This window comes from Phascolarctos cinereus, unplaced genomic scaffold, assembly GCF_003287225.1.
Source record: "Phascolarctos cinereus isolate Bilbo 61053 unplaced genomic scaffold, phaCin_HiC Scaffold_5;HRSCAF=322, whole genome shotgun sequence".
In the NCBI taxonomy this organism is placed as follows: domain Eukaryota; kingdom Metazoa; phylum Chordata; class Mammalia; order Diprotodontia; family Phascolarctidae; genus Phascolarctos; species Phascolarctos cinereus.
In genome coordinates, this window is record NW_027555958.1 from 420,021,987 (window position 1) to 420,094,075 (window position 72,089).

Genomic DNA, 72,089 nt, shown 5'->3' on the forward strand with positions numbered 1-72,089 from the left:
CATCACCTCTCTGTTGAGGAGGTAGGGAGCATTTTCATCATCAATCCTCTGAAATCAGAGTTAATTATTGCATGGATGAGAGTTCTTAAGTCTTTCAGAATTGTTCATTTCTACAACACGGACGTGATAGTATAAAGTATACTGGTTCTGCTCACTTCACCTTGCCTCAGTTCACACAATTCTCAGAGCAGACTAGGTGGTGTCGTAGTGCATAGGGCATTGGGTCTGGAGTCAGGAAAACCTCAGCTCAAATCTGGCCTCAGATACTTACTAGCTGTGTGATCCTGGGCAAGTCACTTAACTACTGTAAGCCTCAGTTTCCTCAACTATAAAATGAGGATAATCATAGCACTTACCTCCCAGAGTGGTTATAAGGATCAAATGAGGTAATAGTTGTAAAGTACTTTGCATAGTGGCTGGTACATAACAGGCACTTAATAAAATTCCTTCATTCGTACAGCACAATAGTATTGCATTAGGTTCCTGTTAAAAGAAACCTAGCGACATAGGGGCAGCTAGGTGGCACAGTAGATAGAGCACCGGCCCTGAAGTCAGGAGGACCTGAATTCAAATCCGACCTCAGACCAAACACTTGACACTTACTAGCTGTGTGATCTTGTGCAAGTCACTTAACCCCAACTGCCTAAAAAAAAAGGAAAAAAAGAGAAGAAACCTAGGGACAGTTAGGTGGCACAATGGATAGAGCACTGGTCCTGGAATCAGCAGGACCTGAATTCAAATGCAGCCTCAGATACTTACTAGTTGTTCAACCCTAAGCAAGTCACAACTCGATTTCAGAAAGAAAGAAAGAAAGAAAGAAAGAAAGAAAGAAAGAAAGAAAGAAAGGGCCTGACCGTGATCAATTCAGGGTAAATTCAAGAAGTAAGACAAAAGGAATTTATTAATATACCAAGGCCAGCTGGTGAACTAGCCAGGATTTAATCTGTGTTCTGATTTTTACCAACAAGAGTAAGCAATTTCAATGCAGAAAGAGGGTCTGGATAGTTCCACATTTCAAAGGAGGAGATGGTGTTAATGTCACCTCAGCTCTTGATTGGACTATGTAATCAATGAGGAGATGGGATGAAGGTGTCCTCAGCCCCTCCCTCATTACAGTATCATGGGGAGATGGAATTGGTGAGCATGCTTACTACCATCTCATGCAGCTGCTTGCTCTGTATTCAAGGTTAAAAACAAGGGTTTAAAATGGAGTCCTCCAGACTGACTTAGCACAGTAGCTGACTTCCCACAGTCCTATAGCATAATTGTTCAGCCATTCTCCAATTCCAGCAATGAAAGTGAGGCTGGTGACTTTGTACAGCCCTCCCTCCCTTAAATCCAATTCATTTGCATGTCATGGCATCACCTCCCTGATGTCATGATTCTCTTTGAGAACAAAAGGCAAATAACAACAGGTATCCCTCAGTTTCCAGTTTCTTTGCCACTACAAAAAGAGTCTACAAATATTTGTGTACATATAGAACCTTTACTTCTGTCTTTGATCTCTTTGGGGCTTAACCCTAGTTGTATCATAGATAAGTCAAAGTCTCCCCGTAATTCTCAAGTAAAAGTTTCATCTGGCCACTGGTTTCTAGCCTGGAGCAGAAGGCCTTATTTGGTAGTATTAGCCTGCCTGATATTCCCCTGTGCACCTCAGACCACACTGAGTCCTCTCACCAAAGCCACTCTTGATTTTTCTAAAGCATAAACCTGACCATGTCACTCTCCTACTCAATGAGCTCCAATGGTTCCCTATCACCTCCAGGACCAAATATCAACTCCTCTGGATGGCATTTAAATAACCAGGCCCCTTCCTCCCTTTCCAATCTTCTCATATTCTCCTTCTGTCCACACATTCTATGATCCTGCTACACTTTCAGTTCCATCTTCATGCCTTTGCACCAGCTGTGCTCCATGTATCTCTGTGCCCTCATCTCTTCATGGTTTCCCAATCTTCCTTCAAGACTAAACTCAAATCCTACCTTCTACAGGAGACCTTTCCCAATACCTTCCCTTTCTCCTCCCACCCCAGATGCTAATGCCTTCCCCCCACCACCATTAACTTCCATTTACTCTGTGTGTATCTAGTTCTTTATATGGCATCACCCCCACTGAAATGTGATCTCCCTGAGGGCAAGGACTGTCTTTTTTTACTTTTTATGTCCCCTGCACTTAGTAGAATACCTGGCACATGGTAAGTCCTTAATAAATCCTTGTGGAATTACTGGCCATCATTGTAAATCATTGTAAGTCATCATTGTAAATAGTTTGCAGACTATTTGCTCTCATTATGCATTTCTCCACAATCTTTTAGGTTTCCCAACTTTTATTCTTTAGAGCAGAGTTTGTCAAACTCACCACCCACATGAGGCATGCAGCCCTGAGAGTCATCGAAACCAGATTAAAATGTAATTGGGAGGGGCAGCTAGGTGGTGCAGTGGATAGAGCACCAGCCCTGAAGTCAGAAAGACCTGAGGTCAAATCCGGCCTCAAACCAAACACTTGACCCTGGGCAAATTACTTAACCCCAATTGCCTAAAAAAAAAAAATGTAGTTGGGAGATGTTTGACAAAATAAATAAAAATGCAAAAGAACATAGGTAATATTAATTTCTGGTTTTCTAAGTCAATATGTGGCTTGTAGGAATCCATTTTTATTTTAATTTGATACCAATGCTTTAAAGAATGTGGCATTCCAAGATTTACCACCAAACAGACAAGGAAAATATTTGTGTCAAAAAGAGGGTTTTCTACTGGGGAGCAGCTAGGCACATCAAAAGTATTGCACAATTTCCCAAAGGCAACCTAGCTTCTTCTCTTCCTGTTCAATTCTGTGCCCAATTATTTAGCTATCTTTTTGGGCTGTCCTAAGTTACGTGCCTCAGTGGACTGACCACCCAACTGAATGTCACAATGTGCATCAAAGGAAATTTTCATTCTTTTTTTTTCCTACAAAGATTGTTAGGCCAATCTCTTTTGAGTAATAATAATAACAGCTATCATTTATTTACTGTTTTATAGGTTATAAGGTGCTTTACAAATATCTCATTTGATCCCCACAACAATCCTGAGAGGCAGAGCTATTATTATCTCCATTTTACCTATAAGGAAACTGAGGCAGATAGCAATTAAATGATTTGCCCAGGGTTACACAGCTAGTAGGTGTCTGTCTGATACTGGATTTGAACTCTGGTCTTCTTGACTCCAGGTCCAGCATGCTATTCACTGTGCCATCTAGCTAAGAGTTATATAATCATACACAATCATAAGTTATAATCATCATATAATCATAAATCTCAGCACAATATCACCTGCAAACATGAACATCTTTAGTATTTCACCATGTATAAGGAATCCCTCTTTCGTATTAGCATCTACTTCCCAAAGCTATTGTGAGGTTACATGAGATATTTGTAAAGCGCTTTGCAAGCCTTATAAAGTGCTAGTTATTTTATTTATTTACTTAGTAGTAGTAGTAGTAGTAGTATATGGCCTTTGTGTAGGATATCTCCATACCTATAGCACATATGGCAGGCAAATATCTATCCATTCTATGGCTACCTTAACATCAATAATCCAAGGGACATTTAGAGTAACCTATGAAGTTGTATTTGTACAGTAATCTTATATGATTAGTATGTGCAGGTAAGATTCCCTGTAGCTTTCAAGGATATAATTTTACTGTCCTAAACTTGATGCTTTTCTATAATCAACAACTAATAAGCACAGTAGGATCTTCTGTGTCAATATATACAGATGACATCATAATGAGTACAGATAATACAGGCAGGATGCCCTAACTGATATTTTGGTGACAGGGAGGGATGAAAGAGGAACAACGCCCATAAGCCTCAATGGTGATTGAAAAACGGAAGAGCATATCTTTCTAAGACTTACGTGAAGTGATGCAAAGTGAAGTGAGCAAAACCAGAACATTGTACACAGTAACAGCAACATGTATAATGATCAACTGTGAATGAGTCAGCTATTCTCAATAATTCAATGATCCAAGACAATCCCAAAGAACTCATGAATGAAAAAATGCTGGTGGAATGAAAAAAAGAACCGGTGGAGTCTGAATGCAGATCAAAGCATACTGTTTTTCACTTTCTGTGTTTTTTCATCTTTTTCCATGTTTTCTTTCACAACATGACTAATACAAAAAAAAGTTTTGCGTGATTGCTTATGGATGCCCTGTATCAAAATGCTTGCCATCTCAGGGAGGGGAGAGGAAAGGGAGAGAATTTGGAAGTCAAAATTTTTCAAAATGAATGTTAAAAATTGTTTTTACATATAATTGGAAAAAGTAAAATGCTATTCAAAAAAAAGAATATTATCTTTCTGAATATATTACTTCACATTGCTAGGAGACGTTGAAATTTGAGCTGTGGTTTAAGTAATAAACTTATTCCCCCCAGTTCCTCACCAGAGCCCTACCTAATCAATAAAGCACTTAGGCAAATTCTCTATTGTTCAGTGTTAATTGTGGAAGCTCCCTGAGGGGAAGGACTATTTCACTTTAGTTTCTGTATCCTTAGAGCCTAGCACAATGCTTGGCACATAGTAGGCACATGTTTATTGATTGATTTCCCAAAGCCCAGAATCTTCTGAGGTCTGCTAGCCTGGACTTCCTATAGGATATCTCCTTCCTCTTCCCTGATTTACTATGAATTCAGCAGACATAAGTCTCTTTAAGCATCAAAAATACATTATCATTTTGATTTTCATAGATACCCAATAGCCTCTTTTAAAGGCAAGGCAAGTTCCATTCTAAAATGTGACCATCGCTCTAATGTTATGAAATGGCGCCTTCTCACTCTCCTTTTTCTCCAGCCCTTCTTACTATCCTCGTCACCTTGTCTTGGGGCCAGAGCCTAGACTAGCTGACCTCCAGACATCCTTTCCCACTCTCTAATCTTGAACATAAAACAAAACAGGAAATAATTCCAGCCAGGTGCACGAGCACATAACTTGGATGTGATCACAATTAATAGCCCAATTTAGCATATATTTGGGAAGACTCTTCCTGCTAGGAAAGATGATCTCTTATGTTTTGCTAGGTTTTACTTCTTGGCCAGTGGAAGAGAATGGATTTATTTCACTTGTTTTTATTTTCAGAACATACTATTCTTTCAGCCCCAGCCAGTGCAGAAGAGAGGGTTCAGGAAATCTCTATTGCTACTTGCACCACAGCCGGGGATGGCATTTCACTTTCATCTTCTTCCACCTAATAGAAGATCTAAATTGGGAAATGGGGCTGATGTGTCTCTCTGTCAAGCTGGGAGATTTAGTTATCTGCAAACAGCTCCAGGGAGTTGGCAGCTGAATCAATGTCCTTCCCCTCCACAAGCAGATCAAGTTAAGTTACTGACATAAAGCGGGTCAAGGCAAATTCCAATGATGCCAAGTCATTAGGAGTATTTTCTGGGGAGAGGAGCCACAGGCCATTCTTTCCCTGTATTACCTAGAAACACTCTAAGACTACAGTTGATCTTACAGCTGGGGTTGGCCTTTTGCAAAATGGTGATATGGAAAAGTTTTCCTTTGTCTCCCAAATGTTCCCTTCTGGGTTACCCTTTGTAAGACCTTTTCACATAGTCTACCTCAGGCACCTAAGTGGTCTAATGTCACACCTCCTTCCTCACTTTCAAAATATGCTTTTACAAAAGGAAATGAAAAATCTATTCACACCAAGGCCTAAATGATAGATCAGGCTTTATGTGATGCTTCTCCCCAAAAGATTTGCATTTCAATAGGCCTTTGGTAGGAGAAACATCTATTCCACATAAGCTAAGCAGTTTTTTTTCTCCTAAAAGGCAATGAAACCATCCTTTTTTTTTTTTGGTAAATTTTTTTATTCATTTTAAACTTAAATACAAAACAATAAAAAAAAAGATTTTGATATACACAGCAGAACAATTCAGAAGTAAGGGGTGCTGTGCCTATCTGAAGCAATGCTATGTTCTTACTGAATATCTTTTCCATGCTAATGTTAAGTAAACTTATTTTCATTCAATGTTATATATGTAACCCACTGTCTCAAAGCCCATTGCTATATGACTTCTCTCTTTGTTGATAAAATGAATGTCCTGTCCTGAATGAGGTAGAGTTAGTGAGAATAGAAGAGTTCCACTTTCTTCAGGCTTCAAACTTTAAATTGTTTTGGGTGCTTTGGGCTTCTTGTTTAGAGAAGACAGAAAAGGCTGGCTCCACTTCAGGTTGCTGAAGGAAAAGACTCTGAGAAGACATGAAAGTAGCTGGCAGTCTTCGTCAGGTCTCTATGCTAGCTGGAAGGAACTTCCCCTTGAGTGAAATCTAGAAGTCCCTCTTAGTTAAGCTGAGTAATTTCTCAAGGCAGTTAACCCTGTTTGCCTCAGTCTACTCATCTGTAAAATGAGCTGGAGAAGGAAATGGCAAACCACTCCATTGTCTTTGCCAAGAAAATCCCAAATGGGGTCATGAAGAGTTGGACATAATTGAAAAATGACTGAACAACAATCACAAGAGCACTGTTTTATCTGGAAAAACTTACATGAACTGATGCAAAGTGAAATGAGCAGAACCAGGAGCATATTGTGTACAGTAACAGCAATATTGTATGATGATCTACTGTGAATTACTTAGCTATTCTCAGCAATACCATGATCCAAGGCAATTCTGTAGAGCTTATGATGAAAGGTGCTGTCCATCTCCAGGCAAATAACTGGTAGAGCCTGAATACAGATCAAAGATACTTTTTCTTTATTTTTCTTGGAGTTTTTTTGTCCGTTTTCCTTCACAATATGGCTTACATAGCAATGTGTTTTGCATGACTACACTACTATGGCAAATTGCTTGCCTTCTGAACAAGGTGGTGGGGGAGGGAGGAGGAAAGAATTTGGTACTCAAATTTTGAAAACATGTCAAAATTGTTTTTATATGTAATTGGGAAAAAATAAAAAATATATTTTTTGTTTGGGTTCTTTTTCTATATTTGGCTAGGCAATGGGGTTAAGTGACTTGCCCAGGGTCACACAGCTAGTAAGTGTTATATGTCTGAGGCCAGATTTGAAGTCAGATCCTCCTGACTCCAGGGCCAGTGCTCTATCTACTGCACCACCTAGCTGCCCCTAAAAAGTATATTTTTAAAAAAAGAAAGAAAGAAAGAAAAAGCACTGTTTTAGGTATCAGTGAGCTTAGGGACCTCTCCTGGATCACTGTCTTGTCCTGGCAGAGTCTCACATAGCTCAATGAAACTGTGAGCTATGCCATGCAGGGTTACCCAAGACGGACAGGTCACAATGGAGAATTCTGACAAAAGTGATCTACTGGCAAAGCACTCTAATATTTTTTGCCAAGAAACCCCACGGACAGTATTAAAAGGATAAAAGATATGGCACCAGACGATGAGTCCCTCAGGTCAGAAAGTGTCCAACACACCACTGGGGAAGAGCAGAAGACAATTACAATTAGCTCCAGTACTAATGAAGGAACTGGGCCAAAGCCAAAAGGAAGCTCAGCTGCAGATGTGTGTGGTGACAAAAGGATAGTTCAGTGCTGTAAAGACCAGTATTGCATAGGAACCTGAAATGTAAGATCTGTGAACCAAGGTAAGCTGGATGTGATCAAAGAGGAGATGGAAAGATTAAACGCTGACATCTTAGGTGTCAGTGAACTCAAGGGGACAGGAATGGGTGAATTTAATTCAGGCAATCATTGCATAGATTACTGCGGGCAAGAATCTCTTAGAAGAAATGGAGCCACCCCCATAGTCAATAACAGGGTGAGAAGAGCAGTACTGGGGTATAATCTCCAAAATGACAGAGTAATATCTGTTTGAATCCAAGGCAAATTATTCAACATCACAGTAACACAATTGTATGCTCTAACCACTGATGCCGAAGAGGCCAGAGGTGATCAGTTCTGTGAAGACCTACAAAATCATCTAGAAATAACACCCTGGAAAAGATGTCACATTCATCAAATGCTAAAGTGGGAAATCAAAAGATAATTGGAATAATAGGCAAGTTTGGTCTTGGAATACAAAATGAGGCAGGGCAGAAATTAATAGAATTTTGTCAAATGATTCACTGGTCATAACAAAGACTTTTTCCACAACCCAAAAATGACTCTATACATAGATGTAACCGGATGGTCAATATCAAAATCAGATTGATTTATATATTTTGCAGCCGAAGATGGAGAAGCTTTACGCAGTTAGTTAAAACACCTGCAGCTTACTGTGGTTCAAATCTTAAGCTTCTTATTACAAAATTCAGACTTAAATTGAAAAAAGTAGGGAAAATCATCAGACTATATAGGTATGACCTAAACAACATTCCTTATAAATAGGAAGTGGAGGTGACCAATAGATATAAAGGATTAGATATGGTAGATAGAGTGCCTAAAGAACTACGGACAGAGGTTTGCAACGCAAAAGACATTCCGGGGGCAGCTGGGTGGTACAGTGGATAGAGCACCGGCCCTGAAGTCAGGAGAACCTAAGTTCAAATCCAGCCTCAGACTAAACACTTGACACTTACTAGCTGTGTGACCCTGGGCAAGTCACTTAACCCCAATTGCAAAAAAAAAAGACATTTCAAAGAAAAAGAAGAGCAAGAAAGCAAAATGGCTATCTGCTGAGACTTTACAAATAGCTGAGGAAGGAGAAAAGCCAAAAGGAAAAGAGAAAGGGAAAGATGTACCCAACTAAATGCAGAATTCCAGAGAATAATAAGGAGAAGATGAGGTTTTCTTAAATCAGCAATGCAAAGGAATAGAAGAAAACAATAGAATGGGAAAGACAAGAGATCTCTTCAAGAAAATTAGAACAGAAGACACACAGATGATATTAACTAAAGAACATTTTTGTCAAAGCAGCATGTAGGTTTGGGTTTATAATATTAGCATTACTAATAATAGACTGCCTATTTCTTACTAATTGTACTGCCTACAATGAGGATAAGCTGCCACCAGGTAAGTGGTACTGCCAGTTTAATGGCCATGTAGTCCTAACACAACAGTTTATGATTCAACTCAATCCAACAAACATTTGCTAAACACTTATGTTTTCAAGGCTCAGTGTGAGGCTCTGGGGCACAGACAAAAATTAAACAGTCCCTATTATCATTGAACTTACACTGAACTGGGGGAATACAAAACGTACACAGCATATTGAAAGTATGATAAACTGAGCATGTTCATACACAGTAAGGAACCAAGATATTATCCTTATTTTCCATTATTTTCTGCCAATATGTGGTAAAAGGTTTAGTATTTCTCCATACCATAGTTTATGCGTAAATATCCTATGAAAAGAGGATTTTTTTTCAATTAAATTCCCTATGGTAAATTATATACTATTGCCCTCTTGTTCATTAAGTTTTACTTTTCTTTAAAAAAAAATACAAAGAATTTATTAAAACTATAATGGTAGTACCAAACAAATGGCTAATTACAGTATATGATAATCAGTTTTTTTAAAAAAAATCTATTTAGTACCTACCATGTGCCCTTAGGCACTGTGCTAAATGCAAGAAATACCACCCCCCCAAAAAAAGTGAAAATAAACCCTACCTGCTCTCAAGAAGATTACTCTGTAATGGGGGAGACACACACACACACACATACACACACACACACAAACACACACACACAGAGACAAGATTTTGTATGTGAGATAGATAGATAGATAGATAGATAGATAGATAGATAGATAGATAGATATTACTGAAATTTTCGTATATTATTCGTTCAAGGTTCCAACTATGACCTCATATATTTATTTGTTTAAATATATGTATGTATGTATGTATTTGTGTGTGTGTATATGTATGTATATGAAATCGCTTGCGTGTGTGTGTGTGTGTGTGTGTGTGTGTGTACACACAGGAAATCCACAAAGCAGATACAATGTAACCTTAAGAGAAGGCACTAGGTTCTGAGGATTAAGAAACGTCTCCTGCAGAAAGTACCATTTGAGCTCAGACTTAAAGGAAGCCAGGGATCCTAAGACACTGAGGTGGGGAGGGAAGAGCATTCCAGGAGACAGAGACAGCTAGTTCAAAGACATAGAGATGGAAAATACGTGTTTTTAAGAAGCTTACAGTTGAGTGGAGGAGAGCACATGTACATATGTAAGAATATACAAAACACATACAAAGCAGGTACAAAGTAATTTGGGGAAAAGGAAGGGAAAGACACTAACATCGTGGGAGAATCAAAGCAAGAAAGGCTTCATGGGGAGGGTGGAGGAGGGGACAGCACAAGAATGGGAGATGGAAAGTGGCACGTGGGGAGCGGTAAGAAGGCTAGTAGAGCTGGACTCTCGTGAGCAGGACAGGGAATTGCATTCTGGACTAGAAAAGTAAGTGACGCCAGTTTATGAAGGGCTTTAAATGCCTGCTCACTGGTCAGGATAGGAGAGAGAAACAAAGATGGCTGTTTGTGCCCAGAGCAGTGCCTAGAGCTTAATAAATATTTGTTGATTGATTAACTCAAAAGCAAATTCCTTCTACAGACCAAAAGAACCTCATTCAGTGACCTCCTCCTCCTCATTGCTCCTGTTTCATTTTGGAAGGTTTGTCTTTATATTATTTTTTGTTTGTTTGTTTGTTTGTTTTAGTTTTCAACATTCACTTTCATAAGATTTTGAGTTCCAAAAATTTTTTTCTCCCTCTCTCCCCTCTCCCCTCCCCAAGATAGCAAGCAATCTGATACAGGCTATACATTATACTCTTTTTTTTAACCTTTTTTTCATTTTCATGACCAAAAAGGGATAGAAAGAATTACAGAAGATCAAATGGACAATTTTAATTACATAAAATTTTAAAGTTTCTGTGCAAACAAGATCCATGTAGCTTAAGATTAGAAGGGAAATGGTGGGTGGGAAATCTTTGCAACAAATTTCTCTAATAAAGGTCTCATTGCCAAGACATATAAGGATATACATGAAGATACATAAATCATTATGCAGATATATCAATATATAAAAATGTATAAGAACATGAGCTATTCCCTAATTGATCGATTGTCAAAGAAGGTGAACAGCCAGTCCTCAAGGGACAAAATCTAAGCTACCAATAGCCATGTAATCACTTTCTCAAAAAGCCTCTTCCTTGAGGCTTCCTATGCCATACTATTTATAGTATCTCCCCCAAACCCTTTTCTGCACTCATATTCAACACCATCTGGCCATTAAAACATTTTATTCTGTTCAATCTTACAGTTTCATGTGAAACCACCACACAACTTCCTGTACCAAATGAAGGTCTGTGCATGAGTTCCAAGAATAGGTTTATTTGGGTACTGAACCAGATCATGTCCTGTCAGGTCAGTTACCTCACTCCCCCTTAGTAACAATCCTATGGTATTATGGTCACAAAGTCACCAAAATTTAGAACAAGAATATCACCTGGTCCTTGTTTTGCAGATGAAGAAACTGAGGAGCCAAAAAAACTCAAGTGAGATAATTATTGTCTAGATTTTTTCAGTAAAATTCCAGAATGCCTTAGTGAAAAGGAGGCTAATGAACTTCTGAACAAAAAAAAAAATTGCCATCAAGTCAGCATGGCTTCAAGGACAGATTATGCCAGAGCGGCTTTATTTTCTTTTTTAACAGGGTTGACAAAGTGATAGATGAGGAGAACACTTCTATGTTCCTGTCCTCCATCAGCCTCTTTCTCTTGAACATTTTCATCTGAATGTTCCAAAGGCATTTCAAGCTCAGTGCATACTAAATAAATGTGTTACCCAATATCCACCCTTCTCCCTCACTCCCCTGTTCCTGCTAACATCAGTCACCTGGATTTGCAATTTCAGAGGCATCCTTGATTCTCTCTCCTACCCTGACCCACCCCAATCAATTCAGTTGCCAAACCTAGTGGATTGTACGTCTTTCGCACTCATCCCCTTCTCTCTACTCACACAGCCACCGCTCTCCATCTCTTCACTTTTTATATAGAGACTTCAATTCCCTCCTGATTGGAACCTGGCTTCCAGGCTCTCCTCTCTTCGATCTTTCCTCCACAAAACTGGCAAAATTATATTCTTAAAATGCTTGTCTGACTATGAAATTTCCTGACTCAAGAAGTTTCAGTAGCTCCCTATTTCCTCAGGATAGAATGCAAACTCCTCTAGCATTTAAAGCTATTGGCAACCTGGTTCCAATCTATCTTTCCCAATTGATTTCATATTAATGCCCTACCTCTCTACTCTAGACAATTTTAGGCAAATTGTCCCGCAGTATTTTCTGTACCTTATACGTGCCATTCCATCGACTGCTCCTTGTAATGTACTCTCTCTTTACTTATACCTCTTAGTAATCCTAGCTTCTTTCAAGGTTCCTTCCTACACAGGCCTTTCCTGAGCTTTTCTCTGGTTGTTAGAGCCCTCACCCTCCCCCCTCCCCAAAAAATCTATCCAATATTTACTTCTTACATATTTTGTATTGGCTTTTCTGTGCATATATTTGTTCCCCTGCCCTCAATAAAAGGTTATATTCTCTTTTTTATTTTTAATTTATTTATTTAATTTTATATATTAATTTTGATTATATCAAATTGAAAAGTTTTTGCACAAATAAAACCAATGCAACTAAGATTATGAGGGAAGCATAAAATTGGGAAAGAATTTTTACAACCAATATCTCTATTGATAAGGGCCTCATTTCTAAAATACATAGAGAACTAAGTCAAATTTATAAGAATACAAGTCATTCCCCAGCTGATAAATGGTCAAAGGATATCAACAGGCAGTTTTCAGATGAAGAAATTAAAGCCATCTATAGTCATACGAAAAAATGCTCTAAATCACTATTGATTATAGAAATGCACCATCAAAACAACTCTGAGGTACCACATCACACCTATCAGATTGGCCAACATGACAAAACAGGAAAATGATAAATGTTGGAGATGTGGGAAAATTGGAACACTAATGCATTGTTGGTGGAGTTGTGAAATGATCCAACCATTTTGGAGAACAATTTGGAACTATGCCCAAAGGGCTACAAAAATGTGCATACCCTTTGACCCAGCAATAGCACTTCTAGGGCTGTATCCCAAAGAGATTATAAAAGTGGGAAAAGGACCCACATGTACAAAAATATTTATAGCAGCTCTTTTTGTGGTGGCAAAGAATTGAGGGGATGCCCATCAATTGGGGAATGAATGGCTGAACAAGTTGTGGTATATGAATGTGATGGAATACTATTATGCTATAAGAAATGATGAGCAGGCAGACTTCAGAAAAACCTGGAAAGACTTGTATGGACTGATGCTGAGTAAAGTGAGCAGAACCAGGAGAACACTGTATATAGTAACAGCCACATTGTGCGACAACTAACTTTGATAGACTTAACCCTTCTCAGCGACGCAAGGATCTAAGAAAATCTCTAAAAGTCTCATGATGGAAAATGCTATCTACATCCAGAGAAAGAACTATGGAGTTAGAATGCAGATCAAAGTATACTATTTGCTCTTTTTTTCTCTTCTGTTTTGTTTTGTTTCCTTTTTCTGGTGGTTCCTCCTATTGGTTCTAATTCTTCCTTACAACGTGACTAATGTGAAAATATGTTTAATAGGAATGTATATGTAGAGCCTATATCAGATTGCACACTGTCTTGGGGAGGGAGGGGGGAGGGAAGAGGAGAAAAATTTTAAATTCAAAAGCATATGAAAGTGATTGTTGAAAACTAAAAATAAATTAATTTTTAAAAATTTATGGAATAAAACAAGCATTTCTATAACATAGTACAATAAAAAAGATTATTGCACATGAAACTTCAAATTTACTATGCATAACCTGCTATTCCTTTCAAATATATAACAAAATTATCATGTAAATTTCTTTTTTTTCTTTTTTTCTTCCCTCCCCACTCCTGCCCTAGAGATGGCTGCCATTAGACACAAATAGGTAGATAGATAGATAGATAGATAGATAGATAGATAGATAGATACACACACACATATATAGATACATAGAGAGAGGTGTGTATATGTATACATATATGTGTGTGTATGTATGTTTATATATACGTATATACACACATATATATACACATATATATGTAAAATTATTCTATTCATACTTCTATTTATAAATTCTTTCTTTGGATGCAAATAGCATCTTTCTTCACATGTCCTTCATAGTTAATTTGGGTATTAATGATAGACAAAATAACTTAATTGCTCAAAGTCATTTTTAAAATAATATTGCCATTACTGTATGCAATGCTCTCTTGGTTCTGCTCATTTCACTCTTCATTATTTTGTGCAAGTCTGTCCATGTTTTTTTCTAAAATCATTGAGCTCATCATTTCTTACAGCACAGTAGTATTCCACCAGATCTTAAAATGTTATATTCATGAGGGCATGGAGTATTTCATCTTTATCTTTGCATCCTTGGTATCTAGTATCATCCCTTAAACGAAACAGTTGTTTAATAAATACTTGCTAGGGAATGAATGGATTGTGACAAAGTACTTTATTGGGGAAAGTATTTCATGCTACTCTTGCAGAAATTATAGAAGAATGATGGCTAGATAATAATCAATTAGATGGACTAAGACCTTATTGATGGCCAGACTTAAAGAGTAATGCCCCACCTCTCTACATTAGACAATTTCAGCCAAATTGTCCTGCAGTATTTTCTGTACTTTATATGTGACATTCCATCTACTGCTTCTTATAACGTACTCTCTCTTTACTTCTACCTCTGAGTAATCCTAGCTTTAATTGTTTTTCACCTTCAAAGAAGATATCCAGTGGAGTGTCTCAGGGATCTGAACTTGCTTCTGTGTGTTTATTTTTTTTCTTAATGACTTAGAAAAAAAGCAGAGATATCATGCTTATCAAATTTGCAATGATGAATAGTGGATGACAGAGTCAGGTTCTGAAAAGACCTTGATGAACTTGGAAAGTGGTGTCAAACTCAAATAGAAATGGATCCCTGAAGGCCACATTGACTTAGAAAACCACAAATTAACATTATCAATGTTGTGTTGTATTTTTATTTTGTTAAACTTTTCCCAATTACATTTTAATCTGATTGGGCTGCATTCAGGAGTTTTGCCAGCCACTTGCCTCAAGCTTGACATCCCTGATGCTAAGACATTGGTGAATCAAAAATGATGGAATTTATTAGTCATCAGTATAAAGTCAAACACTTGGATTCCAAAAAGTTGACTTCCCAAGTACAAAATGGCAAAGGTGTGTATAGAGAGCAGTTTGTCTAAAAAAGATCTGAGGGTTTCAGTAGGCTGCTACATCAGTTTGAATTTACAGTGTGACATCATAGACAAAGAAAGCTATGATCTTGAACCTACTTAAAAGAGATGTAGGTTTCAGGAATAAGGAGGTGACAATACTGCTGTTACCTGTCCTGGTGAAACCATTTCAAAATGTTGTTTTCAGTGTTAGAAATATCAGTATAGAAAGGACATCAGTAAGCTGGAGCCCATCTACTGAAGGTCATCCAAAATGTTGAAAGGCCTCAGACCATATGGGAATCAGTTGAAGGAACAAGGTCTGTTCAGCCTAGGGCAGAGAAGGCTGAAAGTGGGACGAGGTAGTTATCTTCAAATACCTGAAAGGCTGTCACAAGGAAGAAGGATTTGATTTGTTTTGTTTGACCCAGAGGACAGAACCAGAAGCAATGGTGGAGCTTGCAAAGAGGCAGATGAAGGCTTAAGGTAAGAAAAATCTTCCCAACCATTTATGCTGTCCACAAGTGGAACACAGGCTGCCTTAAGAAGAAGTTGGTTATTCAAGCAAAAGGCTGAATGCCCGCTGCTTTTTCAGGTATATTTTGGACTACATGGTCTCTGAGGTCCTTTCCAACTATGGAATTCAGTGATTGAGAGGTTTGCCTAAGGTTACACAAGGTATGAAAAGCAGAATTGGAACCTTGGTCTCCAAAGCCCCATTCTACTGTTTGTTCCACTAAACCACATGGGCAACCTCAACATTCCTAAAGATTTAGTGACCTCCCCTTTCAACTGAACATCTGGGCCTTCCCATCTCCAGACTGAACCAGATTTGTAAGGGAAATCTTCATGAATTGACTTACACATAGGAGAGGTTGGTCAAGTTAACCCAATAAAGGCAACTGTGACTTCCCTCAAGGAAAATGGGCAAGGAAAGGTACTGCCAAATGCACTTCAGAGTGGCCCTGGTAATAGCTATCAGGCCGGATGGCTGCTGTTGAAATTTGCTGGGCTTTGTGCCAGATCATACCATTGTCTTCCATCCATCTGTTCCAAAATCTGAACAACAAACAATTCCACTTCTTCAGATACATGTTGACTTGTTTTTGGATACCAATCAGAGCCAATTTTTTCCTCCTGCCCCAGACTAGGCAATGACAGCTTCACAGAAAGGACAAATGAGTTCTCAGTTTAAAATGATCATCTTCTTTATCTTTCTTATCAAACAGTCAAGTCAATTGGCATTTATTAAGCTCTTACTGTTTGACTGACATGGTGCTAAGCACTAGCTAGACAAAGACCAAAACACAGTCCCTGCTCTCAAGGAGCTCACATTCTAATGGGGGAGATGGCATGCAAGTAACTATATACATACAAAATACATACAGTGTCAATGGAAGTTAAGTTTAGAGGGAAAGCCTGGGGTGTGAAAGAGAGGGGCTCGCATTTATTAGCCCTGAAGCCATTTCAAGCTTGTTGACATGTTACTTTCCTTTCTGAATTTCTCCTTTCTGCAGTCTAAGTCTGTCCTGGAGTTTCAGTAACTGGAAGGAAAAAGGCACAGCCCAGAAAAGCAAAGACTTTGGAGAAAGGAGACAATATGCTCTCTGAGTTCAAGTATATGAAGGGTTGTCATTTGGAAGAAAGGCTAAACTGAGCTTGTATAGATGCCTCCAGAAGACAGAATTAGGATCGATGTATTGGTGTTAGAGATTTTTAGCTCAATGGTCACTGATGGTGTTCTAGTAGTGGCTGGATGACTATCTCTCAAGGGTGTTGTAGAAGGGGTTCCTACGTAGTGAGGGAGGTTGAGCTAGATGCCCTCTAAAGTTCCTTTAAACTCAGTAATTCTGGGATTCCTCAGACCTGCATATAGGTATTATCATTGCTCTTCTAGGCCTCACTTCTCCAATAACTGATCCTAAATTCTAACCACCAGCATCACCCTCCTGGATGAGACAACAAAGCTGAAGCCTTCTCTCCAGAAAGTCATAGGAAAATTGCACTTGTTCATTAGAAGAGAAAGAAGGGAAGAGAGTGAAATAGATGATGGTTATCTATTATAGCTCTTTGATGTTAATGAAAACTGTTAATACAGTCAAACCATCACCAACTATTTATTAAGTACCTCTTGTGTGCTAAGAGCCAGGAATTCAAATCCAAAGAATGAAACAAGGCCTACTCTCAAAGAGTTTACACCTTCATGATTCCTAAGGAAATTGAACATACGGTAATCAAGTTCCAGAAGATGGAGACAATGCCAGATTTGAACTCAGGGAGATGAGTCTTCCTGATTCCAAGTCCAGTACTCTATCCACTGTGCCCCCTTAGACAGCTGTTTTATGACTTAGCTTTTTATTCCCAGTAATCACTAAATCCATTGCATTACCAATGAACACCAGCAACACAATCAGATCCAGTCCTTCTATCATTTATCTCTTCCTAGCAAGGACTACCCTTCTAAAATGTTGGACATTAGTCTACTGGCCGGCTCAGGCCAATCAAATCTAGGAGATTCAGAAATAGGAGTCATTGGACACAAAACTAGCAGCTCTTTGTCCAGCACAACCCCATTGGTTAGTGGCAACCCTATTATTACAAGCAGTGTGCCAGTAATTCTAATGACCCAAATGAATGGCTTCAACACAGCCTCATTGGTCCAAGTTCTTGGGGGTAAAACTAAAAACCATATGTACGTGACTTCCAAATTTAATTCACCAAAATTTCATTGATCACTTTGGTTGAGTAGACAGAGAGATAGCCTTGGAGTCAGAAAGACCTGGGTTCAAGTCTTACCTGTCATACTAACTGAATGTGTGACACAGGGTAATTCAATTGACTTCTTAGTGCCTCCAGGAAACTTTCTAAGACTGAAAATTGCAGAATAATCATTCATCTGCATGCTAGAAGAGGTTTGCTCACTAAGATACTCCCTACATTGATGAAATCACTGGTTCAGATCTAAAACAAAATCAAAACCAGTGATGGAGAGCACATAGAGAGGCAGTTTGGTATAGTGTTCTTAGAGTCAATCAAGAAGATATGAGTTCAAATTTTGCCTCTGATACATGTTATCTTTGTGATGCTGGGCAAATCACTCGCCCTCTCATTACCTCAGGCAAATAACTTGAAGACTATAAATCACACAGAGATGTTACTGATCTGCATTGGTGGAGGGAATTTTAATGCCAGGAATTCCCTACATGAATAATAAAAAATCTAAGATACTGCCAAAAGGAAAAGAAAAAAACAATATGCAAGTCATTGGACCAAGGAGGATGGAATGCCCAAAAGAAAAATGATTGTCCTTGTCCTCAGATGACTAGAGAATAGGGATGCTGCAAGGCTGCCCAAGAGCCTTCTCCAACTGGTTCAGTTGAACTGATTGAGAAATTTTCAGTGTTAGAATTTCCACCTCACAGATTAGCAAAGGGTACAAATTAGGACCTGATTTATTGTTTTCTCACTTGTCTAAATTTAAGAAAATGTTAATAATGCAGATTTAATGTAAAAAGTGTGTGTGGCTACTTTGGGGGGGGGAGGGAGTGAGAGTGAGGAGAGCTGCTTGTTAAATATTTTCCAGCACATTGCTGAACGTTCCATGGACACAAATAGCCTTTGATAATACAATATGGAATGCAATGTTTCTTTGGCTTCCTTCAAAATACTCAGCTCAAATCTAGCCTTCTGCAGGCCTTCCCAAGTTCCCAACTATGATTTCCCATAGTTGTTTGCATATTTTCTTCCCCTCCTCTCCCTCATATGAATGTGAGATCATGGAAGGCATTGACTATGTTTTTGCCCTTCTTTGTAACCCCATTCCTTAGCACAGTGCCTGGTACACAGTAAGCACTTAATAAATGCTTGTTGACTGATTGACCTTGATGACTGAGGCAACCTTTGGGCCATATTTTTTTTCTGCATAGAGTTTCTCAGAATTCCATCATTATGCCATATATATACATACATATGTATATATATGTGCATATATATGAATATATATCTACCTATTGCAGCTTAGTTCAATTCTGTTTGCCCTTCTAGTGATATTTTAAATTATCCACCTTGAAATTGAAAATCTGGCTTAGAGTTCTGGGACGTTGTCTCTCAGCATATGAGTTTTGGCACAACATTTAACGGCAAAGGAAGCCCTGATTTGTTTTTCGCTCCAAAATCAATTGATGCTTCCATTATCCAAATGAATTCATTTTGCCTCCTGATCTGAGAGGGTGCTGTGAAAATCCAAAGAGCCTCAGTGGCATAATCCCCTAAGGAATGAATGAGTAGATGAGAGATATGGAAAAGAGAGACGTGTGGAAATTCCACCATTTTAGTAAGTATTATGACATTCTGACACAGCTTACAGAGGGTGTGCCTGTCCCTCTGTCCTCATTCCACATGCAGAAGGAGTACACTGTCATAAAGTCATAGAAAAACACAGATCATACAGCAACTCCTATAGGGAATTATGGTCTTAAGGATTATTTGCCTGGGGTAATGAGGGGAGAAGTGGTTTGCCCAGAGTCACGCAGATAATATGTGTCAGAGGTCCCTTTTCAGACTCAGATCAAGAACAACGCCTCACCCACCAACATGAGAGCACTGCAAGGCTGAAGCATTGCATATTTAAAGGAAACACCATTTAATGAAATTGTTACTGGGACAGCTGGGAGGAGGAATAGCCAAAGTCCTAGAATCTCAGAAAACAATTGAGCCTTTCACTGGGGCCTGTTTTTGCCCTTTTTTTGAGATGAGAAGAAATTGTTCAGTGACATGAAATCCTGGGAATTTCTCTGGACAGTTTTCAGGACATCCTCTCTAACAGGTATGTCTGAGCAGGATTTTTTTTTTCCCTTCCCATAGCAGCTACTCCCTAGCATACAGTCTGAGACAATCACAGAGTTTAGCATTTTATTATTTATTATCAGTTTTCATATGTTCTTGTCTAATTTTTTGTGTGTTCAAGCCTTAGTCTTTTAAATTATTGTGATAGTTTATTAAGGGTAAGATGCTTGTTTCATACTCCTTTGTATCCCATGAACAATTCACACAATAGATTCTTAATAAATATGTGCCGCAGTAGTGATTCAATTACTTAAGGATCAATTATTGATAAATAATTATCTATTAATTGGGCAATTACTTAATGCTGGTCATGATGTAAGAACTCGCTTGATTGATGGATTTAGGAAAAATAAAGTGACTCTGAAATAATGGAGTAACCCTCCTTTGCTGGCAGGGAAACAGATGATCTTTGGGAATATGAGTCAGCAGCATGATGGGACATCCAAAAAACCAAATGCCTTCTTAGGAATTGCTTCATCCAGAGCAAGTGAAGGGATAGTCCTAGCATTCACATCATCCTAAGTAGCATATTTTAGAAAGGTCATTGACAGCCTAAATCAAGTGCAAAATCTAGAAGCCAATGACTGGTATGGCTAGAGACTCAAAGCCACGCCATATGAGAATGAGTTGAAAGAACTAAAGATAAGAAAATTTCTGTTAGAGTATGGGAAAGGGGTACGTGAATTCTTTTTTTTTTTTAATATTTAAAAGATTTCAACATGGGTAAGGAAATATACTGCTTAGCCCCAGACAGTAACACTTGGACTAGTCAGTAGAATTTATAGAGGCAGATTTTAATTTTTAATATTAATTTTAATTCAGTAAAAGGAAAATTTTTTTAAAACCACTTTGTTGTTGCAGTGATTTTAATCTATGCTGGGGACTCCTGGTATAGAAGCTTTCTCCAAAAAATATCAGCAACTGATTTGTAACTTAAAGGCTTAGAGAGTTGTCTTTAAGGGGGTACTGAGAGGAGGCCCTTCTTGTCCATGGTCACACAAATAGCATGTGTCAGTGGTAAGAGCCGAACCCAAGAGTTCTAAACTCCAAAACCAGGCCTCTAGCCATTACACTGCCTTGGTTCTCCTTAACAATTAAAGATGTCAAAAAATAAAATGGGCTGCTTCACAAGAATGATGAATGAAAAACCCAAGAGACAGAGTAACTCTGTAACTAATAATCAATGTATAATAAGGCTGGCTATCAATCAGTAAATTGATGGTCAGTGGTTTAGCTGGGGAACCAAAGACAAAAACACAGAGAGTCTGAAAGCCTTAAATATTTTTTGAAAGGGAATGCCCTTGACAAGTGAAAATCAACTCTGATTGGTGGACATTTAATGAGGAGATGAGATAGAAGTCTTCAGTTCCTCCTGCTGGGAACATGGCTTGATCACGAGACTCAGTCACCTTCAGCCATTTGGACAAGGGAATCCATCTCATCCTGACCACTCAGGTTGGTTTTCTCCTTCATGACCCCAAATTCTAATGGAGGGGTCACAAGAAGAGGGGATCATTTCCCCTGGGTTAGAACTTGCCTGGACTGGACTCTATTTATACTCTAAATAGAAGTTAGGTCTCCAACATTAAAAGCATGTTGCTTGAGGGCTAAGGACAATCTCACCAAATAGTCATGTCCTTCAGAGACTGACTTTTTACCAAAATAAAGGAGAAAAGCCTGGATCCTAATTTAATAATTAGTTATTAATAGAATAGCAAAATAATAATTTCTTTCATGAGGCAATGTATCACAGCAGGGTGTACATTAGCTGAACAAAGTAAAATAATCAAATATACCTTACCACCTTTTTACCACTTTAAAAAAAGCTTTTATTATGCAACGCATCCTACTTTTGCTCCAATCACTTGTTTGACATGATTCAGCACTGAGTTCACAAGATTTTGACATATATTCTTCAGTTCATCATGAAACCACACTTGTATCATATTGGATAGTAAGTATACCTTTGACAAACAATCTATTTTCTAAACCTAGTCTTGATCATAGGCCATGGACTTTTTTTTTTTTTTTGGTGAGACAGTTGGGGTTAAGTGGCTTGCCCAGGGTCACACAGCTAGTAAGTGTCAAGTGTCTGAGGCCAGATTTGAACTCAGGTCCTCCTTACTCCAAGGCTGGCGCTCTATCCACTGTGCCCCTTAGCTGCACCAGCCATGGACTTTCAATGGGAATTCAATCAAGCAAGGTCCCAGGCCACTCAAGTAGGATAAATTTCTTAATCTTTTATGATACGTGGCATGGTGCAAAATCATGTTGTAGTATTTCATAGAAATTTGGATATTTCTGTATTTCCAGAACAATTCTGCTTTTCAGTATATCAATATATTTCTCAGATTTATTATACCGATGGGGTCAAAACTTTTGGAGGATAAGAGTTAGGGGGTGGGGGACATGGTGTGTGTGTGTGTGTGTGTGTGTGTGGATATCTTACGATCTAATGGAGATGTCCCAATATCACAGGTTCACTTAGACTCTCTCCAACAACAGTTTTGTCATAGCCTTGATTGAAACTGAATTTCATCTTTAAAATTTAACTTTTTCCAATATTAACTACTACTTTTGCATTGTTTTCCACACAACAAATCTTTATGGTAATTTTTTTTACTAGTATACTTTCTTTTCTTCTACCTTCAAAAAGCCTATCCTGCCTTGTAAAATGTGATAACAATATCTCTAGACTCCATGTCCTGTCAATAATCTTTGCCTATTTTCCAAGGTTTAATCAGATTTTTTGAGGCAGAAGTTTGTTAGTTCTTGGTATTGTTTTTCACTTTTTATTACATTTTCCACTTTGCTTCTACAAGACTAATCCTGTTTCATTACAGGCTCAAATGAATCTTGAAGTGCTTGGCCTTCCCCACATCAACAAATGCTACAATACTTCTAACAGTCGGTGAAGTGTGCTCTTTGAGAGCCACAACTGTCTCACATTTCCTTGGAACAATATCTGTTCTGTAAAACTACAGAACTTAAAAGACAATTTAAGAAAACAACAAAATGTGTGCAAGGCATGAAATCTAGCACTTAGCTAACTAAAAGTTGGAAAAATAGCTCAATCTGGTTTCATCTAGTCAAGATCAAACATTCTGAGTCAGCATAATATCACTGCAAGCCCACAAACATAAGCAGTGCTGCCACAAAATAAAACCATATCAAAATTATTGCTTGTTCTAAGGAGGAAGGTGAAAGAGGAAGATTTGGAAGAAAATCGAAGTGTCAGTAGGTAGAATATGACTGGGGTCCTTCTTAAAATAGAGATCGTGGTGGGAGTTGCCAATGAGGAGAGGAGAGCCCTGAAGCAGAGGTTTCTTAGAGTGATAATGCAGCTAGGAAATAAAGAAGATTCCAAAGAGTTCAGGCATAAGAAATGCATGTGATGTATCTCATCCAAAGTCTTTCCTCCTTTTCCTTAACAGCTCACATCTCAGTTAGTTTTAGTCAGGTGCATGAACCTGGATGGGGGTGGGGGTAGGGATGCATCTTTATTTTCACTAACCTCTAAATGAAACCTAACATTTCCTACAATTATGATTTTTAAAAAGGGGGGGGTCTATAGATGCTCTGTACTACCAGAGAGGTCCAGAACAAAAAAAGTAAAAACCTCTGACTTAGAATTAACAAAGACTGATCTTGTTATTATTATCTTTAAAAAAAGAAAACTAAATTGAGTGAAAAGGAAGATCAAAAAGGGATTATGACAACTGCTGGGATAGAAGGGACAATGAATGTTAAATGATGATGAAATGATCAACTCTTATTTTTCATGTTTTCCCTTTCAAGGAGAATGACTTTTGGATGGAAAAGGGAAAAAATGGTTAATAGGAAGCTCATGCATAAGACAGGTAAAGAAATAATAATTCTCCATTATGAATTCAAGTCACCAATTTCAGATGAACTGCATCCTGAAAGAACTAACAGATGTGATTACTGAGTCATTGTCAATAATCTGAAAGAGAGGGAATTATACTACAAAACTGGAGAAAAGTAAATATCTTAACTTTCCAAAAAGAGAAAAGAATATAGTATGCAAACTCTAGATTAGTAAAAATTGACTTTGATTCTTGGATCAAAAAAAAATCTAGAATGTATCATTAAATAGATGGTTAGAGAACATTAGTAAAGGAAGTAGTAATTGCAAAGAGATATCATGGCTTCATCAAATAGGCTATGTGAGGCTAATTCCATTTCCTTTGTAGATATGATTATTAGATGGGTAGATTGAGGGAAACCTGTAAACAAAGCTTGCCTAGATTTTAGCAAAATGTTTAATAAATTGTGGTAAGCTCTTCTTGTTGAAGAGATAGAGAGATGTGGGCTAGACAGTAGTACAATTAAGCATATTTGAAATTGGTTAAATTGCTAGGTGCAAAGAGTAGTCATTAGGGATTTGAGGGTAACTCAGAAGGAGGTCTCCAGTAAAGTGCTCCAGGGATCTGTGCTTGAGTTCTGATAATTAAGGAAGGAAATAAAAAACGTGTTAAATGCTGACTATGGCACCATGCTAAGTGCTAGGGTTATAAATAAAAGCAAAAAGGAAAAAAATCTCTGCCCTCAAGAAGTTTACTTTGTAATGGGGAAGACAATGTCCAAAAGGGAGCTAAAGGAAAAGGGGGAAGTTGGGAAGAAGGAGGTACTAAAAAGGGGCAAGGTTCTGAAGTCCAGAAAATCAGGGGAAGGACCAGCAACAGAATGAAGTCAGGCTGTCCTGGACCCTTCCACAAAATGGAAGCTCCAGGAAGAACTCTCCAATAGAAGAAGGGGGCAGACTTTGCAAATGAATATTCCAGGGTGAGCAGATGGGAGGTGTGCTAGGCTGTTCCAGGACCAGATGGCCCTAAGAGCTGAAGGAAGCTCCAGGATAAGACAGAAGAGAAGGCAAGCTTTTAAAGTCCAGAAAGTTAATGACAAGGCCAGGAGGTCTCATGCTTATAAAATTGGCAGATGATACAAAACTAGAGGGTTTGGGGATTTAACCCCATGGATGATAGCTGGGATTTCAAAAGACCTTGAGAGGCTGGAACCAAAGGCTAGGACCAAATCTAATTATGTGAAAAGGAAGGAGGGAAGAAAGAAGGAAGGAAGGAAGGAAGGAAGAAGGAAGGAAGGAAGGAAGGAAGGAAGGAAGGAAGGAAGGAAGGAAGGAAGGAGGGAGGGAAGGAGGGAAGGAAGGAACAAAGGAGGGAAGGAGAGAGGAAGGAAAGAAGAATTAAGTGCCTACTATGTCCCAGGTACTATGCTAAGTGCTTTATAAATATTATCTCATTTGATCTTCACATCAACCGTGGAAGGTAGTTTATTATTATCCCCATTTACAAATGAGGAAACTGAGGCAGACAGCAGTAAGGTGACTTGCTTGGGGTCACATAGCTAGTAAACACCTGAAGTGGAATTTGAACTTGGCTGTTTCTGACTTCAAGTCCATCACTCTTATTCACATAGTCTCAGAATTGTCAACTCCAGTTTTGAAGGTTAAGCATTTGATCATAAATTCCCTGAGTGTAAAAAACATGTCATTTTTCAACCTTGTAGCCCCAATATAACATATTCCATGGCAATTAATGTTTGTCAGTGCAAAGTTAACAAATGGTTGCTGAATTGAATTGGGCAAAACAAGGACAAAACAATGAGATGTTGATTCAATTATTGTGAATCTAAGCATCATGACAAGAGATAATAGTTATGGTCTTTAGTCCATGGGACTAAAGCAGATTCTAAGAGCTCCATAGGGCATAATCAGGCCTGAAATCAAATCAGTAACTCAGCAGAACTCACCAGACCACATCAGTAGCAAACAGGGAAGCCCATAGTAGCAGGATAAGATCATAGATCTGTAGCAGGTAAAGACCTTAAAAGCTATCAAGTTCACCCTTGTCATTTTGCAGATGAGAAAACTGAAGTCCAGGAAGGTTAAGTGACTGGCTCAAAGTCATACAGGTAGTCCCTTAGTAAATACTTATGGATTGAGATGAGTTATATAGCAGAAAAGACATGGGATCTAGAGTAAGAAGACTTGGCTGATTAAACCATCTTAATCCCTCATAGGGGTCCAATAAAATCTTCCAGGCTCTCATCCTGGATGACCACCAGGCTTCAGAATATTTCCAGATCTCACTGTCTCTCATACAAACATTAGTACATCAACAAGTTGCATTTCAATTATTGTAACCCAAAAGAAACAAAGGGAATTTCTGTCAATTCACACACAAACTGGGAGAGCAGGGTTGACAGATCTGTATACTTGATTCTGAACCTTCTATTACATACAGTTTGAAAGGATTCTCCATGTGCATTCCATCCTCACCTCTGCCTCAGAATCTCTAGAAATCTGCAAAGATCAGCCCCAGCTCTATCTTCCACATGAAGCCTTTCCTCATCTCTCTTTGTTGGTAGTGCCTTCCTCAACCCCATAAAAAAAAAATTAATTTTGTACATATTTATATTTGAACATGTTGCCTCCCCCAATAGAATAAAAACCCCATGAGGACAAAGACTGTTTCATTCCCTAGTGCCTAGCCCAGTGTCCGGTATATAGCAGGCATTTAATAAATGTTTTGGATTGATGGATAGTTTCATGTATATCAATCTTGTCTCTCCGAGGATAACAGACTCCTAAAGAACAGACTTTGCCTTTGACTTCTCATGTATCTCATGCAGTCAAACAATGAGGCAAATACTCGGTAAATTCCTATTCAGAGGAGCACTAGCACCAGGTGACCAGGACTTTGTCACAGGGCACCGACGCTCTGGGGACTTCTCTTCCTCATAGGGAATTGGAACACTTCCCATGGAGGAGAAGATGCTCTCTCCTCAGAGGAACTACCATTCATCCCATCACCTTGCCTCTTGTCCTCTGCTAGCTTGCACCACCTGAATATTATAAACTGCCTCCCTCATGCCTCCCCCTCTCCTCTGGAGAGGAGAGAAAGACAAGACCCAGGAAAGGGGCTCTAAGGCAAGGGACCCCAAGGCAAGGGCTAGATCCTCTCTGGGACAAGATGTCCTTTTCCTGGTATACTTTCACTAGTAACTGTCCACTATACCCATATCCCCCTTAAATGAATGTGCCCCAGACACAATTATACCTATGTATGACCCTGTGCCTACTGTCAGTCTGTCAGTCAAAAAGCATTTATTTAGCACTTACGTGCCAGGCACTGAGATAAGCACTGGGGATTAATGGTCCCTGCCCTCAAGAAGCTAGCATTCTTTATGTTATGACAACTTGCAAATAATAATGTACATGCAAGCTATAGAGAGAGAACAGATGGAAGGTAATTTCAGATGGTAAATGCACAGGAGAGTAGATGGAAGGTCATCCCAGAGAGAGGGGCAACTAGATGGCACAGTGGATAGAGTGCCAGGCTTGGAATCAGGAAGACTCATCTTCCTGAGTTCAAATCTGGCCTCAGATACTTACTATCTGTGTGACCCTGGGTACGTCACTTAACCATATTTGCCTCAGTTTCCTCATCTGTAAAATGAGCTGGAGAAAGAAATGGCAAACCACTCCAGTATCGTCGCCAAGAAAAGCCCCAATGGGGTCACAAAGAGTTGAACACGACTGAGAAATGACTGAGCAACATCACAGAGGGAAGGCACTAGCAGTGGGAGGAACCAGAAAAGACTTCCTGCGGAGGGGATCAGAAATGAGCCTTGGAAGATTCCAGGGAAGTCAAAAAGGCGGGCTTAAGAAGGAGAGCATTCCAAGAACAGGGAGGCATCAGGAGATTGAGCGTCATGCCAGGAAGAGCGAAAAGGTAGATGTAGGAGAGTACTGGTTAATGAGAAACACTTTGATGGCGTGCAAATATGAAATTGAAGTTAGAAGACCTAGCTTCAAGCTCATTTGTGATCTGTGTATCATTGGATAAGTCACTTCCTTTTGATCAACTATCAATCAACAAGCATTTATTAAGCTCTTACTGTGTACCAGGCACTGTGCTAGGGACTGAGGGTAAAAAGAAAAAGTGAAAACAGGACCTTTTCCCAAGGAGCTGACATTCTCTGGGTCCCAGTTTCCCCGTCTGTAAAACACTAATTACAAATGCCTATTGTAAGGGCCAACAGAGTTATTGGCTAAGGGAGTGGAGTGCTTTGCAATGCATTATACAAATGTAAGGTATTATTTATTATTCAAGAGCTACAGAAGTAATCATCTGCCATCTAGGCCTGGAAGAGGCATTAAAAGTTAACCAGCCCAGGTCTCTAATTTTAACAGAGAAGGTGACTGAGGGTCAGAGACATCGAGTGACTTGGTTGAAGTCACTAAGGGATTAGGCAGTGGAGAGCAGAGATTCAAACTCAGGCCCTCTGACTCCAAATCCAGTCTACTTTCCATCTACTTTCCTCTGTCTAACACTGCTTCTTCCCCAGACTGCTGAAATGACTCTCACAGCACTCCTCTGAAATGCTTAGTTAATTCTGCCATCTCAGCTGAAGCAGCCCCTTCAGAACCGCACTTTGATTCTCTGCTGCCTCCAGAGTTACTCAGTGCATCACTTTAAAGCAGCCAGAACAGAGTAAAAGGAACCAGTCTGGTGCAGCACATAGTCAGTGACCTTGCAGTTGCCAGTGTGGGTCTACCCATCTGGGCCTCTGCATCTCTTGACATAGCAGAGCCAGCATGCTCACGTTGGGCTGCAGAGGCCACCCTCGGGCTCTTCAGGCACTTAAAAAAAATGCCTCTGACTGCAGCTTCTTCCCCAAAAGCCTTGCTGCAGTTTTAGACATTCACAGCCAAAGGAGCCCTTGGTACAGCTGTCTCTGCTGTCTCTCTGCATCCACCCTGTCTGGTCCCCGATGTGGAGGCACAAAATTAAGGCAGCTAGGCACGTTCCTGCCCAATGCAGCTATCGCCCAGCTATCACCCATGGAGGACTGTGCAATCCTTCAAGGTTAAAGCAATCTGTCTGCATGTCAAAGCAAATGAAATACCTTGAGAGCTCTTTTCAGGCTCCCTAGTGCAGTTTTGTGTGTCTGGATGGACCTGGGAAATGGGTTGCAGGGTCCCCACTGAGCCTTTTAGATAAGCCTCCTTGTCAAAGGATATTAGAGGATCTGTTGGCTCGAGCTGAGGAAGAGGAGCCTCAAAAAGGGAAAGTGTCTTTGTGTTTCAGAAACAGGACAATGAAGGAAATGGGAAAGTCAGTTTTCCCCTGGGTTTTTCTTCTTCCCTCACCCCATCTTTCAACCATCCCCATGTCCTTCCCAGTGACTTCCAAAAGCAAAGAAGACTTTGAATATTGGAACCTGATCTTTTCTTATAAAGGCTGTGACCCCACAGTGGGGGCTAGTGGCTATGAGCTTGGACATGGGACAAGAGACAACCTAGATCTTTTACCTACTTAACCGAGCTCATATGTCACCAAGAAACTCTGAGGAAAACAATTCAGTACTCTGATGGTCCTAGGAAACATGGCCTTGCAACCTCCTCTGTAAGATGCTTTCGTCATTTGATTGTTTCCCCATTGGATGGGTTACATTAAACAACATAAGCTTTCTAGGTCCCTTCTAAGTAAGAATTATAAACTATTTGAGCTAGAACAGATGTTAAAGACCAACAGTTTCACCCTACAGACAAGGAGGCAGGCCCATGGAGGTGAAAAGATTTGCCCAAGGATATACCACTAAGTTAATGGCAGAAGTGGGAGTTATATCCCTCCAGCTCCAAAGCAAATCCAATTTTAGATGTGCTGATACCACTGAAAGCATATGGTACTTAAGGAGAAATAATGTTTCTCTGCTAATGCTCAGCTCCTCTAAATGATGTGTCCCAGAACACTGCCTGTCTTGTATGGAACAAGGTAGGGAAGGCCTTGGAGAGGTCACCGCCTTGAATGTAGAATGCAAAAATCTCCAAGGGACACTGTGAGCTTAGCACATCCTAAGTTCCACCCACACATTCCCAGAGTCACGATTTTCCCCTGCAAATTCAAGGACTGCGGAGAGGCCAATGGACAGTGGCTGGATTCTTCTTTTCTGATCAGTCCTAAACAAGACGCAAAGGAGCAAGTCCATACTGCATGACTAGAGGGTCTTTTACCCCTGTCCCTTCGGATGTCTGCAAACCTGATGCTGCCTTCCAAGGTGCCTGCTATGGTAAGCGAAGAAGGCCTTCTTATTCATTCCATGGTCCTGAGCTGTCTGGCACTAAACACTACTCACTGGGTGGATTGGGGGTTTTTTCCAGGGCAAATAGCGCCACCTGCTGAATTTCACTATGAGCAGAACCTATGGTTTTCTTGGAAATTTGTCAGCTACTGCGGAATTTTTCTATTCTTCTTGACTCTTGAAAAAGACCTCCCAGTGCAGTGAGAAAGCTGGCATTGTTTGCCCAGAGCAGTCTCTGAGTCAGCTTCCCATCCCTGGCATGGAAAATTCTGTCTTAACCCTTAAATGCCTTCTATTCCCCATGGTTTGCTTTCTTTTATTATTTCCAGCATGGATTTCTGAAGTTGACTATCTAACCTGCATATTTCAGAAATCCCTCCTCACTGAGGCCCCCAAGAGCTTCCATTACTGCATCTTCTATAGTGATTTGGGGCATCCCATCAAGCTTGGATATTAGAGAGGAAGTTTGGTGTGGGAGCAACCAGCTTCAGAGGCAGACAACCTGAGTTTGAATATTGCCTCTGGTGACTAGCTTCCTGTGTGATCCTGGGTACATCACTTCTACTCCTTGGGCCTGTTTCTTCATCTACAAAATGGGGGCATGGAGGTCATACCAAATGGCCTCGAAGGTCCTCTCTAGATCTATGACCTTGAATTCAATTTCTCTCTCTACTACTTATGTATTGCTGTTCGGCCTTGTCTGACTCTCTGTGACCCCATTTGAGATTTTCTTGGCAAAGATGCCAAGCTCATTTTACAGATGAGGAAACTGAGGTAAACAGGGTCACACAGCTAGTAAATGTCTGAGGCCAGACTTGAACCCAGGAAGATGAGTCTTTCTGACTTCAGGCCCAACAATCTTCTATCCACTGCACCAACTTAGCTGCCCATGTGATCATAGGCAAATCATTTCTTTACCAGGCCTCAATTTCTTCATCTGTCAAAAGAGAGGAGAGGGGAATTTTAAGGACTTCTGACATCTGTTTGATGGGCCTTCCTAATGCTAAGTCCAGCAAGCTTAGGAAGCTCAGCAGACCGGATAAAATCAATAGACACTGATTTCTGCATCCAGCTGGGGATGAGCCTTCTTCCTTCACAGACAGCAGCCCCATTCCCAGCAGTGCTGTGAGCCACAGCCAGATTTATTTTGGAATTTGAATTCTGCTGAGCAGAGGAAACAAAAGGGAATCATTTTCCTTCCAGCTCTATTCTATAACCCAGCATTCTGTGTGTGTGTGTGTGTGTGTGTGTGTGTGTGTGTGTGTGTGTGTGTGTGTCTAAGACGGGAGAAGGGACAGCATTGGAAACAAGAGGTCAAGAAAGAGGGTGGGTGTACACGGCTCCTGAAACCATTTGGGGGCAGGGGCAGTCCCTGGTAGTAAGCTTCTGATGAAACAGATGAGAGTGAACACTGCATCAGAGGAAAAAGAGGAAGCCAATACAGAAATATAGACCCAAGTGAAAGGCACCATAACTTAGGAAGGGTCTGGGGGGAGGAGAGAGGGACCACTAGGCAGTGATATGGAACAGGAAGAACACAACTTCAAGTCAAAGGGGCTGTGTCTGAGGCCCAGCTCTGAGAGTTCTTGGCTATGTGATCTTAGTTAAGTCACTTCACTTGAGACTCAAGCTTCTTCACTCAGAAAAATGGAGGTCATGATTCTTGTAATACCTACTTCATGGTTGTGTCCAGTTATCAAGTGATACGTAAATGTGAGCTCTGGGCATGGAGGGGGGCAGGAAATAAGAGTCTGAGTTCACCATTTTTACTTTATGCTACAAATGGTAGAATATAGATTATTTATGACTCTTAGAGATCCTATCCACGGGACTTAGTCTGAGGGTATCCATACTTCTACCACCAAAGAAAAGGTGATGTCAGCCCTCTTCTCCTGGTCAAATTCCAGCTTGCATAATTACATTCTGCTGCCTTCCATTACTGCTGCAGACTCGGGGGGCAAAGAGCACTCTTCCCTTATGGATCCATCCTGACAAACGATAAAGCTTTGGAGTTCTAATGCCAACCAAATATGCACCAGCTTCCAGGGAAGGCCCTATGTCACACCCCACCATGTCTGAGGGGCAAAAGGGGCACAGACAGGCTGCGAAGCTGCCTCTGAGGTCCGTCTCCCCAGGGGCCCCTCCCTTCAGGGTTAATCTGATTTACTTCTGATGAACAAGCAGAGACAACAGACTCTTTGTAGGGGTGACTTGGCATGCACATTTGGCAACAGGACTGTGGACTTCTCGGAGGGATGCTCCATTACTCACTGCTTGTGAGGCCTGACATGTGCTGAGGCAGCATAAGCTTCCCTTTGCCAGGTAATTTGGAAGGTCCATTAGTAAAGGCAGCTGGTGGTGAGCAGGGGAGAGTGTGTGTGTGTGTGTGTGTGTGTGTGTGTGTGTGTGTGTGTGTGCCCTTTTGGCAAGCACCTAAGTGGATAACCTATCCAGACAAATGTCAGGGAAACTAAGGTCCATTTTGCCTCATGTGACAATATAAAATTTGCCATGAGCAGCCATCTCACCTTGAGTAAACTGTAGGAGTGACTTGACAATTCTGAGAGTGGCTGAAATCAAGCTTAGGACAGAAAACAGTCAGTTTGTGAAGCCCCAGGCCAATCACATTCAGACTCCCAGAGCCAGAGCTGATAGTCTCAAGCAGGGATCTTCCAACAGGGCTCCAGCCCCAGACAAGCACTTTCACATCCAACCTGGAGACACTTTGTTGTTAACATCAGTTTCTGTATGGAAGCATTCTATTACATAAATAATAATAACGGGTATCTGGGTAGCATCTGAAAAGTGTTCAAAGGACTTTTACAAACATTCGATCTCATTTGATCCTAGCAACAATCTTGTGAGGTATGTAAGGCACATATTATTGTCATATGGGGAGGGGGATAAGGAAGAGAGGAGGGGAGGGGAGGGAGGGAAAGAAGTAGAGAGAGGGAGAAAGAGAGGGAGGAAGAGGGAGGGAGAAAAAGAGAGGGGGGAGAAGGGGAAGAGAGAGAGGGAAAGGGAGAGAGGAAGAGAGGAGGGGAAGGAGGGAGGGAAAGAAGTAGGGAGAGGGAGAAAGAGAGGGAGGGAGAAAAAGAGAGAGAGAGGGAGGGGAGGGAAGAGAGAGAGAGGGAAAGGGAGGGAGGAAGAGAGGAAGACAGAAGGGGAGGGAGAAAGGGAAGTAGACAAAGGAAGAGAGGGAGGGAGAAAAAGAGAGAGGGGGAGAGGGAGAGGGGGAAGAGAGAGGGAGAGAAAAAAAGAGGGAAAGGGGAGGGAGGGAGGAAGAGAGAGAGAGAGAATTCATGAATTTATTAAGCACTTACCATGTGCCAGGCACTGGGGATAATTCAAACAAGTGGCAAGATATAAGTCAAGATGACTGATGATGGCCCCAGATGCAGTGGGAGACCTTGGCCTTTTTAAGCTAAAGTCTTCCCTAGGTCATCACCAGATCATAAGCAGGGGAGGGTCAGGGAATATCTCCATAAAAAAGTCTTCCTCTGAGTGTCCCCATCCCTTTACTTCCCTGCTGCAGAAGTCTGGAAAGTGGTAGGCAGAGGCTGGTGACTATCTCACAGTTACACCAGGGAGACTGAGGGAAATAAAGGAATGAAGTCCACATAAATGGAAAGAATCGATGGCTGCTCACCCCGGGTGAGCCAACAAGACCTTATTGGCAAGACCACGACAGCCCAAGTGGGGCTGTTCCTGGTTGCCAAATGGGAGTGGGAAAAGGCAGCTCAGAAGAGTCCCAGTGAGGTATGATGCACTTGCCTTCTTCACATTCTGCCCTCAAGTTGCAGAGTTCTGCAAAAGAGCATCTGTCCCAAACCCCAGTTTTAAAAAATGAGGATAACCATTTTTAACTCAGTCTGGAAAAGCAAGCCTAGCTCAGCCCTCTCCTAAAGCAACCAAAGAAAAGAAAGCATGATGGGAAGATGCTGCCTTGGTGAAGGACACCTGGTTAGCTTTAATCCTGTTTTTGCCCCTAACGAGCAAGTGATCTTAGGCATGTCAACTAACCCTCTCAAGTTTTTTAATCTGCAAAATGAAGGCATTAGACCAGATAATCTTTAAGGTCCCTTCCTGGTCTATGATTTGTACTGTCTTAATTTTGATATCACCCTCTTGGTTTTCTGAAGGAGGCCCTGGTTCATTCAGGCATTCAGTCATTGTCTACTGAACTCTTACTGAGTGGCACCTTGGTAGGGGGCTTGGGGGATGCAGAGTCAAAAAGATACAAGGCCTGCCTTCAGGAACTACCAATGATCAGCACACAGAGTGAAAGTGAGAGGGGAAGGGAGGGAGGGAGAAGTACCCTACCCTTTCCCAGAAATACAGAAGATTCAGAACAGAAGTAAAATTTGAACAGGGCCTTGAAGGAATGGCTGTAGATCTTCCAAATCCTGCTGCCTCTCCAAACTTTATACCTTACAGCCATTTTCCATCATGCTCCTCTACTCCTAATGGTACCTTATTTGTTTTCCTTCTGTGCCTTTGCTTAGACGTTATAGGTTGCCTGGAATGTCATCTCTCCCTTTATATGACAAGAGGCAGCATGGAACATCAGAAAAATTGATTTTGAGATGGAGGTACCTGGGTCCAAATCCTGTCTCTGCTACTTTGTGGACCAGGGATCACAGATTTACAGCTGGTAGATATTTTACAGGCTGTCTAATCAAATACGTATATTATCTTGACCAAGTCAACTAAGTGAAGGCTTAATGGATAGAGTACAGGATTTGGAGTCAGGAAGACCTGAATTTGAAACCTCCCTCAGAAATCTACTAGCTGTGTGACTCTGAGCAAGTCATTTAACTTCTCTTGACCTCAGTTTCCTCATCTGCCAAATGAGGGGGTTAAACTCTATGCCTTCTGAGAATGCTTCAAGCTCCAGAACTAGATAAACTTGGGGGCTAGGTTAGGGAAGGCTTTGAATTCTTGGCTGAGTCCAGCCTTTTGTTCTGCAGATTAGAAGCCATTGAAATATAAGACATATATTTAGCAGAAAAGCAACCCATTTCAAGTGGTGCTCCACCAAGAGGTAGCAGCTAGGAAGCTAATAATTCCAGCTCTGAAATCTATGAAAGATGAGGCTGTGCCCATTCAGAGATTTCTAGGGAAGGAGGTTCTGCAAGTAATTCTTTCTCTCTTCCCAAATTGATTTACTAGGGAAAGGCCTAAATTTAACATGCAGCATCATGTCATGGTAGGGCAGCTAGGTGGCCATGGAGTCAGAAAGATTCATCTTCCTGGGTTCAAATCTGGCCTCAAACACTTACTAGATGCGTGACCTTGGGCAAGTCACTTAACCATATTTGCCTCAGTTTCCTCATCTGTGAAATGAGCTGGAGAAAGAAATGGCAAACCACTCCCAATATCTTTGCCAAGAAAACCCCCAACGGGGTCATGAAGAGTTGGACACAACTGAACTCCAAACAACAATCCTGACTGAGAAAAAAAAAAAACTAGACTCAAAGTCAGGAAAGGTCTACATTAGAATAATTCTGGACTTGATACTTTCTAGCTCTATGATCCCAGGCAAGTCTTCTCTGAGGTATTTATTTAACTCCTAGGGGATAAAAAGAGTCAAATGAATGAATGAATTGCATTTACTAAGGCACGTTATGTGTTAAGCACTATACTAAGTGCTGTGGATACAAAAAAGTTCAGCTAAGTGGGTGGACACTTAGTAGCTATGTGAACCCTGAATAAGTCACTTGACCTCTGTCTGCCTCAGTTTCCTCATCAGTAAGATGTGGTTACCTCCCAGCATTGTATGGATAAAATGAAATGCTTAGCAAACCTCCAGCTAGCTGTTGTTCTTATTAAATACAAAAGCCAGATGATTCTTGCCCTCAAGGAACTTATGTTCTAATAGAGGGAAACCACACAAAGAGGAGTGTGATGGCATTTACAGTGAGAAGCAGATACCCACAAAACAGGTTTGCACATGGACCTCATCCATGGCATCAATCTGACATTAAAGTGTTTAGCTTGGGAGAATAGAAGAACAATGATGTCTGGAAAACACAGGGATGTCAAGAAGAAAAGCTGGTTTGGTTAGAAGGGCAACGAGTTCTATTTTAAGCATGTTAAGTTCGAAAAAACAAAAGAATACCCAAGAAAAAACATCCATTAAAGAGTTGGAAAAATGGGTCTGGATTGCCAAAGAGAGATCAAGTCCATTAAAGTTAACCTTTGGAGACAGAAGAAGGAGCCATTACATGTGCGATTCAATTTTAACTTTTCAAGCATGTTTGAATCCATCATTACGGAATTTGATCCTAACAGCAGCCCAGTGAGTTCACAGGTGCATGGCATTACTGTCATTCAAGCACTGAGAAAACTGAGACTAGAAAGGTCATGGTTTATGCAAAGTCACAGAGCTAATTCGGAAAACTAGAAGGGGAACCCAGCTTAACAGGGCAATTGGTGGACCAGGAAGTGGCAGAAGGTGGAAACTTCCAGCAGGTCTGTGGTCTCAAGAGTGGCCATCAGTGGAGGAGAGAGAAAGAGCTAATGTTGATTGGGTTTGTATTGGTCTGGGACACTGTATAGTCATATAATCATATCAATGACATATTTCCCTCTGTTTACAAAGTACTTTTCCCACAATGGCTCTTAGAGTTAGACAGCACAAGCAGTTTTAACTCTGTTTTCCCTATGTAAGGGTAGGGTTCCACTGATGTGAAGACTCAGACACCTCTGGAGTCTCCAAGAGGGGAAGTGATTGCCCCATGTCTCATAGCTGGTCTCTGTTAACAATGGGTTATGGACCTGGGTCTACATTGACTTCAGGTCCAGAGGCTTTTTTTGTTGTTGTTGACTCACTACGCCAATGAGCCTGAGTGAAGTCATGTTCTCCCACAAGACTCTGGAAAGGGGCCCTCCTTAACTGTGGCCAGAAATGTCCTTCATGAAAAGAAAAGCTGCTTACATTTATATCATTCTTTGTACTTTCTGAAGCCTTTACACATGCATTCTTTCAACAGACCATCTTCACAGCCATCACATCTGTGAAGTAAGTAGAAGACCTGTCATCATTCCTTTGGCACAAATGAAGAAATGGTATTTATAGAGCACTTTCCATACACTGTATCATTTAAACCTCACAATAACCCTATAGAGTAGATACCACAGATATGATTATCCCCATTTTACAGATGAAACAACTGAGGCTCAGAGCATTAAAGTGACCTGCCCATGGTCACACATCTAATAAATATCAAAGGCAGAATAGGAACCTAGATTTTCCTAACTCCAAGTCCATGCAGTCAGTCGGTCAAAATACATATTTACCAAGTACCTACAATGTGCCAGGCACACTGTTGGTGGCTAGCATGAAACTGAGCCTGAGAGCACACAGGTGACTTGGTAGTTAGGGACAGAGTCAAGACTAGGACACGTGTCTCTGGATGTTTTTGCTCCCTTCTGTGATGAGCCCACAAATTCATGCTGGTGTGAGGATTAAAACCCTCCTCTGGCACAGCCCAGTCCTTTGACACACCCCAGTCTGCTACCCCCATTTGTTATCATGGGCAGTACTGCTTGTTAGAAAAAGAAAATTTGAAAAGAAAAGAGAAAATTGCTTGACACTGTGTATACCCTGTAATTTTCTGTGAAGTCCTGCTCTGTGTGGTTACTGTGGCAACAAGAAACCAGCCATATTCTCCAAAGCTGGCTTCATGCCTCCTCACCAGCTTTCTGAAACACAGGCAGGGGCTCTAACACCGTTAGTTCTACTGGCCCGTGACACTTAGTGCTTAAGACCCAGGTGCAAGAGGGTAAGGGACTCATTTTACTGATGAGAAAACAAAGTTTCAAGGAGACTGTATCAAGTCACATGGGGAGTAACAGAGTCAGGATCTGAACCCTAGCCACCTGATCCCAAGTCTAGTGAACTTTCCACCATGCCACCCCATCCTACTTTCTGGTTTGGCTTTCTAAGATGAATGACAGATGAAATCCTATATGGAGACAGGCAATAGTTATCTAACAAGATCCTTTCCAATCATAGGCATCTTCGAGATGAGACTATTTCTGAGCATATAGGTCCTGTAAGGCAATGTAGAAAGAGCTTTAAATTAACACTACTAGGGAGATATGGATTTAAATATTGGACCTGCCATTTATCGGACATATGAATGTAGCTAATTAGCTTAACCTCTCTTAGCCTACTATAAAGTAGGGTGGAAGGAAGGAAGGAGGGAAGGAAGGAAGGAAGGAAGGAAGGAAGGAAGGAAGGAAGGAAGGAAGGAAGGAAGGAAGGAAGGAAGGAAGGAAGGAAGGAAGGAGGGAAGGAAGGAAGGAGGGAAAGAAGGAAGGAGGGAAGGAGGAAGGTAACATTTATAAAGCAATTACTATATGACAAGCCCTATGCTAAACACTGAAGACACAAATACAAGTGAAAAGAAAGATATCCCTTCCGTCAAGGACAAAAGGACCAGGAGGGGAATGAAGGCTTGCTTGGGGACCTCCACAAAATGGAGGCCCCAGGAGGAACTCACCAATGGAAGAAGGGGATGGGCCTTACAGAGAGATGTTCCAGGTTGAGAAGGCCAAAGGGATGATTGTTCCAGAAGAGGAGGTACCAGGAGCTGAAGGAAGTTCCAGGGTGAGACAGGATCAGAGGTGTTGTATTGAAGTCTGGAAGGAAGAAACGGGGTCAGGAGGGGAATGAAGGCCAGCCAGGGTGAAAACATTGTTTGCACTACATACGTCACAAGGCTCTTGTAAGGAAAGTGCTTTTGTAAACCACAAAGCACTATGTAAATGTGATTTATTATTATTATCATGGTCATTATGAGTTCCAGACCTGACTGACTACTGAGAGTCATCTCCTTCCTAATGACAGGGCAAATCTCATTCTGTTCTGCAAGGATATTAAGAAGGAGAACATTAATCACAGTCAGGTACACACCAAATATCTTCCTTCTTCCCTTCTGCTCCCCCGCTTCTGCCCAAATAACAGCGGCAATATGGTCCAGAACACTGTTTACACCATTTCCTGCTCAATGATGTAGAGAGTACAGGGGCTTCTAACCTGCCCCATAAACCCTGGAATGTCTGCAGGGACTGAGGGCCTCAGCGTCAGAGAGTTGGCACAAGTCTTAGAAGCCCACAACCACCCTCCAAGGCCTGCTCTAGACCTAGGAGATGAAGAGGTCATAGAGCCCCTTCAAGTCCCTGATTCAGAACAGGATAACCTGATTCCTCCTAGAATTTAGAACCAACCACAGTACAATTTAAAGCGCACCAGACCTAAAGTCAGATAACTGGGATCATCTCTACCTATGTAACCTTGGGCAAACCACTGCACTCTCTGGGTCTGCAAAAGGGGCAATTGCACTAGATCAGTTCTTAACCTTTTTTGTGCCATGAGTTTCTTGGCAATCTGATGAAGTCTATGAACCCCTTTTCAGAATGACAGTTTTGTTAAATTCATAATTGAAGGAAGTGCTAAATTTCAGTTAGAAGTTAGTGAAAATAAAGATGCAATTTTCGCATCCAAGTTCACAGACTCGCCTGGACTAAAAGAGCTTAAAAGTACCTTCTAACTATAATTCTTGGATCCTGTGAAGGCACCTTGCAATTTTAATCCTGTGATCTGGAACGTTCTCTGGCACAGCTGCTCCCCTGAATGTCCTATACCCTCTCTGGAAGGATTCAGGTGCATAGGGGCCATACTCTGGAATGGACCATTCAAACTCATCCTAACAATGAGTGGAAAATCCTGTGATTGTCCTCAAGGTCCACGCAGGTCTTTGAGACCAGCAATACTTTCTCATCATCAGACTACCCATCTTCATTCTACTGTAATATAAAGGGGCCAAGGCAAGAGAAACAGATTAGGGCCTTGTGAAAGAGAATAATCTGCATCAGGATAAGGAGGCCTCAGATCAATAGAGCTGAGGTGGAGCTGGGGTATAAGGTAGAAATTTTCCCATTCCTGGGTCGGAGAGTTACTATAGTCAACTGATTTCCTTTCTGTAATGGGTGAGAGGATATATCTCTTTCTCTCTCTCTCTCTCTCTCTCTCTCTCTCTCTCTCTCTCTCTCTCTCTCTCTCACACACACACACACACACATATGCACACGCACATGCACACACATGCATGCACACACACCAGGGCAAACAGAATATTACACTGTTTGGGCCTTGAGATTAAAACAGTCTATTGGCTGTGGTTTAAGCGAGAAAAGGTCTGTTGTTATGTGGCTAGCTAGCTTCAAGGAGAGGGTTTTTTTCCCCTAACTTTGCTCTCTTTCTTCTCCAACCTGTTTTATTTAAAGAGGCTTTGAGTTCCCCTGCATCCGCCAACTCTGCTGATATCAGCGGAGCTGTTTGGGATACAGCAACTGTCCAACTGAATGCTGGGAAGAATGACTGCAGTAGCTGCAAGCAAAGCTAGCCTGAGGCTTCCCTGTGGGTGTCAGGCCAGACGCAGTGCCACTCTCAAATCTCCCCTCTGCTGTCCCAGGACTGGTGGCTCACAGGGGCCTCTGGATGGTTGAAGGACCACTTTCTGCATTCATTCCCCAAGGATGTTTAGAGAAATAAGAGGCCTTCTCCTGACTCTGCAGACAATGATGCTCACACCTATATCAGCAGAGATAAATAATCTACGCCTCACCCCAAGTGGTGCCTTCCCAGCATCTGGCCTTGGTCTGATTCCAAGAAAACAGCCTTTCCCTGAAAATGCAGCTCCCCCAATCCCCTGCATTCCCAGGCTCGAGCTTCCACTGGCAATGTGTTGTTTACTTCTAATGCAAAGGACTGACTGAGGACTAGGTCCAATCAAAGGTGATGTATTAAGAGGGTTTTTCTTCCAAAAGTGCGTACAGAAAGGACTTCCTGGGCAGACCACAGAAAGCCAGCATTCTGCTTACAGTGCTTCGAAAACAAGCTCATATGAGCTAAGCCTTCACCAGTGTGCTGAGACCAGAGATTTAGGCAAGCTAGGGTTCTCATCGATCCTGGGGTGGAGTATGATGGGAGGAGGGAGTGAATATGGCATTTCAGGAAAGAAGCATCCCCTCATATGATGGAGTGGCTCTAAAACTCCAAACATTGCAGTGCTTTGAAATTTACAAAGCACTTTTCTCCCAGCAAACAGCCCTGCAATCTGGGTAGTATAAATATATATTACTCTCATTTTATAGAAGAGGAAAATCAAGGCTTGGAGAAGTAAAAGGATTATGTATTGGACTAGGAGAATGGCTGGCTTTCAAATTGCATTCACATTCTGAATCCTCAGAATACCAAAGATCTATGTAAAGAATCCTGGGGAGAAAAAAAAAAACCTCCTGTACATCGCCTCAGCTGCCCCCTGGTTCTATTTGAGTCAATATTGTGACTTGGCTTCTAAAAGGCTTGAGACAAACTTTAGTTGCATTAATCAAAGTATCCTGTTTCATTAATCAAACTGATCTCAAGAAATCAGAGTACATCACACCCCATCTAAAATTGGGATTAATTCTGGGAATTACACTTGGGGATAGGGTGAGAGAGCAGCAAATTAGATAGAACGCAGCCAGTAGAGGGTCAGCAGGCTAGTGCAGGAGTTATGAGCCACTTTATATAAGAAAGGACCTTCAGAGGGAAATAAGAATAACAATCCTAGAGAAGACAACTATGAGAAAATATTTCCTCCAATATTTGAACAACTGTGGTATGGAAGATCATAGGGTGACATATTATTTAGTGCCAAAAGGGATCCAAAAGGTCATCTCATCTAGGACCTTCATTTTACAGATGTGAAAACTAATGCCCATAGAGATTGTGACTTCTCCAAGGTCACATGGAAAATAAGCTCTCCAACTGAGATTTGAACCCAGATCTCTGAACTCCAAATCTAGTCCTCTTTGCACTGTGCTATGAAGGAATAGATGTTCTAGGCTGCTCCAGAGGCAAAAACTAGGAGCAATGCTTGACATTGAAAAAAATAATAATAATAATAATAATAATAATAATAATAATAATAATAGCTACTATTTACATGTATTGTGTCCTCTGAGTTTCACAACACTCCTGTGAGGTAGATACTACAAGTGTTGTAAACATTATTATCCTTATTTTATTGAGTTAGTCAGTCTAATATTAACCTTTTTGGAATTCCAAATGGGGCAAGTCCAGAGGTGTGTTGACCAGACCAAGGGGAATAGAGATCAGACTTTGCCCTGGATCAGACCACTTTGGGAGGGAGGGAGGGAAGGAGGGAGGGAGAGAGGGAAGGAAGGCAGGAAGGCAGGAAGGAAGGAAGGAAGGAAGGAAGGAGGGCAGGAAGGAAGGAAGGAAGGAGGAAGGAAGGAAGGCAGGAAGGCAGGAAGGAAGGAGGGCAGGAAGGAAGGAAGGAAGGAAGGAAGGAAGGAAGGAAGGAAGGAAGGAAGGAAGGAAGAAAGGAAGGAAGGAAGGGAAGGAGGGAGGGAGGAATGAAGGGAGGAAGGGAAGAAGAAGAGAAGGAGAGGAGGGAAGGAAGGGTAATATCACAGAATTTAGGCTAGAAGAGATCTCATTGGCTGTAAGTCCAATCTCTACCCAAAAACTAATTGTGCTCTACAAAAACCCAACAAATGGTCATCCAGCATTTGTTTGAAGGCCTCAAAATAAAGCAGTTCCCAAAGAAAGCCTTTCCATTTTCAGCTAACTCTCATTGTCTTGAAGTTCTTGTTCATGTTGAGCTTAGATTTTCCTATTTGTAGCTTTGACCCACAGGTACTAATTCTTCCCTCCACGCCAAGCGAAACATCTCATCCCTCTTCCACATGACAGCCCTTCAATACTTGGATAATTATCATGTCTCCATCACTCTCTCCTCTCAAATCTTGTATTCTCCAGACTAAATATTCCCCATTTCTTTTAGTGGATCCTTATGTGGGATGACCTCAAAGTCCTTCGCCATCCCTGTTGCCATTCTCTGGACATTCTCCAGCTCATCAATGTCTTCCCTAAAATGTGGTACCCAGAACTGATCACAATAGTCCAAAAGTGTTCTGACCAGGTCAAGAGGACCATCACCTCTCTAGTCCTGAAGACTCTGCATCTCTTAACTCAGCCTTAGATTTCATTAGCTTTCTTGGATGAATTAATTCTCCCACCCAGTCTTCTCTACTTGTCTGAACTGAATTACAGTCAACACCATATCACTACTTTGTCTTCCTCTCTCATTGTCTAGGGTGTCCTAATCTTGGCTTCCATAAAGATTGTAAACCCCTCGCAGGCAGTGAGCATTTCTCATCTTGATCTCATATTCCCTATAACATGCAACCCAGTTCCTGGCATGCAAATAAACACAAAATAAATAGTGCATCTTTATTGCTTTCCCTGCTTTCCATTAAATTAAATTAAAAGCTTTCCATGCACCCATGAGCTAAGGATCTTTCACCTCTTCCCTTAGGTGAAATGGGTTGAGAATACAATAGGCAGTAAATTTTTTTTTTGTTCTCAGCCTAATGAAAAAAACCATCTGTGGCAATCTTGGCCCACTCCAAGCCCAGGTTACTCAATGATTCCTGCCCACAGGCTGGTGTCATACATGCAAGACCATCAAAGTTACCTGAGGATCAAAGAATGCATTAAATTGCCAATCAGCGGAATGGAGGTACAGAAGGGCCACTCCTTTATTACATTTGGTTTGGAACAAAGTGGACACCAAGGGCATGTATGTGCATAGCTGACGCAGGAGTGTCATGTGTAGAAAGTAGAAGATTATAAATTTCGAGTTGGAAGAGATTTCGGATAGCATCTTATTTTACAGATGAGCAAAGTGAAACCCAGAGAAAATAAATAAGCTGCCCAAGGCCATCACACAGGCAGAAAGGAGAGCTGGGATCAATTATTTATTAAGCATCCACATGCCAGGCACTGTGCTAGGCATACAAAGGCAAAAATGAAACCATCTCTGCCCTCAAGGTGTTTCTATTCTATCTGGACTGACATGTAAATATCTAAACATGTAAATAAAGCAGAAGTTACAAAACACATGAAAAATCAATTCAAGTAATAGAAGACAGGGGGAAATATTTGAAGCTAGGAGGATGAGAAAAAGCTTTATGCAAAAGGAGATTTATAGCTGAGCTTTAACAAAAAATCTAGGGAAGAGATAGAGGTGAAGAAGGAGCATGTTCCAGCCAAGGGGCAACAGACAATACAAGTGGGATGATGGGAGATGCAGCGTCATGAGTGAGGAAAAGCAAAGGATTTGAATGCAGTGGACAGAGCACAGATCTGGAGACAGGACCTGAATTCAAGTCAAGCCTCTGTCACTTACTAGCTGTGTTTTTTTTTAACTAGTGCTACTCTTTTTTGAATATTTCTTTATTTTATTTGTTTATTCATTTTAAACTTAAACGTAAAACAAAATGGGGGGAGACACGTTGGAGGTTCTCACCATCAGCCAGCTTGGCTCTTCCTATGCCTCACTCCAACACTGAGTAAATTATTCCTCTCCCTACCCCCACCCCCAAGAGGGGAGGTCTATCAGGATGTTCGTTACATGGTCACGTTGCCCAGCCAGCACTTGCTCCTTGGCCCTGGAATCCTGAGTAGTTTCTTCATCATACTCTCTCTTTCTTCCAGAATCACCCACTAATAGATATTTAATGCTCATGTGGCCTGCGGCCCTCTTAGGGGCGGTACCTCTGAGAAGGACCAACGAACAAATCTCTTTAGAATCTTTTGTATTCCATCAACAGGAATCCTCTCCCATGAAACTTGTTCAAGGTCACAAGGCAGTAGGTAGCAGAGGGGAAATCATAGGATGATGGGTTCCTGCATGTAGAGTGGAAGAACTTCAGAGATCATGTAGTCCAAGCCCCTCATAACTACAGGTGAGGAAACAGTTCCAGAAAAGTCATCTGCTTAAGGTGACAGAGTCTGGATTTGAATTCAGGTCCTTTCACCCACATCTGGTGCTCTTCCCACCGTACCTGGATGAGCAGGGATTTGAATTCAGATCCTTTGGTTCTAAACCCTTTGGACTTCCCTCTGTTCTGTGGTGCTTCGCTTATGCAAAGTTTGACATTTGTTAATTCTTTTTTGTACTTTGAAGGCAGGTAGATGATGCAGTCAATAGAACACTAAACTTGGAATCAGGAAGACCTGAGTTCAAATTCAGCATCAGACACTTACTGGCTGTGTGATCCTGAGCAAGTCACTTAACCTCTGCCTGCCTCAGTTTCTCATTTGTAAAATGGGGCAATCATAGAGCACCTACCTTCCAGGATTGTTGTGAGGAAAAAATGAGCTAGTGTTTGTGTGTTTTTATAAATCTTAAAGTATTATATAAATGTTAGTTAATATTGCTTTGGGGCTTCTCATAATATGTAGCCTTTAGCTGTTGATAACTTAGTTTGGGGGTAATTCCAGTCACTGTTCACATCCAATGGTTATAGAGGAAATAGTGGGGTACATTCTGCTGCTAGACTGCCCCCAGTCAGGGATTGCAAATTTTTAGAGTTATTTTTAGAAACAAGGCTGTAAAACATATTGCTGAGCTGTGCCAGGAAAATGTATTTTAAAAAGACAGGGAAGGACGCATATGGGAAATGCAATGAGCGTAAAAATGAATTGCAGGCAACCAAATCAGCATGCAAGTGGTTCAGAACTAGGCACTGCAGAATCTTTCATGCTGACAGGTCCCAAGGCAGCAAGCCTGTGGTGCCTTTATGAGGAATGGCTTCAGCCCTCTTGAGGGAGGAACCAGGCAGCTGCTATCTGCCACAGAGCATTACTTTTCTGTGGGAAAATTAAGAAAGCACAGAAAAACATGGCCTGAAGATAGAATATTATAGGGCAATGTGAGATCTGGGCCGGCATTGAGGTTAGGGGAAGAGAGGAAGCACAGTGCAATCCCATTAGATTGAGAGCTCCTTGAAGGCATGAACTGTCTTTTGCCTCTTTTTGTATTCCTAGCACTGAGCTTAGTGCCTGACACACAGTAAGAGCTTAATAGATATTTACTCATTAATTGATTGGAAGGTCACTTGTCCCAGATCTGCATGGCATGGAGTACAGAGACTGGGCTTGTAATTATGAGGAAGCTAGGTTGCATAGAAGAGAGTATCAGATTTGGACTCAGGAAGACATGAGTTTGAATCCTTTGTCAGACACTCACTTAAATTCACACATCACCTTGTGATGTCATTGGTTCTCTTTGAAAATGAAGGATGAACAGCAACAGTAACTAGCTTTGCAACCCTGTGCAAGCCACTTAAGCTCTTTCATTCAGTTTCCTTTCCAAAATAAGGACTATAGTAGCACCCACCTCCCTGGGTTGCTGTGGGGATCAAATGCTTTGCAAACCTTAAGGTGCTATATAAATGCAAACAATGAGGAGGACGAGGAGGAGGAGGAGGAGGATGACTTGGAATCATGAGAGTGACCTGGGTTTGAATCTTACCTCAGACACTTGCAGTGTATGATCCTGAGTATCTATTCTCTCTACGCCTCAATTTCCTCATCTGTAAAATGCAGAAAATAGCAAATGCTTCCCAAGGTTGTTGTGAGGACCAAGGGAGATAATGTGTATAAAATGCTTTGCAGATCTCCAAAGGGTTATATCAAGACAAGCTGTTGTTTCATCCAGGACTTGGGACTACCCATTCACCAACAGCTCGGTGAGATCCCTGAGCCTATACTAAGGGCTGAGCTACCGCTCATGGCAGTTGGAGTACAGGCATATTGGCAAGCCCCAAAAGTAATGTCTAAATTTCATGGTTCAGATAAAGCAAGGCATCCTGGGATTAATAGAATGTATACTGGTGTTTAAGTTAGAAATCACAGCTCTGTAGCTTATTCCTTACGTGACCATTTGGGAGAAGGGGGTGGGAGGTGAAGGGCTGAAGCAACTGCAGCATCCTGCCCATGGAATAGCATGGCATAGTGGAAAGATCATGGCTCTGAAGTCAGAGGAGTTGGTTCAAACCCCACCTCTGTGACCTTGGGGAAGGGAAGGGAATAAGGGAATGAGCATTTATATAATGTCTAATATGTACCAGGCATCATGTGAAGTACTTTGCAGATATCATTTGATCCTCATGACAACCCTCAGAGATAGGAACTTAGGAAGACCTGGGTTCAAATCTGCCTTAGCTATATGGCCATGGGTAAGTCATCTAACATATCTGAACTGCCAATGATAATCTATTAAATTATAGATATGTTGGATTCTTTTGGGAGAAATAATTTTCATCCCAACAAAATCACCGACCATTAAAGCGTTGGTACAATGTAGGACAAATCTGTGCATTCTTCTCTACTTCTAGATCATTCTTGGTCACTGCTTCCACCATCCAAAATATCCCTCTGATACCAGGATGTACATGAAAAGGAGAAATCAGCCATTATTAGAGCCCTTGCTCACATTCATAATAATGACAATGACAAGGATGAGTCAAAGAGTGTTGCCAAAGAGAGACATAGGAGTTGTTCTCTAAGTCAAGAAGAAACCAGCTGCTGCCAGTGGAGGTGAGGGCACCACACACTCCCCCACTCTGAGGTTGTCTATTTGTTTCTGTTGTTCAGTTGTTTCAGTCATGTCTGACTCTGTCGGACCCATTTGGGGTTTTCTTGGCAAAGATACTGGAGCATTTTGCCATTTCCTTCTCCAGTTCATTTTGTGGATGAGGAAACCAAGGGAAACAGCATTAAGTGACTTGCCCAGAGGCACACAGCTAGCAAGTATCTGAGACTGGATTTGAACTCAGAAAGATGAGTCTTCCCGAAGTCAGGAAGTGCTCTATTCACTGCACCACCTTGCTGCCCCTGAGGTTGTCTATTGGCAACACTTAAAATAAAGATGGCAGAGTTTTGGAGCTGGTGCTCAAGCTGTTCAGGGGCCAAGCTGTATGTCTTTGAAAAAAGGATAGCAAGAAAAACAAGTGAGACTTTTTCACAGGAAAGCAGTGTGGATCCAGACAATCTGCTTACCTAGTGGCTTCCCCTGTGGGTCAGTGCCGGTGTTCCTCTGTGTTGTAAATGTCCCTTGGGAAGTTGTATATGATGGGCTAGGCTCAAGATGCAAAGTCTTAGGCACAGAACGTATTAAGGAACTGGACAATGATGACTCTATGTCACGAGGTCAGCAACAATTATGTCCTTGACAGCACTTCTGAGCCCTCCCATATTCCCTCGAGGGGGCTTGTTTCAGCGATCATGAAATCCCTTAGGGAAAAGCTGTCGTTCTTCAGGTAGGAAATGAAGGATTTTGAGTTCCAGTTACCCTAGAACTTTGGGATTTTCTGTCAAATCAATCTCAGAAAGCCAGTAAATGAACTAAACAGAAGCAACCAAAACACAACCACTTCCTAGAGCTACAAGAATATCATCAAAGGCATATGGGAAATATTTAGCAAAAAAATAAAAACGATATTACACTATTGAAATATTCCAAAAATAGATATGGAAATGTATTGTTTTATAGTGAATCCTGCTGCGTACGTGAACATTTTTTTCTTTTTCTTCTTTTATTTTACATTTAAGCTTAAAATGAATTTTTAATTTTTTTAAAAAATTTAAAAAATAGTAGTAGTGGTAAAAAAAAATTGTATATTAGCGAGAATACAATGAGGATGGGGAGGGGCAAGGATTTGAATACGAAACCCTGTTCATTAATTTAAGCTAGAAAAAAAATCAGTTCCAACAACCAAGTAAAAGACAGGCTGATTGATAACAGCAATAACGTGAAGCTCTGAATTAATTTCTGCTCAAGGAAGTTATAAAATTTTTGGTGTATCCTTAGAAAGCATATCCCATTTGTGCTAAGTGAGCTCACAAGCCTTTAATTGTTTATAACCATTTATTTCTATGAATCAGGATTCTCAGTCTTGTTCTCAATCAAATCCAAAGGAAGAAACAAAACAAATAAAAGGCTGAAAAAAAATTGAGAATGTCTTTCAAAAACTTTACTAAGAATAAAACCATTAATTGACATGAAGAATCAATGGTCTTGAGGCAGCTAGGTGGTACAGTAGACAGAGAACCAGCCCCGGAGTCAGAAGGACCTGTGTTCAGTTCTGGCCTCAGACAAGTTATGTCTTGGCAGGATTGACCCCCCAAAAAAAAATTCAGTGGTCTCACTATTGAATTTGACTGTATTCTGATAAACCAGACAGGTAGTGAGATGGACAGGATGGTTCTTCAGGTGTGGAATCAGGAAGACCTGGGTTCAAATCCTTTATCAGACACTCTATTCTATGCAATTTAACCTTTCTGGGTCTCAGTTTCCTCAGGTGTAAAATTAGGGGGTTGGAGTTAATGACTTGTAAGGTCCCTTCCAGCATGATTTAACAAATTTATGATACTAGAAAATATTTTTATGAATCAAATATTTTTTCATGAAAAATTAATTAATTCCTTTATTTCTTATTGGATATATATGGTAAATTTCAGAATTTATTTCCTTCCACATTGATTAATGGGTAGAGGTAGGTTTACTGAAAACCAAGGGGTATGGGCAGTGGAATGCCCTAGCTGACTCATACCAAGTTCTGAGAGCCAATTGTTAAATTTTTAGTATGAGCATTTACAAGTCAGAAATTGACAAATGCCATAAGTCAGGACCTGATTTATTTATTTTGTTGATTGCCTAGACTTGAGAAAGTGATGGAGAAAATGTTAATAATGCAGGTTGATTTTTTATTATTTCATTTTTAATTTATGGAATAAAACAAGCATTTCTATAACGTAGTATGATTTTTTAAAATGATTGCACATGAAACTGCAAATCTATCATATACAACTTGCTATTCCTTTTAAATATATAATAGCTATGTAAATTTTTTTCCCTTTTTTTCTTCCCTCTCCCTTGCTCCATCCTAGAGATAGCTACTTAAAGGTGTGTCCTATATATTTTTTTTCCAGAAAGCCAATTTTTAAGGATTTACAGCATGCCTGTAGATATGGGAACCTAACCCCACCCCCCTAGAGGAGCCAGAGACCTACTGTTCAAGATTTAGAAATCACTCAGTTCTTCAGAGAAACCTAAATGCTGAAAATATTGATGAGGGTCCCTTCACTTGGATAACAGCTGAGGACCCCTGATGCGATAATTTCATATGAGTCTATGATTCCAGGATTCCATTTCATGTAAGAATCTCGCCTCCTCTTGGATCACCTGCTCAAAGCCTCCTATCCCACTTCTTTGCTAACTAGCCATGTGGGCAGTCCTGTACAAGTCTGCACAGGTGAGCAGGTAACCTGTCCATCAATGGTGATGCCCTAACGGCTTTCCCTTAGAAACAGGCTGAAAGGGGAACCCATCATTCTTATAATGGACATGCTTAAACCCAACACGAAGGTAAAAACAGTAGTATCTGGAAGCATTGAATTTTACCATCGTTGGATGATTCTGTTGCCTCAGCAAAATGACCATGCAAGTATTGAAAGCTGTTGATAAAGACTCACTCTCCTGTTGGTGTGGATGAGAACCTCAGTGGGGGGAAATGAAACTGCTTAGAGCATCCTGTGCTCATGCCCATATGACGTGGAACTTGCCCAGATAAATGAAATGGATGTGACCAAGAGCTGTTATCAGATCACAATCCCAAATAGGATTCATTTTGCTTTTCCTGTTGTAGAAGCAATCCTGCAACTCTTCTTGAGAGCCATTGTGACAAACTGCTTAAGGCAGTTTGAGGCCAAAAAGAAAAAAAAAAGATCATGAGTGAACAATAACAATAAGGCTGCCAGCAACACCTCCTAGACTAAGACTGTGTCCAGAATGTGCTAAATACTGAGCTATGTCATTTGATGACCCCATAAATAATTTTGTCCCCCAAAAAAACCCATCACATGTATAACTTTGTCCTGTGAAGAGTACTCAAGGTGCATATTTGTCACTGAATTATTTTAATAAGATACAAACTGGCTGTGCAGTAAAAATTTTCATCCATGCTAAGGAAGATACCACATAAGGCATTTTCATTTAAAGGTCTACCATATACAAATAGATTCTGCACAAGAGAAATAAATGCCTTTCAGCAAGATTTACCTCCTCCTCAGTGATGCTGGTAGGTAGCATCATCACTTGTAATTCACACAGAATCTTTTTATTGTTGTTGTTAGTTTTAAAAAGACCCCTTTTAAGCAGCTTATCACTGTGGGTCTCAAAGAGTTGCAGCACTGCTCATAAAACAAGAAAAACAAAATGTATCCTATTTGGGATGATGATCTCATGTGTAGTAAGAATGACGATGCTTCTTTTTTCCCAGGAAGAGAAGCGGTGTGCTGTGGGATACTGGGAGAGGCATTATGGTGTATGATGGAAGGAGCATTGGTCTGAAGTCAGGGGACTTGAGTTCAAATGCTGACTTTGCTTCTTTGTTCCTCTGTGAATCTAAGGATTCTCCAATATGGGCTTTAGTTTTCTCATCTACAAAATGGTGAGAGAAGGATATCTAAGGTTGCATCTAGCTCTAAATTTATAATCCTATTTTGTTGGATAATTAGTTTTTAATTGCATCCTCATCTATGATCAGTTATATATGTAAATGAAAACTTTATTATTTTTATTTTCACTGTTATTTTAGAATAATAAAATTTTTAAAGTAATGTTACATGGTTGCTGTAACCATGGTTACATGGTCATTTCCAACTCACTATTATTTTGAAAAAAATTAATTTTTTAGAGTAATGTTACATGGTTGTTGTTGTTCAATCATTTCCAATACTCTGTGGCCCCATTTGGGAGTTTTCTTGGCAAAAATACTGGAATGATTTGCTATTTTGTTTTCCAGCTCATTTTACATTTGAGGAACTGAGGCAAACAGAGTTAAATGACTTGCTCAGGGTCACACAGCTAGTAAGTATCTAAGGACACATTTGAACTCAGGAAGATAATTCCAAGTGGAGTGCTCTATCTACTGTACCACTTAGCTACCCCTTACATGGTCCTTTAAATTGATATATTTTCAGGCCTCAATAGGTAAAGAATCTTACTCTCAATAAATTGCTTTGAAGGCTTCATAACTAGAGGAGAGGCACATAGCTAGATGCACAGGAGGTACATATTCTTAAGTGCTTTATAAGATTTAGAACTGGTCAGGGATAACACCTAATCCAATGAGAAGTGTTTTGACCCAGAGCAAAAGAATGCTTCTTAGATGGGTTTTTAACAACTCATGAGAAAATATGTCCTATTACAATCCAGAGGACCAAAAAATGATCCCAGATTCACCCAGAATCTGAATGTTGGAAGTTCAGAGATCATTCTGGTACAGTGGTTCTCAAAATTTCTGGTCCTCAGACCCTTATATACTCTTAAAAATTAATGAGAATGCCAAAATGGTTTTTTTGTGGTTATGTCCAGTAGTGTCAGCCAACCCAAACTGATTATTAAATTTTCAGTGTGAGCATTTACATCTCAGAAATAAACAAACACTGAAAATCAGGGCTTGATTTATTATTTTGTTGATTTTTCAGACAAGAAAATGGTGGAGAAAATACCAATAATATAGGTTATGTGTCATGGGTATGTTGTTGTTTTTTTTCTTACAAGACAGTTGTTAAATATTTACCAACACATCTCTAGTTATATCTACCATCATTTACTGTATTATAAATTAAAACAAATTTTAAGATGTTTATTAATTTAGAATAATAAATCCATTGCATGTTAATATATTTTCATAAAGTTTAACTATATTTTTAAAAATTTTAGTGAAAAGAATTATATTGTTTTACATGGCTTTCTAAATCTCTTTAATGTCTGACTTACCAGAAGACAATTGGATTCTCTTATCTGCTTCTGCATCAATCTGTTGGGATATATTGTTTTGGTTGAAGCATATGAAGAAAATTTGACCTCATACAAATATATAGTTGAAAAAGAAAGAAATACTTTATTGGGCAAATAACATCTTAGCATTATTATTAAAATAATTTGACCTCAATGACCCCCTAAAATAATCTTGGGGACCCCTAGGAGTTCACAAACCACACTTTGAAAACTACTGTTCTAGTCCAACCTAAACTTGAATCAATATTTTAAAGCACTCACTGTGTATGTACCAGGCACTGTGCTAAGCACCAGGGATACAAAAAGAGGCAAGAGACAGTCCCTACCGTCAAGTAGTTTACAGTCTAGCACACTGACTTCAAGCTTTCTGGACATTAGGAACCCAGTACCTCCCAGAGGCATCCCATTTCACTCTTGGATGGTTCTAATTGTTAGGAAGTTTTCCTTGAAATCTAGCTGAAATCATTCTCTGTATTTTCCAGCCATTGCCTTCAAAGAACAAGCAGAAGAAATCTAATCTTTCTACTGCATGACAGCCCTCTCTTCTCTTGGGTTCATAGGACTAGTCCTACTCATGGATACCCTACCCCACTTTGTTCCCTCCAGTACAATGTACCCTGTCAGCTATGTAAAGGGCCTACGCTATCTCAGTGCAGTGTGCTGGCCCCTCAGAGTATAGAGTCCAGTCAAATTAAGCGAATTCCAGGTGACAGGTACATAGTCTCACACTCCTCAATTCTGCCACACACAAATTCGCATATAGCTCCAATTTTGTTCCACAGTTCAAACCAGAGGGCTCTATCATAACTCTTTTGGTCACTAAAGAAACAAAATTATTTCTGTCTAGGTCTTTCATCTGCCTAACAATTCCCAATTCACTAAAGAAACAAAATTATTTCTGTCTAGGTCTTTCATCTGCCTAACAATTCCCAATCAAACAGCTCTCCTCACAAATGCCCAAACCTCAATTTGGTGGCTTCCTTAGCTTCTGCCCCCAGAAATGCATGAGACTCCTATTTCTAAGTATAGACATCCCTGAGGTATCTTTGGTCTCAAGCTCCATCCAGTTTTTGAACCCAAAGATTTGTTCTGTTTCGTTTCATCTTGTTTCTATAGGCCCTAAGCTTCTTCCTAAGTCTGCCCAAACTTTAGCATCTCCATTCAACACTTCTTATCCCTGAATTTCCAATGTGGAAGAGACCTTAGAGTTCATCTAGCTCACTTGTGCCTGAAAAAGGAATCCATTCTACATCCCTGGTATGCCACTATCCTGCCTTACTCAAAAGCCGTCAGTAAAGGCGAAGCTCTCAAGGTAGCCCAACCCATGCCTGTCTAACTACTGGAAAGTGTCCGTCTTATATCTGCCCCTCTTCAACTTCCAGTTTTTGCTCTTAATTCTGCCCTTTGGTGCCAAGGAGAATAAGATTCATTCATCTTCCACATAACAATTCTTCAAATATCCAAACGCTAAGAACATCCTTCCATCTCTTCTCCAGTCTCTTATCCCAGGTTCCCACAACATTTCCTTATATGCTAGTTCTCCGGTCTTCTAATCATCCTCTTTGCCCTTCTCTACATACATTGTTATTCACCAATGTCCTTCATAATAGGTCACACCCAGAACCGGATTCACTATTTCAGCTGTGGTCTTCCAGGCAAGATGTTGACCTCCTCCTCTCTGGGCCTCTCATCCCATATCCTTACACTCACTTCTCAGCACCATCACATCTACCAGGTATTCATTTCCTGGCTTTATGGCTCAACTTTAGGGATGGAGATAGTCAAGTGAATAAGCATTTATTAAGCACTGGGGATATAAAGAGAGGCAAAAAATAAACCCTGCTCTTGAAAAACCCACAGTCTAAACAGAGGAGACTACATGAAAATGAACACTAGGCTAGTCAGTATTAAGTGCCTAGTATGCTCCATGAACTGTGCTACAATAAAAAGCAAAATCAGGGAATGTGATTTCATTGGCATAGGGTGCTTTCTCCTGCACAGGGCTTCTATAATGATCAAATAAGATCATATGTATAAAGTGCCCATATATATGTATATATGTATGTATGTGTGTGTGTATGTGTGTGTATGTGTGTGTATGTGTGTGTGTATGTGTGTGTACACACACACATACACACATACATATACATACAGGTGGAGAGAGAGAGAGAAGAATCAGTGTTTTGTGTGCTCTTTTGTGGGGGTGGGGAAAAGATTACATTCAAATTCTTTGCTCAGGAGAAAAATAAGCTACTAAAAAATTATATTAAGTAGAGCTACCCCATTAAGGGGATATAATCACACACACACACACACACACACACACACACACACACACACGCACAATTCTACTTTTATATCCATTGAGGTTCCAGGGCCTACTCCTATGCATGAGGAAAGTATTCTTTTAATGTTCACCCTCTGTTTAAAGTTTGTTTGTTTTTCGTGTCATCATTGATTTGGAGAACTCCCTTAAGAAAGAAGAGGGCATAAGCCACATGCCACAAAAAGCCTGAGAGCGGTGCAGTAGGTAGAGTCAGAAGAGGAGAGAAAGTGTTTTTCCTGGCCTTGGGCTTTCTGTCATCTTAGCTGAGTCAAGCAACAAAGAGTTGGGGACAGGAAACCAAATGCTGAAGGATAAGAACCAGGGTAGATCTTCAGTGTCAATTCAATTCAACAAGGATTTATTCAGCTACTGTATGACAGGCACTGTCCTGGGTGCTGAGCGTACAAAGATGAAAATAAAAAGTATCCTCCCCTCAGGAGTTTACATGATGCTGAAAGAAATTTGTCATGTTGAGAGTTAAGTTGCGGAAAGCTAGGCTTGGGGGTTGAGAGTGGTGTCAGTATCCAGGAAACCTAGAAATGTGGTTTAGAAATATAAATTCAGTGTTCACCATGGTCCATGGTTCCATGGTCCCCTTTGGCAGTCTGATGACTTCTCAGAATAGTAGTTTTTAAGTATAAAATAAAATAGGATTACATAGGAAACCACAGGTTAATTTTTTTAAGTGTTTTTCCTTTAATAAAAATATTTTTTCCCATCCAAGTTCAGAGATTGGTTGAAATCTATACATAGACCTAGAGCAATCAGTAGAGGTGATCATATTGCCAGTAAAGACAAAGCCCACTGCTACCACCTATCTAGAGGAATTTTGCTTGAGGTGGTTCATCCAAGATGGAGGGAAAGGGACAAAGAAGAGAGTGGGAAGGTAGGGGACAGGGAAAGACAGGGAGAGAGAAAGTGTTTTTAGGATCCGGACTCTAAGATTTCCAGGTAGAGGAAGCACAGTCCTGAAATACACCAAAGGAAATAACATGGGGAGTTAAAAAGAGATAACTCTTTCTTGCCTTGTAGCCAAAAAGAGAAAAGAAGAATTTCATCAGGTCTATGACCATCAAATTTGAGATGAAGCAGGCAGCTTAAATTTAACCCATTAGAAAGTCCATCACTTGGAGAATTGTCTGAGCAAGTTGTGGTATACGATTGTGGTGGAATACTTTTGTGCTATAAGAAATGACAAGAAGGATGGTTTCAGAAAAATCTGGGAAGACTTACATGAACTGATATAGAGCGAAGTGAGCAGAACCAGAAGCAAAACTGCATGACGAACAACCGTGAGTGACTTAGCTGTTCCTAGCAATACAATGATCTAAGACAATCTCAAAGGACTCAAGATGAAAAATGCTATCTGCCTCCAGAGAAAGAACTGATGTTATCTGAATACAGACCAAAGCATACTATTTTTCACTTTCTTTTTTTTTGTTTGAGTTTTCTTCCACAAAATGACTAATACGGAAATGTTTTACATGATTGCACATTTATAACCTATATCAGATTGCTTATCATCTCAGGGAGGGGAGAGAGGAGACGGATAGAATTTGGAACTCGTAACTTAATAAAAGAAAAAACAAGGAATGTTAAAAATTGCTTTTACATGTAATTGGGGGAAAATAAAATAGCATTAAAAATAAAATAAAATAAGTCATGGTGGCTCCATCATTAAAAAAAAAATTGGCCCATTGGAGAGACTAAACTAGAGGCACCTTAGGAGAGAAATATCCACCTTAGTATCCACCAACTGAGGTTGCAACCTGCACACTTGAGGTTTGGAGAAAATAGATTTGGGAGGGCTAAGACATACAGTTATTGTCAAAAACAAATCCACCAGTTAGAGTCAATAAAGATCCAGTGTCTAAGGAAAAAACCTGGCAGAAGAGGATTGGTCAAGAAGGAAGAGGTAGACATGGTAAGGAAGGACCTTTGTAAAATGAGTCTACTTCTCCCTTATTTTCTTAGTGCAGGTCTTCTGAGAGCAAAGTTGGTACCCTAGAGATGAGAAACAAACAAACAAAGGAAGTTAGGAAGGAAAGAGGAAAGGAAAGGAAGAAGGAAAGGAGGAAGGAAGGAAGGAAGGAAGGAAGAAGGAAGGAAGGAAGGAAGGAAGGAAGGAAGGAAGGAAGGAAGGAAGGAAATAAGCTAAAGCAAGACCTCTAGTACATTGGGTATAATAGTGATAGGAGGATCTACAGAAGGTCATAGATTAAAATAGCACAGGATAGGAATTTATGAAGCGGCTACCACCTGTGATTTCCCCCACACACACATATTGTTCCTGATGTCTAAGTGTGCAAAAACAAAAGGAGGGTGTGGGAAGCCAAAGATTTGGTACACCCGAAGCTGTTTACAGGTTTTCTCCAACAGGAAGTTTCCAATAGAACACATTACTTCCTTTACTAGGCCATTTTTGAGGCAACATGCCATAATAACAAGAGTGTTAGACCTGGTTACAGGATGTTAGGGGTGAGCCTGATGCCAGCACCCTGTTAGTTCAAGTGCAATTTGGGGGTGAAATGACACCCTGTTAAGTCATTGCATAGTTAACAACAAAATAGTTTACTTAGCCCTAACATAGCCCTAACATAGAAGCAAGGATACCGTGGTACTTAGAAATACATCTGGTTAGTGGGCAAAGAATATAATGGCACAAATGGTCTTTAGACATCTATCAAGTTGGAGGGCCCCAGTTTCACATGGGTGGTACTTTTTATGCCCTTAGGTGACCACAAAGCTACAGGGACCAGTCAGATTCCAGGAACAACTTTGTTGTATGACAATGGGCAAATCACTTCATGTCTGTTAGTCTCAGTTTCCTTAGCATTCCAGAGTGCCGTACTTAGAGTCAGGAAAACCTGAGTTCAAATCCAGTTTCACACACTTACTACCTATGTGACCCTGGGCTATTATTACTATCTGTTAAGTAGAGATAATAATACCCAGAGTACCTTCATTATGGAGTTGTTTACAATGAGATAATGTATTTTAAAAACTATATGTGTGCCAGTTAGTACTTTGCTGGGTAAACAGAAGAAAACGTTAGAAACATCTGAAAACATTCCACATTTTTCATTTTTGGTCAACATGGCTCAAAAAAAAAAAAAACAAGCAAATCCCACCACCTAGCTGCCCCAAAACAAGCAAATCCACAGTTCTGTCAAGGTATAAAGCTTTTGATTACATAGCACATGAATGAAAATACTACCAAATAAGATCAAGTGGCATCAGACCATGGAAAGCTCTGAATGCTAGGAAAACATGTTTAACTTCCCTTCATAAGCAACAGAGAGCCCATGAAAATTTTTGAGCAACATGACCGGATAAAGACATAAGGGGAATAACCCCTCTTCAGAGAAGAGGAGAAGAAGCAGCAAAAAATAAAGATAGAAGGACCAGTGAGCCAAGTGCTGGAAGTAAATAAATAATGGTGCCTCTCAGGGCTGCAGAGTACATTGGGATCCATGGAATCACAATGACCTTCATGGTGTCTTTTTAAGTGAGTTGAGGATTTAGTTGACAGTGAACACTGAGCAAAGTACAAATGGACAGGTAGAAATCGGATAATAGTCTTTGCTGGGGAAATTAAAAAGCCCGAAACTGTTAGAGTTCTAACATTAACATAAGCCCCTAATGTAAGTCCAACAAAATTAGGTCCAGCAGAATTTGACCTGCCAACTGCTTCCCATCTGTGGCATGATTACTTTTCGTATCTGACAACTCTCTGGAACCCAAATCACTGGGCAGATGGAATATGGGAGTTGGTTAAGAGGCAGCTGCCAACTAAAATCCTACCAAATGTTTCCAGCAACAACTGCCCCAGACAATACTAAGACCAGTTTCTCAGGAAGAAATCATTCATGTTAATATAAACAAAGGCTTCCGTACAGCATCAAAAAGGTCGCCAAGAGAAAAATGGAAAGGCCAGCAATGTCAGCTCCTGAGGCCAGGGCAAGGAAGGTGCTGAGTGAGTGGTCATTAGATAACCAGTCTGGATGAAGCCAGTGCGTGAGCTGAACTTTCACAAAGGGTAGCTCTTTTTTGAGGCTCAAGAGAGTCTATGGAAAACATGTTTCTGTTGTGTTTTCACTATGACCTCTCCCTCTGCGATTTTGGAAGCAAGCCAAAAAAGAGAAACGGGAAACCCTAGAAAAGGAAAACCTGGAAAATATGGCAGCATCTGTTTCTACAAAAATTTCCAACCAGCTGGTGCAGCATCACACATAATTGTAGGATCTGCTAAGTAAAGAACTTGGTGATGTCATGAGAGGCAATCATGGTGCAGAATGATCTCCAAGCACTATTATCACTCCAAAGTATGGTATATGCCTCCATCTGCTGGATTTGGGGTTGGAAGTTGTAGCTTTAAACCATAGTTTCGTATCTTACTAGCTATTTGACTATCAAAAAATCATTCTCCCTCTCTAAGACTCAGTTTCTGAATCCGTAAAATTGGGGAGGGGCAGATAACATTTGTACTACCTACCTCAAATGGTGCTTTGCAAACCCTAACATATTTTATAAATGTGAATTGTCACTATTATCATAGGACCCTAGTTTTGGACTTGGAAGGTGAGGAGATGGCTTGGAAGTGGTGTTTTCTTCTTATCTTGATCAGAGGTGGCCTTCTTACTACTTTCTAGCTATGATCCTCATCTCCACCTACCATAACCCTGGACTCCTCCCCTGGGTCACTCAGGTCTGATAGGGGGGCTGTCACCATATACTGCTGGTAATCAGGCTTCCATGACACTTCCCAGTTATCTCACCATGATGCCTCCTTCTCATCCCTTTCCAAGCTCTCTAGAAACCCAACAAAGCAAGAGAAACCTAGGAACTTGAAAACAATCCTTAGTTGGGGGGAAGGAGGGGGGCTTTTCCTCTCAAGGCTCATCTTAGATGCAACCTCCCAAAGGAAGCCTTCCCTGATCCTTCTAGTTGCTAGTTCCACTTTTAATTGACTTACTGTGAGTTGCCTGACTTCATGGCTGCCATCATGAGATGGGAGAACTGATCTTTCAATAGTGCTGTGAAGGGAGGTGGAGCCTCTACAAGATTCAGATCTGTCAAGCTGCCCTTGGCCAGTTGGTCAGACTTGGTTACTGGGTATGGATTTAACCAAAACAATTCTAAAGTTGGAGGGCAATTTAAAGAGAAATGAGAGATGTTGACGAAGTCACCTTGTAGAAAAAGAAGAAAAAAAGATAGGTGTTAAGAGCTCTGTGAAAAATGATTTCTAGACTCAGAGCTCCACCCAGCCAGACCCCTTCCGAAAAGTTCTTCAGAAGGACATTACTGGTAATAAGATTGCATTGAGTCTTATCCTGGTCAGACTCCAACCGGCCTGAATTGATTTAATCTGCTCAGGTTTGGGTGGAGACAGACTCTTCTGCCGAGATAGCCCAAGTCTGAGAGTGGGCTAGTTGCGGGGTGGTCTGATAGAACAAGTATTTCCTCTGTCTAGAAGTAGAATGATGGTGGGATGATATCAGCCCCTGTTGAAAAGTGACTTAAGTCACATACGTAAGACTTCATTTTAATATAGCTCCCAGTGTGTTGACCAATCAAAGTTGATTGGCATCCCTTGGGAACACCTACTCTTTGAAGGGCATGTAACCCTATGCCCCCAAATCCCACATCAAGCCAGTTCTGGACTGGCTTCCTTAGGGTAGCCCAGTCCTGGACCGTAACTCCCATTCAATGCACATCAAGCCAGCTTGAGAGAAATAAAAACACGGACACACACCCCAATCCATTTGTCTCTTTCTTACAACAAACTCTGTTTTGGGGGGTGACAGCTCTCATGGAACCCAGAACCAGCTAAGGAACATGTAATCAGGGTGGAATGCTGGGGCAAAGAAATCCTTTCAAAAGCACCGTACCAAGAAATGTTAATATTGAAACATTCACTTTGGTGGCCTAATTGAAATTACTTTTTTCATTCGAGACAATAGAAACTGTTTAGCAATCTACTTAACATGCCTTAATTCAAATCTTATGTGACTCTTAATACTGAAAACCTATACTAAAAAGTATAGAGGCAACTACATGGCAAAGTGGTTGGAGCACTGGGCCTGGAGTCAGGAAGACTCATCTTCATGAGTTCAAATCTGGCCTCAGACATTTCCTAGTTGTGTGACCTTGGGCAAGTCACTTCATCCTGTTTGCCTCAGTTTCATACATTTAAAATGAGCTAGAGAAGGAAATGGCAAACCACTTGAGTAAGACACAAAAAAAAGAGGGGGAGGGAGTCATGAAGAGTTAGACATGACTGAAAAAAATGACTAAACAATAAGAAAACACTAAAAAGTGACCAAGAATGCCCATACCTTTTGACTCAGAGTTCCCTCTATTGGGCATATACCCCGAGGAAATCTACAGACAGAAAGGTGCCACATACCCTAATATATTCATAGCATCACTTTTTGAGGAAGCAAAGAACTTAAGTGTGTCTGCTTATCTTTTGAAGAATGCATAAATAAATTGTGGGAAATGAAAGTAATGGAATATTACTGCACCCCAAGAAAATGAAAGAAATGAAGAATTCAGAAAAGCGTGCAAAGTCTTAAAGGAACTGCAGAGTGAAGTGAGCAGAAGGGAAACAGGAGGTCCAGTGGAGGAGCACTGGAAACATCTTGCAAGAGTGGAATTTTTATGGAGACTTGAAGGAAGCCAAGAGGCAGAGGTAAGGAAGGAGAGAATGCCCTAACCTCTCTAGGCCTCAATCTTCTCCCTTTGAAAGGTAGACTAGCTGACCTCTAACATCCCTCCCAGCTCTAGATGTATCGTCCTGTGACCCCATATCCTTATGCCTGCTACATTTATTGTACCTCTAGTAATGAAGTTTCTAAAAAACAAAGTGTTGTATTAGAATTTAACTTCTTCATGAATAAGCACATTGTTCCATGCATGGATCTGAGTGGACTCCATTCTGGAAGGACCTGAAGTAATTATAATATAAATGAGGGATCCAGGTAGGTTAAATTTTTGCCAATATTTGACAGGCATACTGCATGACAAGCTTGAGTAGGGAGGTCCAGATCCATCAATTATGGAGAAACAATCTACTGAAAAAGCCCACTCTCAGAAAAGCATTAATGAGATAAGTAATGGTGTCTGTTTTTTACAAACTAGAAAGCCACCGAGAACAATACGTTAGTCAAGGCCAGAGAACAAAAGAAGAGGATCAGCACCTCAAGAGAATGGAACAGGACCAGAAGCTCACGAAAATATATCTTGGGTTCAATCCTCCCTCTCTGTTTCCACAGCTACCTTTACCAGACGTCTACCACTTCATGCCTGGCCTTACCTAGCTGGCCTCAGTGAGTTCAGAATCTCTCTGCTCCTTGGTGTCATTCAGTCATTCAGCCATGTCCAACTCTTTGTGACCTCGTAAACTGTGACAGGATAATACCATTCATGAGGTTTTCTTGGCAAAGATGCTGGAGTGATTTGCCATTTTCTTCTCCAGTGGATGAAGGCAAACAGAAGTTAAATGACTTGCCTGGGGTCACAAAACTAAGTGTCTGAGGCTAGATCTGAACTCAAATTTGAATTTCCTGCTCTTACAGACTAATTACCTGAAGTACCATTTTCATCAGGTCATTCCCCTGCTCAAGTACATACTATGACTCCCCATGGCCTATTGCCTCAACTCCGCAATTCTCCCCTTGACATCCAAAACAATTCACCACCAACTTATTACTAATCCACCTTCTTCACCTTCCAATAGCATGGTTCTGCTAATTTGGATGGATGGATGAAGCTAATGGTTAACAGCAGCATATCCAGCATCTCCTCTATGACAGAAAGCAGTGTCATTATATAGGCCATAAAGAGAAAATGCCATCCAGACACCTTAAAGTGCTAAAGTTCTATGATTCTCGATGTAGTAGTAGTAGTAGTAGTAGTAGTAGTAGTAGCGGTAGTGATAGTGGTAGTAGCAGAAACAGCAGTAGTAATAGTAGTAGTAATAAATAATAATGATGATGTTGGTTGCAAATATAGATATCATTTATAGTGTGTTAAGGTTTACAAAGCACTTTATCCATATTATATTATTTTAACCATAAAGCACTCTATAAATGGATGTCATTGTGATTGCTACTGCTGTTTGTCATTCACTTTCAAAGAGAACCAATGACATAGTAGGTGATGTCTTCACTCGCTCATGAATTGGATTTAAGAGAGGCAGAGTTGAACAAAGTCATCAGCCTTGCTCTCTCTTCCTGAGTCATCAAAGTCCAGTGTCACGACAAAAGTCAGGATGACTGGCAATGGCCAGGGATTCAGTGGGTGACCTTGGTTCCTTCATTGTCTGACCAAGCTCTAAGTGCTCCACAGTGCCTGCTTCGGCTGCTGTCATGGCTGTTAGAACAAATTGTTCTCATCTGCCCATTCCACCAGAGAAGTCTTCACATGGTTGGGGTAGACATCCCCCTAAGTCACCTATGAGTTACCCTCTACTTGCCATAGCTCTTCTGCTGAGATGGTTTTACTGGGGTGTGGCCACTATACACTCTATAGCTTCAGTTGGTGAGGAGTGGACACCCAAGGTGGAAGGGCACCAAGGAGCCCTGAAAAGGGCTTGGCAAGCCTCACACCAGAGATGCTAATTCTTCCTGAATAGCCCATACACCAGACAGAACAAATAGAAAATAATTAAGAGAGAGAAGGCACTAGAATTAAGTGAGGTCTGAAAAGGCTTCCTGTGGAAGAAAGGATATTAGTTGAGACTTGAAAGAAGCCAGGGAAGCTTTTTTAAAAGTTTGCGAAGCTCTTTCCACACAACCTTGTAAGGTAGACTGTTCAAGCATTATTATCCACCATTTTATAGAAGAGGAAAATGAAGTTTAGAGACTACCTGAACACACAAATAGTAAGCATCTGAGATGGGGATCAAATCCAGGCCTGTCTAAACCTCACATCCTCCATTCCATCCACACCTGTCTCACTTGGGTCTGCTGCTGACTACCTATGTGACATTGGGCACCTCTCTGGACCTCAGTTTCTTCCCCTGTAAGATGAGGGGTTTGGATAAGAATGATCTCCAAGCTCTAAATCATCTCAATGATTTGCAGCTCAAATTCCAGTGACCCCAGAACAATGCAGTATTGATGGTCCACAATTCCATCATTTCATAATCCTTTAATGATGCAAACAATCTGTTGTGAATTACATCTGTTTAAAGTTGTTTATGAGCTTATCTTAAAGTCTGACACATCTGGTCCTGAGACTTCCAACTGACTGTCTGCAGCAACAGTGGACATTCATTCAGTGTGCAGATATCAAAAATCAGACTTAGCTGCCTTTCAACTGAGGCACCACTACGTCACCCTTCACGCGAAGTGTCAGAGCCACAAGAGACGCCCCAGGGATTGTCTGATCTGCAGAAAGAAAGATGGAAACCAAAGGCGGGTGAGCAGCCCTGAAGAGGACTTGGCAAGTGTAATCTCCCCTTTAGGAAGGACTCTGAGTTCTTTTCAGCCACATTCTTACCCATGGACGATATGGAACCATACTTTGAAATATATAAAGCATGAGGGCGGGATATTAATCAGGAAAAGCTCCAAGCTTTTGGCATTCACTCTATCCCCAGGGCAGAGGCTAAGGACATTTTTCTCTTCCTAAGATGCCCCCCTTTGCCAGATTCCACTTAATGAGGGCCATCATTTGTCAAATCAATTTTCAATCACTGGGGATTTTGCCAAGCCCCAAATGTGTTTTGTCCATCTCTTCTCCCAAATCTTGATGCATCTGGTGAAAGCAACTAAGCTGAGATCTGATCATTTCTGCTTCATTTTTTTAACTCATGCAGGAAGACCAGCTGTATACCCAAGAAACCCTCCTGATTTTCTTTTCAAAGGGCTTTTGTCAAATCAGAGAAGCATTTTCTGGTAATGCCGTTTGGAAGCCAAACTCAAAAGAAAAAAGAATCAAGTCATTATTTCTAAAATGCAGAAATTGTGAGGGTCAAGTGGACACTAAATTCCAACTGTGGCGATCATTTTCTTTATTAATTTAAATTATACCTGCCATGCAGCCCAGCCCATGATGCTGAGAGCACTATTTAAAAGTATATTCCTGAACTGCACCATCAGTAAAAGTGATTTCCAGGGAGCCAATTAGCATGGAGTACCCAAGCAGAGACCAGCATCCTTAAGCACCTCCACATCTGTTCTGAGGATGATGATCAAGTTAGTTAGCTTCAGCAGGGAGAAGTCCAATAGAAACATCTAGGATATTCTGTTTTGTTGTTCACACGTGTCCAACTCTTCAAGACCCCAGTTGGGGTTTTCTCAGCAAAGATGCTGGAGTGGTTTGCCATTTCCTTCTCCACTCATTTTTACAGATGAGGAAAATGTGGCAAACTGGATTAAGTGATTTACCCTGAGTTACACAGCTAGGAAGTGTCTAGGGTCACATTTGAACTCAGATCTTCCTGACTCCAGGCCTACCTCTATGTCTTGCTCATAGGAGGCATTTAATAAATATTTGTTGGATTGAATTGAATTTGGTCCCACCCAGGGGATCTGGGGTGTGCTGAAGCCAGCTTGAGGGAAAGCCAGTTGTAAAATTTATAGGGCTGGCAAATTTATACTTTTGAAATCAGCAAACACTACAAAACCAGAGCTGGTTTTTTGTCGTTATTTTTGCATTTATCATCTAGATATAAGAAAGTGATGGAGAAAATATTAATAATGCAATGTGTTCTGTGGACATTTTTTCCCAGAGATATAGTTGTTAAATAATTACTTACATTCCTGCCCCACCCCAGTTTCTGTTCTTTTAGTACAATAAATAAACTGCAATTACATGAAATTGAAATAGCGCATTACCAAAGCAATTGCACTGAATTAACTCAGTTTTAAAATGAGACTAAATTCCTCATTAGATTGTCAGCTCCTTGTGAATAGGGATTATTTCCTTCTTTGCATTCGCAACCCCAGAACCTAGAAGAGTATATGGCACATAGTCAGTGCCAAGTAAATGATTGCTGATTGGTTGATTTCAGATTATACATTATAGATTTGATTATATATTATACATACACTCATACCATTGTAATAATAATGACATTTATGTACTGCCTTAAGGTTTGCTAAATTAACACTTTAAATATGGTTTCTCATGCAATCCTCATAACAATCCAGTGAGATAGGCGCTTTTATTATCTTTATTTTATAGGTGGGGAAACTGAGGCTGAAAGAGGCCAAATGACCTGGATTAGTTGGCACAGCTAATACATGGCTATGATAGCATTTGAACTCAGGTCTGATTGTACCCAAATCTTATGTTCTATTCACTGCATCACCTAGCTGCCTCCCACCATTGTATAGTGTTCCAATAGTTCTTATATTTAATATATTCTCAATATTTCTCAGTGTTTTAATGTTAGATGAAGGTGAAAGGGAGAAAATAGAATAGATCAGAAGCATGAAAACAGTCTTCTGCAGCCAGTTGCCAATGGCTCTTAGCCAATGTAATATTGGCTAATTTAATAATTTACATGTGAATATATAATGATAAGATAGATAATACATAATGATAATAATTTATCAGGAAAATCAATCCTATTGAGTCCCATTGGCCAATTCCCTGGGTTCCAAGATTTTCTCTTACAGCATTTTGTGGTAATCTCATACAGATTCCTGCTTCTTTTGCAGTCTTCTCATTCTGTACTCTTAAGAACCTTTGCATTCGAGCATGGGAACTTTCTCACTGGATTTGCTTGCCAACCTTAACCCTCCCTATACCTACCACAGAACACATACAGCAATGAATGAGCAAAATGCAACAAGAAAGAAAAGATAAACAATGATCTCTACTTATTAGAAGAGCATATCACCATCACTGACCCCTACACCAGCTAAAATCTGGTCCAATTCCTGTGATCTGGATTCCATCTCAACTCCCATGGGAACTCACGTTCTATGCACAGCAATAAGCTACCAAGGAAACATATGTAGTCTATGGTTCATTAATGAAGCTCTGGGCTCACACAGATCATGCTTAGTCTTGAAGATTTCTGAATAACAATTCTGTGGCATGTTCACCTGCCTACTCAGAGAAACTCTGGGAACATCGAAGTTTGAGTCATTTCTGACTCTTTCCGAGGATTATTAAGTTCTTACGCAAACAAAGCATAGAACATTGAACAAATGTATGTAAATACAACAAAAATACCCAAGCCCATAGACAGTCAAGAAAACTTTCCTCTGGAGAGGGCCCCATTTATTCCCGGGGGTCTATATAGTCAGTCTACACTTATTGCACCACCTCAGGATTGAGCCTGCCCACCCACACAAGCAAGGAGAAAGCTGAGGATTGCTAGAGTTGAACCCACACCCTCCATTGGACCTGTGCTATACACAGACTCAAAGCATCTATGAAGGTCATGATCCAGGTTTGCTCCTGACCACCATAGCTTTTTGCCTCATGGCTCATCTGTTCCTTCCTCTGGCATCAAGATCTTGGGTCCCTGCCACATGTCCCTATTACACAAAGAATTCTAAAATTCAGTCAACTGAAACATGGTTGAGGAGCCATGACACATAAAAAGTTAAACAATAGTATGAGGCAGTATAGAATAAAATGACATGACTGTTGAGTGCTAGAGGAAGGAACAATCTCCCAAGAAGGAAATGGTTGGAGACGCTTCTCGTTGGGACATGAACACTGGATAAATATGGGCTCTGTCATATACTCCCCATTTTCTTCACTTGGGAGAAACATCCGGCTATGTGCTTGAACCACCGGAGAAATTACAATGGGCAGGCTAGGGGAAGGAGTCATCATTAAAGAAGAAGATGAAAGAGAAGAAAGCTCAGGAAATCTATCACTCCTCAATGTCACCAGGACATCCAGATTTGCCCACGCTCCGCTCATCTGCTTTTTTCATTTGCCAGTCTTCAAAGCAGAAGTCAGAGATGATATTTTTTCCTTTCTCACATTTCAAGTGCTTAGCATGATGCCTGAACCATAGCAAGCACTCAGTAAAAGGTTGTTGACTGACTCTAACTTAGCCCAGAGATCCAGGCTCTGTCACTAACTTTCTATATGACCTTGGGCAAGTTTTTTTTAAGTCTCAGCCTCAGTTTCTCAGTTTCTATAAAATGAGGGAATTGGCATACGTGATTGCTCTGACCTCTTCTAGCACAGCCACTCCATCATTCAGTCTAGGATGAGTGCAGAAATGGAGATACTTTCAAATGGAGAGGAGAAAGTAGATGAGAGAACTCTCACCCAACACCCTGGCCAAACCAAGAGGTCATTAGTACTTTCAAAGCACTTTTTGTAAGAAGGCATCAGTTTTACCACTAGAATAATAAGGAAATTCTAATTTCTTGTTGTTTTTAGAATTTTATTTAATTTAAAATGAAAAATACCAGGAGGCAGCATTCCCAAGAAAGAAATTAAATCTGCATGAGTTCTCCCCAAAGTCAATAAAACAAATGAGCATTAAAGCCTTAATAAATAGAAACCTCATGAGCCATTTTAGCATGGCTAAATAATTACTTTAATAAAGCAAAGTGTAACCACTGCCTCATTGGTTCTTGCTCCTAGCTGCCCTGGCCCCTGTGACATCAGCTTTCACTCATTGCAAGACACTGTCCTTGCAGGGAAAACAATTAGCTCTAAGAGAATGGCCCAGAGCCAACACAGATGGAAATGCCTCAACTCTCATTTGGAAAGGGAAAGTGAGAATGCTGCAGATGATGAGATTACAGATACCCATGGAAGATGCTCATTTCCAGATAATTAGAAAAGACCTCAGAGACCACTAAGGTCATCCCCTCTGTTTTACAGCTGAAGAACCTAAGGTCCAGGGTGGGGTTGGGGGTCATTGTCTCTCATCCACTTCTCTGTAGGACCAGGATCAGAAACCATAACTCCTGAATCTTAATCTAGTGTTTCTATATGCAGTTATTCATGTGAAGCAAGCCCATTCTCCATGGTATTTAATTTGAGATATTAATATCAGTATTTATATGTTCTTGTTTCATATAAAAATACAAAAACCTCCCACACCCTGTCCACCTTCCTCCCCTCACCTCTGTGCCTTCTCTCTCTTCTCTCTTCTCTACCTCCTTCTTCTCTCTTCACCTCTTCCCTCCTTTGCCTCCATGTCCTCATCCATATACAGAGGCTGTCTTGAAAATATCTGTCCACTAGAGTCTAGAAAGAGGGGCCTGGTTCAATCCTAAGGAACCTGGGGTGTGGTATTTTGTAATAGCACATTATGAATACATCATCTATGAATATACTTAAACTCTTCACACCCACTTATATTTTCAGACTATACCATGTCTCAGGTAACTAGTTCTATATATTTGCTATATATAGTATAGACATGGAACCTGGCTTTCAAACATGTCTAGTTTGCCTGTCTTTAAAACTGGTGAGACCAAGCTCTCTTTCCACCATGTTCCTGCTGTGTTCCGGGCAGCTGTGCCCATCTTGGACAGGTAAGAGGAGAAGGGATTTGCTGTTCTCCTGCTATCCTTCTTTTACTCCCACCTCAGAGAAATGGGCCTGGGGGGTGTTTGCTTCTGCTTTGTATTATTGTGCTCAGTTTCAGCTTCAGGAAGTGATCTTAGAGGCCTAAGTGTTAGAAGCCAGGATGCCTAGGATTTGAGTCCCAGTGGCCTTTGGACTTGGACCTGGGGCTGGGCTCTAAGGCAATTGGGCTATACTGCGAACCTAATCTTCTTCCCCTCCCCAGTGACTGAGGGGCACAGAGGGGAGGGGGATTATGCCTCCCACAAGTCGAGAGAGTATGCTTGGAGAGTCAAGTTGATATCTTTGGAAGTAAAGAAACTCATGGTTTAAAAGCTCCACTGTGTTACAGACAAGTATCAATTTGTTACTGTTGCTGTTAAGCTGTTTTTCAGTTGTGTCTGACTCTTCCTGACCCCATTTGAGGTTTTCTTGGCAAAGATACTGGAGTGGTTTGCCATTTCCTTCTCCAGTTCATTTTACAGATGAAGAAAATGAGGTAAACAGGATTAAGTAACTGGCCCAAGATCACCCAGCTAGTAAGTGTCTGAAGCCAGATTTGAACTTAGGTCTTCCTGACTCCAGGCCCAGTGCTTTATCCTCTGCACCAGACTAGCTGTCCCTCAAATACAGATAGTGGAATGGTAATGATTCACCAACCTAGAACTCACCATCTAATGAGTTTGCCTATCAAGAACATATCTGAGAGTCAGGACAAAAGTTATCTCCTCCAAAAAAAAATGCCAAGTTCCAAAATTGAAAAAAATAGAGTCTAGAGTCTATGCACTAAAGCTCATGAATTTCACAAGAGATTCCCTCAAGTCCTTACTCACAACCTCTTTGCTCTTGATTTACACAAAATTCTAACAAAGTTATCTTACTTGGAAACCTACAGCAGATTAGAAGCGGCAAATGAAAACAGGATAAAGGGGCTACTACAGGAATTGATGTATTCATAACATAAAAGAAAGATGAACGAAAAGTAGAAAAAAGTGATAGCTGGCAGAAAAGAAAAAGAGAAAAACTAGTAAAAGCAGAGCCTACAATTCAAAAGGTACTCCAGGCTGGGGCTGGGAGATAAACAGTGTTAGATTTTTCAATTTACTCTGAGGGCATCATTATCTTCAAGCATAGTATTAAAGAATAAAGTGGTTAGCACTGTATCTGGCATACAGTAGATTCTTAATAAAGGTTGATTGGCTGATTGATTGATGAACCAATAGTCAAAATTATGATACGGAGTCATCATAAAAGTTTTAGAAGGCAGGGACTTGTATGGTCCATTTTAGAAAGATTTCCATTAAAAGCTGAGACAGGAATGCACTGTTGGTGGAGTTGTGAAAAGAGTTTGGAAAAGAGTTTGGAACTATGCCCAAAGGGCTATACAACTGTGCATATCCTTTGATATGGTAGGTCTGTATCCCAAAGAGATTTTTTTTAAAAAAAAAAAGGGAAATGCACAAAACTATTTTTTGCAGTTCTTTTTGTGGTGGCAAAGAATTGGAAATTGAAAGGATGGTAATCAGTTAGGGAATGGATGAACAAGTTGCAGTATATGATTCTGATGGAGTACTATTGTGCTATAAGGAATGACAAGCAGAATGGTTTCAGAAAAACCTGGAACGACTTATATGAATTGATGCAGAGTGAAGCGAGCAAAACCAGATCATTATATATAGTGACAGCAATATTGTGATGATGATCAACTGTGAAAGACTTAGCTACTCTGATCAACATGATAATCCTAGACAATTCCAAAGGATTTATAGCGAGACAAAATTAATGAACTCTGAGTACAAATTGAAGTATAATTTTTTTTTACTTTATTTTCCTTGGATTTTTTTTTGTAACATGGCTAATATGGAACTATTTTTTGCATGATTTCACATGTGTAATTGATATCATAATGCTTGCCTTCTAAATGAGTGGGGGATAGGTGGAGGGAGGGAGAGAATTTGAAACTCAAACTTTTTTTTAAATGTTAAAAATAAATTTTTTAAATGGTTTTAAAAAAAGATTTCCATGAAAAAAAGAACACACTCAGTGCTTAGTAAATCCTGGAAGGGTGGTGTTGGTGTTGGCATTGATGTTGGCACTGGTGTTGGTGTTAGAAGAATTCAATTCAACAAGCTTTTATAATACTTCTGAAGGCCAGGCACTCTGTTAGGTGCTGGGGAATCCAGAGACAGAAACAAAATCCCTGTACTCACAGAGCTTACATTCTCTTAAGGAAAACAAAGACATGTAAATGAATTTTAAAATATCTACTGAAGAAATACAAAGTCATTGGTGGGAGGGGCACTAGCAACTTGGAGGGTTGACTTCATGTAGGAATTGACCAGAGCTTTGAAGGGATTCCA